The 68,487-nt window shown below is 36.6% G+C and overlaps 12 protein-coding genes, 1 long non-coding RNA gene and 1 pseudogene across 14 annotated transcripts; 10 read left to right on the top strand and 4 right to left on the bottom strand.

Moving 5' to 3' along the window:
• The first annotated feature begins 6,192 nt into the window (after positions 1-6,192).
• LOC18008111 (protein NRT1/ PTR FAMILY 5.14) lies at positions 6,193-8,310 on the top strand. The gene is made up of 4 exons (XM_024156593.1): positions 6,193-6,327; positions 6,431-6,648; positions 6,892-7,406; positions 7,515-8,310. The coding sequence occupies exons 1-4, from the start codon at positions 6,207-6,209 to the stop codon at positions 8,308-8,310; spliced, it is 1,650 nt and encodes a 549-aa protein (XP_024012361.1). The 5' UTR covers positions 6,193-6,206.
• A 612-nt stretch (positions 8,311-8,922) lies between these two features.
• LOC112086792 (protein NRT1/ PTR FAMILY 5.11) lies at positions 8,923-10,891 on the top strand. Of its 2 annotated transcripts, none has more exons than XM_024156595.1 (4): positions 8,923-9,047; positions 9,171-9,388; positions 9,466-9,980; positions 10,086-10,891. In XM_024156595.1, the coding sequence occupies exons 1-4, from the start codon at positions 8,957-8,959 to the stop codon at positions 10,852-10,854; spliced, it is 1,593 nt and encodes a 530-aa protein (XP_024012363.1). In that variant the 5' UTR covers positions 8,923-8,956; the 3' UTR covers positions 10,855-10,891. The 2 variants fall into 2 exon arrangements, with proteins under 2 accessions (XP_024012363.1, XP_024012364.1); XM_024156596.1 differs by having other exon boundaries at positions 9,032-9,047; positions 9,177-9,388.
• Positions 10,892-11,845: 954 nt separating this feature from the next.
• On the top strand, positions 11,846-17,632 carry LOC18008208 (protein NRT1/ PTR FAMILY 5.11). The gene is made up of 4 exons (XM_006390637.2): positions 11,846-11,915; positions 15,891-16,108; positions 16,188-16,702; positions 16,867-17,632. The coding sequence occupies exons 2-4, from the start codon at positions 15,899-15,901 to the stop codon at positions 17,630-17,632; spliced, it is 1,491 nt and encodes a 496-aa protein (XP_006390699.1). The 5' UTR covers positions 11,846-11,915; positions 15,891-15,898.
• A 2,290-nt stretch (positions 17,633-19,922) lies between these two features.
• LOC112083404 lies at positions 19,923-21,453 on the bottom strand. Its single transcript, XR_002897638.1, has 4 exons — positions 21,103-21,453; positions 20,527-20,729; positions 20,323-20,413; positions 19,923-20,184 (listed from the first exon to the last, which is right to left on the bottom strand). It is a non-coding gene; the product is annotated as an uncharacterized LOC112083404 (long non-coding RNA).
• A 1,398-nt stretch (positions 21,454-22,851) lies between these two features.
• Positions 22,852-25,106, top strand: LOC18008210 (annotated as a pseudogene).
• A 1,474-nt stretch (positions 25,107-26,580) lies between these two features.
• LOC18007942 (protein NRT1/ PTR FAMILY 5.12) lies at positions 26,581-33,592 on the top strand. The gene is given in 8 exon segments (XM_024152780.1): positions 26,581-26,658; positions 26,661-26,721; positions 26,805-27,022; positions 27,125-27,510; positions 32,232-32,396; positions 32,593-32,911; positions 32,913-33,030; positions 33,240-33,592. Coding segments are annotated over 8 exon segments (1,698 nt in total).
• Positions 33,593-34,106: 514 nt separating this feature from the next.
• Positions 34,107-36,400, top strand: LOC18007894 (protein NRT1/ PTR FAMILY 5.11). Its single transcript, XM_006390633.2, has 4 exons — positions 34,107-34,254; positions 34,331-34,548; positions 34,961-35,472; positions 35,575-36,400. Exons 1-4 carry the CDS (start codon positions 34,149-34,151, stop codon positions 36,338-36,340), a joined length of 1,602 nt encoding a protein of 533 aa, XP_006390695.1. The 5' UTR covers positions 34,107-34,148; the 3' UTR covers positions 36,341-36,400.
• A 4,743-nt stretch (positions 36,401-41,143) lies between these two features.
• LOC18007952 (patellin-1) lies at positions 41,144-43,513 on the top strand. Its single transcript, XM_006390632.2, has 4 exons — positions 41,144-42,405; positions 42,506-42,633; positions 42,735-42,870; positions 42,976-43,513. The coding sequence occupies exons 1-4, from the start codon at positions 41,242-41,244 to the stop codon at positions 43,231-43,233; spliced, it is 1,686 nt and encodes a 561-aa protein (XP_006390694.1). The 5' UTR covers positions 41,144-41,241; the 3' UTR covers positions 43,234-43,513.
• A 2,393-nt stretch (positions 43,514-45,906) lies between these two features.
• On the bottom strand, positions 45,907-48,132 carry LOC18007948 (patellin-3). The gene is made up of 4 exons (XM_006390631.2): positions 47,061-48,132; positions 46,752-46,876; positions 46,506-46,656; positions 45,907-46,384 (listed from the first exon to the last, which is right to left on the bottom strand). Exons 1-4 carry the CDS (start codon positions 48,051-48,053, stop codon positions 46,136-46,138), a joined length of 1,518 nt encoding a protein of 505 aa, XP_006390693.1. The 5' UTR covers positions 48,054-48,132; the 3' UTR covers positions 45,907-46,135.
• Positions 48,133-48,788: 656 nt separating this feature from the next.
• LOC18008024 (MICOS complex subunit Mic10) lies at positions 48,789-50,337 on the top strand. The gene is made up of 3 exons (XM_024153124.1): positions 48,789-49,007; positions 49,271-49,422; positions 50,111-50,337. The coding sequence occupies exons 1-3, from the start codon at positions 48,875-48,877 to the stop codon at positions 50,123-50,125; spliced, it is 300 nt and encodes a 99-aa protein (XP_024008892.1). The 5' UTR covers positions 48,789-48,874; the 3' UTR covers positions 50,126-50,337.
• A 192-nt stretch (positions 50,338-50,529) lies between these two features.
• Positions 50,530-52,605, top strand: LOC18009155 (E3 ubiquitin-protein ligase RNF170). Its single transcript, XM_006390629.2, has 5 exons — positions 50,530-50,728; positions 51,597-51,796; positions 51,977-52,078; positions 52,202-52,253; positions 52,335-52,605. The coding sequence occupies exons 1-5, from the start codon at positions 50,638-50,640 to the stop codon at positions 52,445-52,447; spliced, it is 558 nt and encodes a 185-aa protein (XP_006390691.1). The 5' UTR covers positions 50,530-50,637; the 3' UTR covers positions 52,448-52,605.
• A 3,091-nt stretch (positions 52,606-55,696) lies between these two features.
• Positions 55,697-60,315, top strand: LOC18008028 (receptor protein-tyrosine kinase CEPR2). The gene is made up of 4 exons (XM_006390626.2): positions 55,697-56,085; positions 57,012-59,443; positions 59,546-59,754; positions 59,881-60,315. Exons 2-4 carry the CDS (start codon positions 57,087-57,089, stop codon positions 60,240-60,242), a joined length of 2,928 nt encoding a protein of 975 aa, XP_006390688.1. The 5' UTR covers positions 55,697-56,085; positions 57,012-57,086; the 3' UTR covers positions 60,243-60,315.
• A 55-nt stretch (positions 60,316-60,370) lies between these two features.
• LOC18009464 (hydroxypyruvate reductase) lies at positions 60,371-62,719 on the bottom strand (the record flags this gene model as incomplete). Its single annotated transcript, XM_006390627.2, has 10 exons — positions 60,371-60,553; positions 60,647-60,859; positions 60,950-60,991; positions 61,127-61,224; positions 61,310-61,427; positions 61,515-61,586; positions 61,684-61,811; positions 61,924-62,068; positions 62,295-62,427; positions 62,592-62,719. Coding segments are annotated over 10 exons (1,146 nt in total), but the record flags the coding sequence as incomplete, so codon positions are not given.
• Positions 62,720-62,963: 244 nt separating this feature from the next.
• On the bottom strand, positions 62,964-64,496 carry LOC18009463 (RING-H2 finger protein ATL11). The gene has a single exon (XM_006390625.2). The coding sequence runs from the start codon at positions 64,362-64,364 to the stop codon at positions 63,186-63,188; it is 1,179 nt and encodes a 392-aa protein (XP_006390687.1). The 5' UTR covers positions 64,365-64,496; the 3' UTR covers positions 62,964-63,185.
• Positions 64,497-68,487: the final 3,991 nt, after the last annotated feature.

The following is a 68,487-nucleotide window of genomic DNA, read 5'->3' as shown; positions in this document are numbered from 1 at the left end:
GTTATATTCACATTTATATTCACATAGTAACCAGTAACCTACATTTAGGTTTCCCATGAACTGATATATATATCACACACCCAAAATTATCTTAATCCACCTCAATGCGATGACCGCAGAGCTGTTATAATGCCGTTTAAGAAGAATATATTTTTGTGAATGTATTTATCAAGAAAAAGGTTTGTGAATGGAGTTTGTGATATTTGTGTTCTACCGTAGAGAAACAATGTATTATATATAGTAAATTTTGTGTTCAATAAATAAATAAATATATAAGAAAAGTTTGTACACTGTAATACTGGATTAGCATCTTATGTTATAAAACTGTAGTTCTATGTGATTTGGAATGAGGAAAAACCATTCAAATGTTGCTTTGGACGCCATCTCTATATGTTTTGTGGGTTTGGATTTCATTCGGATTTAGCGTATAGCAATCCATGTTAACAGATCCTCCACAGCGAGAAGTTCTGCACCATGGCTAAATATTTTGGGTTAATGTTTCATATATTGTTTTCCCCTATAATCGGATGATTCCATACGAAATCTAAACTAATATTTGAAATTTATAGAACACATGGTACAGTATAATATCAAAAATTAATATTCCATAAACTAATAAGCACATTTATAAATTTTGGGGCTATCATTTAGCAAAAAAAAAATATTTGGGGCTATGAAAAAAAAATAATTAATGAAAGCTGGTATATGATTAATAGTGAAGCTACACCCACTAGTACTCGAGATGATGAAATGATAAATGGTGGGGTATAGGTAAATCAACATCTATCGAACATGTTTCTACAAAGATAACACATATATCATATGATATGAAATAACATATACTTAGCATCGTTTTAGTGTTATTTTTTTTCAAAAGACTATTTGTTTTATATTATTAATGCGATTTGTGAAACTAATTTTAGAACTTGTCATTTACCTAAAGCTAATAATCTTTGTATTTAATTCGTTTTGAATTAATTATGAGTGTTTTAAATATATGTATATTAATTTCGTTTAAAATATTTTTTAATAAGTGTGAAATATGTTAAAATGACACTTTTTAATGTTTATGAAACAAATAAATTAAAATAGGAATTTTGTATAGGTAGCTTTTTTTTTTTTATATGATCTCGACATCAAACATTTTCTTTAAAATAGGTATTGAAAACAACATTTTATTGAAAATCATTATACATAGATAAAACAAATTTCCTAGGAAACGGAATATTTGATAAGAGTTTTGCATGATAGGTTCTTTTCCATCTATACAACATACACATCATTAAAAAAATTTATTGAAAACAACATTGATCATAAGAAATGGAATAAGTAATAAGAGTTTTGCATGAGTAGGTTCTCCATTCAACATTTCGTGTTTAAACATCTGAATCAGCAGAGCTTATTTCTTCGGCTTTGGATTTCATCATGTGAAGAGCTTCGACTATGAGATCACAAATGTGATGAGGGTCTGGAATCACGTCGAGATCAACTCCAAGATTGATGATAGCTTTGTTTACATAGCTCGTTATGTGGACAATGAGTGCCTTGTCCCACAAACAACATATTGTTCGTTTCGTCGAGTTTATTCGTTTAAACATAATTAGACCATCTCCAATGAGGTTCTTACTAATTTTTTAATCATAAATTTTGTTTTAAGAACCTCATTTAGAGTTTTAATTTCGTCATCTTCCAATGGTTAAACACTCAAGTGGAGTTCTTAAAAAAAAGTTTAAATATAATTTTTGAAGTGTTTCTCATATAATTTATGTTTCTGGATTTTATCCCAAATACAATGTTTAACATTACTCTAATTCAAAGTCGTCTAGTTCTACAGAGACTTTGTTGTGAGGATCCTGGAGAAAAGCAAAAAACTTTGATTATTTATTGTTACAAAAAAGGAGATCATCAAGCGAGAAAGTTTCAAAATTCATAGTTTTTGAAACTTGAAGCATAAATGCAAATGATACACTTGAAGAAATATGATCTTAAAATATGCTGCACGTTACATTACATGTTTTCGTTTGGTGGCTGCATTTCTTGAAGTTGAATGAGCAGTCCCAAGAAAGCTGTTGATCCTATTCGGAGGTAGATTTCCTTCACCATAAGAGTTGCTTCTTGAAGTTGAAGCCACGTTCGCGGATAGGCCGGTCCTCTTTGGAGCAGAGATGCTAGACAAGACAGAATATTAGTGAACGGAGTTAGGGAACTCAGAGGATAAATAATGTGGATCCAGAGAGAAGAGTCATAGAGATTCCCGGAGTCAGAGTATGTTACCTGATACTCTTCTGAACCGTGTTCCTTTTAATCGCAGTAAGATTTTTCAATTCACCACTAGAGTTGCTTCTTAAAGTTGAAGGCACGTTCACAGATAAGCCGGTACTCTTTGGAGCAGAAATACTAGACAATATAGAATTTAAGTCAATGGAGTTAGAGAAACGATGAATGCTTTAGAGATGGTAGATACCCGAGAGTCAGATTTTGTTACCTGAAACTCTTCTCAATAACGTGAAATTACAAGAATCACGTAATTGTTGGCACTACTGGTTCGGATTACTAGCGAGAATACAGAAGTGACCTCTTCTTCAACTTCTTCCTTTTTTTTTGGAATTTAATGTTAAATTATATTCAAAGAAAAAAACAACGTTTTCTTACATCTTTGATCAAACTTTTTTGGTTTCTAATAAAAACAATCTACTAAAAACTAATCTCTGAGTGATTATCTTGTGGAAAACCACAGCTCCAAACCCTCTGTATATCGCAGATCACCATTACTGCGAATCGAATAGAGCTGGTTTCTTATGTTCTTGTCGATCATTTTGCTAAGCCGGTAGACTGTAGATGGCTTCTGCCCGTGTTTCCTGTTGTTTCTTTCACGCTATATTGAGTGAATCGCAATCTGGAAAGCGTATCGGACAAGAAGGTAGGTGACTGTTCGGTTTTGGAATGGCTGGACGAGCATCGCTGATAAATCCTCTCACTCCCATACGTACTGATCAATAAGAAGACCTTTTACCAGTTTCTCCCATATCTGCCTCGAGAAAGAGCAGCGAAAAAAGAGGTGATTCCTTGTCTTTAAATCCTCCAACTTCAACTTCTTCCTTGCTCAATGTACTCTTCTTCTTCTCTGTAACTGGTGGCTACTGGACAAAGTGGGCATAAGCCTTGTGTTCAGGCTTTTGGGGCAGACCAGTTTGATGAAAAAGACCCAGAAGAGAAACGTGATAGAGGCTCCTTCTTCAACTGGTGGTACCTTAGTATGTCTGCAGGGATCTGTTTGGCCATTGTTGTTGTTGTGTACATTCAGGAAGCTGTGAGCTGGGCACTCGGGTTTGGAATCCCATGTGTGTTTATGTTGCTCTCTCTTGTTTTTTTTGTCCTTGGGAGAAGGTGTTACAGGTACACCAAAAGTAGACCAGAAGAGGAAATCAACCCCTTTGTTAGGATAGGTAGAGTCTTCTTTCAAGCATTCAGGAACCAAAGATGGACTGAGCTGGAGGCAAATCCATCTCAAGGATCTCCAGAGAGGCTGAGGTATCAAACGGAGGTAGGGCCTACAAACCGAACCAGTGCATTTTCACGATCTGAATGGCTAACGCGCTAGGATCAATATTGGTTTGAGAGAGACATGAAAAAAGTAAATATTATTAGGCCTGGTCTAATGTTTTTTAATATTTGGATTGTGCCCCACCCACAAGGACATCTCCATCGCTGCTGATCTCCTTAGGGGATCATAGGATTATTTTATTAATTTTTGTTTAGTTTTGGAACAGTGATGAACTTCTCTTTATAATCGACCTCCAACCCTGAACTTATTATTATTATTATTATTATTAAATTGTTTCTACATTTCCTCAAAACCGAATCAAAATATGCCACATATCCGATGATACTCACTTGATACGGATTCATCAATATCACTGGGAAAATACCGTATCACTAGTTTTAAACTTTTTAATTATTTTAAATCCAACAAATTAAGCCGGGTTCACCTATGGAGATGTTCTAAGTCCCCGATTCGCCGATTATCATGTTTACCCCATGGACCGAGCTAAGTATCCTGATATTATATTATTATTATTTTTGCATTAAAACGAACAACAAAAGATAAATATATAACGATCGAGTGGTTTCATTTTTTGGCAGGGTGTGAGATGAAGATATATAAATATATTTTTTTCCTAAAATTTGTAAGTTGAGTATTATCATCATCTACCAAAAGATAATATCGAAATTAATTCTGCCTAAAGGACACTATTCAAACGACACTATTCACCAGGAAGGGACCATCTAACCCCTAATCCTTTCGTCCTTTATATCCATTCTCTCTCATCGCGTAGGGTCCACTAAATAAGAAAAGGTGTCAGTGGAAGATTATGTCGTTTGAGCACGCAACCGTTTGCAGCAAACAATAAAAAATAAAAAGGAAATAAGGACAATAAAAAAGTACGAAAGGAAGAACAGTGTCTGCAAAAACGACACTATCTTAGAGTATATCGCCTCTAACTAATTCATCGCTGCAAACCAGAAGCGATATATTTGTCTTCATCTTTCTCTTTTCTGCAAATCTACGAATTTATCTTTCTCTTCATCTTTCTCTTTTCAGAGTCTCTTGTAGTTATCGGCGAATTGGTATGTATTGTTATCATCTATTTTGTAAATAATACTTTTAATTGGGGATGAAAGCTTATTAATTTGGGTGTCTATATGCAGGTGTAATGGCGGATCTGGAACTTCCGCAAAGGATTCTTTCCGCTGACAAGGGATTTTGCTATTTTTGCTACCTCTAATGTGGTTGTACAAGGTTTTTTCCCGAAAATTCAGATGGAGTCATATTGTTTCGCTACCTCTAATAATGGAGTCATATTATTTAGAGTTATAAGCCGTTTAGAGGAAGTAAGAGTTTTATCTTTCCGGAATACAGTAGTGTAGTTCCATGTGTAGATAATAGCTACCTGTGTTATATCGTTACTTATTTTGTCGCTAACATTGTTTTGTAATCTGGATTAGGATAATTACACTAGTTGGAGCCAAGAATCGTTAATTATATTATCACTAAGTTAGGATAAAGTAAACATTATAACATTTGTCTAAATAAATACGTGATAACAATATTATCAACGTTAAAGTCCGAAGATATTCACTGCACATGATAACAAAGTTAACGATCGGAGACATTTCATTTTCAAATCACATAAGGGTGTAATTCTATGTTGTTAACAAAGTTAACGATAAAAAACATTGCTATATTAGCACTAAGTTAGGATAAGGTCAACATTATAACATTTGTCTAAATAAATACGTGATAACAACATCAACGTTAACGTCCGAAGACATTCAGTGCACATGATAACACAGTTAACGATCGAAGACATTGTATTTGCAAATCACATAAGGGTGTAATTCCATATTGTTAACAAATTTAACAATAAAAAATATTGTTATATCGGTAACTTTTATCGTGTTAACAATATTATATATATGATTAGCAATTGCCAACACTGTTAAAGATGTCCGCTTGGTTATTTACAGCCTGTTTACGCCATATGGTCTTGTTTTAACTCTTGTTACCAATATTACTGACTTGTTAACATCTTGTTTCTGCGTAGAAAACACTTAAGTCACACACATTTTGTTACTTGTTTACTGATGTTCTTATTTTTTATCTACCACACATTTTGTTGATTCTGCATATCTTTGTTGATTCTGCATATCTTTGTTGCAGGCGGTGCTCATAGCTCTACAGGCTATTCTGTCCCCAGCTGAGCAGCATTAAATGCACCTGTCAGTTTATTCTACTTTTTTGACAGAAAATTCTTTACATCAAATTAGATAGTTATAGGGGTACTGAAGTCAACTTTTGATAATGTGGCATAGGCCTTATAATTTCTATGCTTTGATATATTATCAATTTCTTGGTCAACTTTTACTATAGAGTGAAATGATCCTTTGTACTATATTATCGTGCTGAATACTCTTCTTTTTAATCAATCTTTTAAAATTATAAACCACATGCGACGTAAAAGAATATGATTGGTTAGCTATGGGAACGAAAGCGTGATCACTGAACCCAAAAAAAAAATTAATTAAAAAAACACAAAATTATTTAGCTTCTCCATAGTCCCTCCCTACAGCGAATTTCAGATGGCACGAGACAAAATCTGCCGTTGGTTATTTCCTCGCTTGTGTTTTCCTTATTCAATAGAAAAATGGCGAGTAGCGCCAATATTCCTCTTCTAGACGATTACGTGTACAACGCCGTTGACCACGGCGGACTTGCCGCCGGCAGATTCAATACCGGTAGATGGAGAGCCGCTTGGTTCATAATCGGTAAAAGCAAACAAATTTCCGACAAGAATGAGATCGCAAGCTGCTCTGTTTCTTTATTTTTCCTCCAAATTTTTTTTTTCTGAATTTCTTAGTGTATATGCAGGTGTGGAGGTTGCAGAGAGGTTCGCATATTATGGAATCGCATCAAACCTAATTAGTTACTTGACTGGACCACTTGGTCAATCTACGGCGGTCGCCGCCGCTAACGTCAACGCGTGGTCGGGAATCTCCTGTCTTCTTCCTATTATTGGAGCTTTCTTCGCCGACGCTTTTCTCGGTCGTTACCGAACAATCATCATCGCTTCTCTTATCTACATATTGGTTGGTCTCCTATCATCAAAACTTTAGGTGAAGAAATTGTAGAAATCTCTTCATTTCGATCATAGTATGAGTTTCCAAGTTTCTTACAGATAATGCTTGTTAAAATACTGCCAATTGATAGCATTTTAGCTTGCTTGTACTTCAAGAAAGAGTGTACAAACCTGACAGTTTTACGTTAAAAACTCAGTGATCAAAAGTTGGGTAGTATATAATTGGTTTGAAGTAGTGTGCATTTGATGTCAGGGAATGGCTCTTTTGACTTTTTCTGCACTTCTGGTTCCTCTTACCAGTGAGAATACAGAAGTGGCCTCTTCACATTCTTCCTTGCTCAATGTACTCTTCTTCTTTTCTCTGTACCTGGTGGCCATTGGACAAAGTGGGCATAAGCCTTGTGTTCAGGCTTTTGGGGCAGACCAGTTTGATGAAAAAGACCCAAAAGAGAAACGTGACAGAAGCTCCTTCTTCAACTGGTGGTACCTTAGTATGTCTGCAGGGATCTGTTTGGCCATTGTAGTCGTTGTGTACATTCAGGAAGCCGTGAGTTGGGCACTCGGGTTTGGAATCCCATGTGTGTTCATGTTGATCTCTCTTGTTATTTTTGTGCTTGGGCGATGGAGTTACAGGTACACCAAAAGAATACCGGAAGAGGAAATCAACCCCTTTGTTAGGATAGGTAGGGTCTTCTTTCAAGCATTCAGGAACCAAAGATCATTTGAGCTGGAGGCAAATCCATCTCAAGGATCTCCAGAGAGGCTGAGGTATGCTTGCCTTCAATACATAAATAGATTTAAAGAAGATGCACCTTAAGTAATGGCTTGTGGAATGAAATTGATATTGTTATGGTTCTAAGCCACTTTCCATGATAGGTTCCTCAACATAGCCTTGCTTGCCCCAAATCCATGCAATGTTAGTGATGTTAATGATGCCACAGCTCTTGTCAGGCTTATACCTGTGTGGCTTACAACTCTCCCTTTCACTGTACCTTACGCGCAATACATGACTTTCTTCACAAAGCAAGGCGTCACAATGGAAAGAACAATAGTTCCCGGTGTAAAGATCCCTCCAGCTTTTCTTCAGGTCCTTATTGGCATATCAATTGTTTTTTTTGTCCTCATCTACGACCGTGTTTTCGTCCCAATGGCCAAGTCCATAACCAAAGATCCTGGTGGCATTACAATGCTCAAAAGAATTGGAACCGGAATGGTAATAGCAACTCTCACTATGGTGATTGCAGCTCTGGTTGAGACCAAGCGGCTGCAAACTGCAAAAGAACATGGGCTTATAGACCAACCACAAACAACCGTTCCAATGTCGATATGGTGGTTGATTCCTCAGTATCTGTTGCTTGGATTGGCCGACGTATTCGCAGTAGTTGGAATGCAAGAGTTCTTCTACAGCCAAGTCCCCACCGAGCTGAGAAGCATTGGTCTGGCACTCTACTTGAGTGTGTTTGGTGTAGGAAGCTTATTGAGCAGCTTGCTTATCTCTCTGATCGACTTGGCCACTGGAGGAGACGCTGGAAGCAGCTGGTTCAACAGTAATGTGAACAGAGCCCATCTTGATTACTTTTATTGGTTACTTGCAGCTATTAGCGCCCTGGGGTTATTGGTGTTCTTGTTCATATCTAAGTCGTATATGTATCGCCCAGTGGACGGAGTGTAGTAGTCTTAGAGCTTTTATTGGACTGTGTGATTCGTATAATCGTATCGCAGTGATATATGTGGTTTACGATCAGTCTTAGAGCATTATTTTTAGTTTTCCATAACATATTTGGTAAAATACAAACGTTAATGAAAATGCAAACACGATCGAATTTTGATTAAATAAATAGTTGTAAGCAAAAAGTTTCAAGATCTCCAACTTTGGTTCGTCATAACAAAGTAATTGCAATCTATCTTTGAAATTTCCTTTCAAAATTCTTTTCAAACTTAAAACAAGGAAACACAAGTCGTAAAAATGAAGTTTTTTTTTTGGGATAAATATTACACATTGAAAAATTGTTAAAAAAAAACATTCTAACGTATTTTTAAATAATTTTTTTAACTAAATTGGACATGTCCCCAACCACTCCCTCAATCAATCCCAAAAGAAGGAAAGGAAAAAAAAAAATATTCTTGACTATAATAATACAACACGACTTGTTGACAAAAAAAAATAATACAACACGACTACACGAGTTAACCTACCAAATTTGTTGTTCATCAACATGACTTGCCAGCGAAGCAAATATATTTGATTATAATATACCTTCATCATTTTATACTTTTGTCTGTATTTTTAAAATTCCAAAAAAAATCAACAACACACAATGGCTATCACCGACACCTCAGCGGATGAGCTCGGAAAGCCAGCCGTCAGATTCTCCTCCGGTGGATGGAAATCGGCGAGGGTCATCATCTGTAAGTCAATGCCATCGGCTAGGCTCATCATTCATTATTTTTCTCCTGCAAATTTGCTAATTAATTCCGCTTTGTTCTTTCTTGTTTTTGTTTTTGTTTTTACATTCGATTATGTTTTTGTAGGTGTAGAAATGGCGGAGCGGTTCGCGTATTTTGGGATAACGTCGAACCTCATAACTTACTTGACCGGACCATTGGGTGAGTCAACCGCTTCAGCTGCGGAAAACGTAAACGCTTGGATTGGAACGATGGCGTTTTTGCCGCTTCTATGGGCGTTCGTAGCGGACTCGTTTCTCGGTCGTTACCGTACTATCATCATCTCATCTTCTCTCTATATACTGGTACTTTCCTCTTAAAACGTTTCTATTATTAGTAAGTTTCTTGAATCTTGTGAAATCTTAAAATTGAAACAAAACAGGGACTTGGGTTGCTGTCGTTTTCAGCAATGATTCCTTCTCACTCCAAAGATTCAAATCAGCTCCAAGTGACTCTCTTCGTCTCTTCTCTGTGTCTTGTAGCGATAGGACAAAGCGGTTACAAACCGTGTGTTAAGGTCTTTGGAGCTGATCAATTCGACGGAAATGACCTCGTTGAGGCAAAAGCCAAGAGTTCTTACTTTAACTGGTTGATGTTTGGAAGCTGTATTAGCATATCAACCACTCGTTTGGTCTCTAGTTACATTCAAGAGAACCTAAGCTGGTCCTTGGGATTTGGTATTCCAACCGTTTCCATGATTCTTGCTCTGTTTCTCTTCCTCTCTGGAACTAAATCTTACCGGTTTAGTAATGAAAGAGGAGGAAAGAAAAACCCTTTTGCTAGAATCGGTCGTGTTTTCATGGAGGCAATAAAGAACAAAAGAAAACAAGATTTAGATATAGCAAATCCGAACGAGAGCCTCCTTCTCTTCCCTCACCAGAGTTCTAAACAATTTAGGTAACATAATTAACAGAGACTCTGTTTTTTCCTTTAGAATATCTTTGAGGCAAGAAAGATGGAAGTCTATGTATTATTTACAGTTTCTTTTGGACGCTATGGCAGGTTCCTTGACAGAGCAGCGATTTCGTGTGGTAAGGCTGAAATTGAAGAAGCAAAAGCAGTGCTTAGGCTTGTTCCCATTTGGACGACTTGCTTAGTCTACGCCATTGTGTATGCACAATCTCCTACTTTTTTCACAAAGCAAGGAGCCACAATGAACAGGTCAATCTCACCAGGACTCTTAGTCCCTGCAGCTACGCTCCAATGCTTCATCAACTTAACAGCTCTCGTCTTCATCCCAGCCTACGACTGTCTATTCGTCCCAATCGCAAGATCCTTCACTCAAATCCCATCAGGAATCACAATGCTTCAAAGGATTGGCACAGGCATCTCTCTGTGCATTCTTGCTATGGTAATAGCCGCCTTGGTCGAGACCAAAAGGCTACAAACCGCTCGGGATGACCCCACCATACCAATGAGCGTGTGGTGGTTGGTTCCGCAGTATGTTGTCTATGGAGTCGCGGACGTGTTCACAATGGTGGGTTTACAAGAGTTTTTCTATGACCAAGTCCCTAGTGAGCTTAGGAGCGTTGGTATGGCTCTGAACCTAAGCATATACGGGGCCGGAAACTTCCTAAGCAGCTTCATGATATCACTCATTGATAAAGTAACGAGCCAGTCTGGTCAAACAAGCTGGTTTGATAACGACCTGAACAAAGCTCATCTAGACTACTTCTACTGGCTACTCGCTTGTCTCACCTTCATTGGCTTAGGCGCCTACTTGTGGTTTGCCAAATCTTATGTCTACAACAAACCAAACACCTTCTATTAATGCATTTTCTTCTCTGTTCTTCCAAATTATTAAAAATAACCAGGAAAGAATTTTTGTGATAGTGTTTTAGAAATCTTTAAAAATAATGATGTTTTACAATCTAACTTTGCTTTTTGATATTCTTCTCTAAACATTTTATTTTATTTTATACACAGCTAAATTAGTAGTTTAAACAAAATATAAATTCTTTACTGGTTATTTTTAATAATTTGGCTTGGATACGAATACCAGTCTAAACATTTGATCAGAATTACTAATTTTCGCAAAGACACAACCCTCTTTTTTGTGTACATAGCTACATAGTGACACAACCCTTTATACAGTTTATTATTAAACTAAAATATTTTTGTTTAAAAACAAATGTGTGAATTACTAACCTATCTATATATTCACTCAGAGTATTTTGAGCCTACTCGATTATGAGATTAATCTAAATCTTACTTTTAAATCAAATATATCTATTTAGATCAATTAAAAACTCTAGAACCACGTGAGTGCACATGAACAACCAAATGAAATCGAATAAGATCAGAGCAAAGCACATATGCAATGATAGCATACATGCAATAATACATTTTTGCAAAAAACAAAATTATACATTTTGGCATCTTGCCACATACAAAAACATAGAACCCATTTGTTTATCAATATGGCCCAAAACGTCGGTTGTTCATCTTCGCATCTGACAACCTAACGAGGGCTTCTTACTGTTTTTCTTAATGATATTTTTGACTAAATTGGTCGTGTTCCAACTACCTCCTGAGACTTCCTCAATCTTCCTCAATCCGAAATAATTAAAATAATAAATAAATACCACATGCACAGCACGAGTTAACTACTTTATTTGTTCATGGACATGAATTGCCAGCGAAGCCAAATTAGGTCAACTTCAACATTTATTACTGCAACAAAAATCCAAAGAGCATTTTTTCTGTTTTTAATATTCTAAAAAGTCAAAACCATTCATCCATACACAATGGGTAGCATTGCCGCCGATGAGCTCGGAAAGCCGGCCGTCAGATTCTCCTCCGGTGGATGGAAATCAGCGAGGCTCATCATCTGTAAGTCAATGCATATTGAGTTCCACGTTCATTAGAGCATCACCAATGCTGATACCCAGTTTGGGTCTCTTATCATTTTTTAATTTCGTTTAACATTTATTTTTTAGTTGGGAATGACTCCATGTTTTGTACCCTTCCAACCATGATCCCAATTTAAGGGTTGTTTTGATTAAAATATTAATATTTCGTTTATTTTTTAAACATTTTTATAAATACAAAAATAAAATTACATAAAAATACATGACATAAAATGTGATTAATATAGGAATACATGATTTATTGAAATACAACTTTTTAAAATTTTAAAAAACATGCAAACTTAATTTCAAAGAGTGGTTCCTCCAAATTTATGCCAAATATGTTCTACTAAATCTTCCTTTAATTGATCGTGAATTTCGGTATCTCGAACTTGAATCCGATTACCGATCAAATTGCCCAGATTCGATGCCGTTTCTGTTGAGTAACTCATATCGACATATGAAGTTCTGCTTCCTTCACCTTGTACGAATTCAGATATATTAAGTTGAGTGTTGGTAGGTCGTTCGTCTTCGACTATCATATTGTGTAATATGATACATGTTCTCATAATCTTCCCTATCTTCTCTTTATCCCACATTAAGGCGGGATTTTTGACAATAGCAAACCGGGCTTGCAAGACTCCAAAAGCTCTTTCGACATCTTTCCGTGCATTGAGCAAATAATGTATCTTTTTCACTTTGGGGAAGAGGAATAGACTTGACAAATGTTGCCCATTTTGGATATATACCGTCCGTCAGGTAATATGGTAGACGATAGTTGTGACCGTTGACAGAGTACCTTACTTTCGGAGCTTTACCATGTAAGATGTCATCAAAAACAGGTGAGCGATCTAAGACATTGATATCGTTTAAAGTACCTGGAGGTCCAAAAAAAGCATGCCAAAACCAAAGATCGTATGATGCCACAGCCTCTAAGACAATTGTCGGTTTTCCTGCACCCCGTGTGTATTGCCCTTTCCAAGCTGTAGGGCAATTTTTCCACTCCCAATGCATGCAATCGATGCTGCCAATCATACCGGGAAATCCACGAGACTCTCCATTTTCAAGCAGCCGTTGAAGATCTTCTCGTGTTGGTCTTCGTAAGTATTCATCCCCGAACAAAGAGATTATTGCTTCGGTGAAATTTTCCAAGCAAGAAATGGCTGTACTTTCACCTAACCGGAGGTACTCGTCACATGCATCTGCTGCACTACCATAAGCCAGCATACGAATTGCGGCTGTACATTTTTGTAGCCCAGATAGGCCAAGTCTTCCGACAGCATCTCTCCTTTGTTGAAAAAAGGCACTTCTTGTGAGAGTCGATCAACAATACGAATGAACAATGTTTTGTTCATTCTAAAACGGCGGCGGAATAAATTGTGAGGGTATGTAGCATCTTCGCTTAAATAATCATTCCATAAACCAATGTGGCCTTCCTCACGTTGTCTTTCAATATATGCTCTTTTCTTCTTCTTCGGTTTCGGGTTTAGACGACGTTCTATGAAAGAATTCAAAGCCTTGTCAAAGTGTTGATCAAAGATTTCATAAAAAATTTCATCCAAAGTTTCATCAAGATCATTATTGTAAAAATCGTTTGATGAAGAGGCCATTTGTGTGATTAGAAGAAAAGAGGAAGGATATGAAGATGGAGATGTGTTTGCGATATGAAAACAGAAACGATATGAAGAAGGAATTGTGTTCTCGATATGAAAAATTGGAAAGGATGTGGAGATGTGGTTGCTGAAAAGTGCAAATAAAAGACAGAGGACAAGCACAATACAGAAAACGATATGTGGAAATAAACTTGGTATTGATTGTATTATATAGGCAGATGGTTTACAAAGAGATTACAAATGAGTGGTTTACAAAGAAACTTCAAAGTCTATGGTTTAAAAAGCGTTCAACGAGATGGCAAATCATCTCTGCTAAAGCGATATACAACATGTGGTATAGCAGGCAAAATTACAAAACGTAGAGGTCCCAATACTACTCTCCATAAAGTTACAAAATAGCATTTCACAGGAAAGCAAAGACATGGCCCCTCATTCCTTGTCAGCCATTTCTCCATTACGTCTAAAATCTGCAATAAGAAAAAGTTCATTACCAAGATAGCCAATACACGGAAATAAAATACAATGCCCATCAGAATGCAATATAGGCAAGTACTAAACAAGTTCACCAAACATACTTCTTTAAATAAACTTCATTAAATAAACTTCAAACCATGTTCAACAAACACTTAAAAACAACTGCAAAAAGCAAGTTCGTTCACTTAGACACCAAACACTTAAAAAAAACTTATGATAAAAGGGCAGCAATTAAGTTGTCTTTGAGCACAATTTCGTTCTCAGAAAGTGGCCCTGGTCGAGCTAGTAGTTTTTCGAGCAAGTTTTGTTTTGAGATCTTGTCTTTCCTATCCAGGTCCACTTGTTTTATATCCCACATACTCCTCATGTCCGCATAGGCTTTCGCTTCTTCTTGATCGGATGCTGAAGGTGCTTTTTTCTTGCCCTTAGCTACTTTTGCAGCTTTTACTCCTGGAGGCCGAGCTGATGTGTCCTCTCCACCAGTCTCTGTCTGCGGTGAATGAACCGCACCTTCATCACACTTCCTACGCTTAACCCTTTTAGCATCTCTTATCGTGGTCGCCGAAGTCCACTTTTGACTGCCTTGTCCCAGAACTTGAAGATATGCTCCCTAGTTCCATACTTAAGACATTGAAAATTGATGGTTAAAATCACGTTCAACAATTTTGAAAAATAAAATATAATGACTTTTCACTCTTACCTCTTCTAACCACGCAGGACAGCTGTAGTATTGCCGACCTGGAGTCCTAACCGCCTCAGCAGACATGCCTTGTAGCTCGATAAGTCGACCACAGATGCACTTCTCCGGGATGCCGAACTTGGCATCTTCTAACATCCAACTGTAGTCCTCAATGTATTCCTCATCAGAAGATGGCTCACTGTAGCTAATGGGCATCCTGAAAACAGATTCATAGTGATCAACATATGCAAACCGTTTGAAGGAAACATAGTGATCAACATATTGATCAACAAAGCCGAAACAAACAGAACCATTTGATGTAATCAGTTTTACAAGTTGAAAACACAAAGACAAACAGAAGCATTTGAGCAATATGTTTTACTAAACCTAATTGATACGAACCCATGTTTGAAAACGAAAAGATAAAATAGATCGCATAAACGATGCTCGAATCACAAACGGAGAATGAAAACTAAAAAGAAAATCGATTTCCGAAATCAAACAAAAAAGAATAACGGAACCCTAAAATTATTCAGAAATCGACGAAACCCAATAGGCAAAGCTAATCGATTTCAAATAACCGAGAAAGAAGATCAAATTATCGCCGATTCAACCACCCATACACTACTACTGAACCGATTAAACCCAAATTTCAACTAATTCGACGAACCCTAGAATTTCCCCCAAATTGTTCAAACCCTAATTTCGATTTTAAAAACGATAAAACCCACGAAATGATTGTTAACAAGGTCGGAAATCTTTACCTTGCTCGGTGCGACGTTCCGATAAAATAGCTTCGTCGTCTCAGCAGTAAAAATTGCCGGTAAACCGATTCGTCGGTGACAGAAAAATACTCAGGGAAAAACACACGACTTCTCTCTCGAAAACAAAATGGGACGGGCAAAAAAAAATGAAAAAACACACCACTTTCCTTTCCATTCCAGCCACTCACCTTCCGCCACGTCATCAACGATACTGGCTTGAGACGGGCTCGTCGGTCTCATCTGGAAAAGACGGTACGTCCAAATAATTCGGTTCAAAATTTTTTTTAATTGCATTCTAGCTCTTCGGGCTCATTGACGTACCGCGGATGATACCGCGTTGGCGATGGACTTATTTTCCCGCTAATTTTGCAAGTTACGCTTTGTTCTTTCTGGCTTATTTTGTTTTTTTACATACGATTTTTTTGAAGGTGTAGAAATGGCGGAGCGGTTCGCGTATTTCGGGATATCGTCGAACCTCATAACGTACTTAACCAGACCATTAGGTGAGTCAACCGCTTCAGCTGCAGCCAATGTGAACGCTTGGATTGGAACGGTGTCGTTTCTGCCGCTTCTCTGGTCGTTTATAGCTGACGCGTTTCTCGGTCGTTACCGCACTATCATCTTCTCATCTTCTCTCTATATACTGGTACTTTCACGGTTCTCTCTCAAAACGTTTCTTTATATTGTTGTGACATCTTAGATAATTGATTTGATGAAACAAGCAGGGACTTGCGTTACTGTCGTTTTCAGCAATGATTCCTTCTCACTCCAACGATTCAAATCAGCTCCAAGTGGCTCTCTTCTTCTGCTCTCTTTATCTTATAGCCATAGGACATGGCGGATACAAACCGTGTATCAAGGTCTTTGGAGCTGATCAATTCGATGGAAGTGACCTCGTTGAGGCAAAAGCTAAGAGTTCTTTCTTCAACTGGTTGGTGTTTGGAATCTGTGTTAGCATAACAACCACGCGTTTAGTCTCTAGTTACATTCAAGAGAACCTAAGCTGGTCTTTAGGTTTTGGTATTCCATGTCTTTCCATGATTCTTGCTCTGTTTCTCTTCCTCTTTGGAACTACCACTTACCGGTTTAGTACAGAAAGAGGAGGACAGAAAAACCCTTTTGCTAGAATCGGTCGTGTTTTCGTGGAAGCAGTAAAGAACAGAAGACAACATGATTCAGATATAGCAAATCCGAACGAGAGCCTCCTTCTCCTTCCTCACCAGAGTTCCAAGCAATTTAGGTAACATAATTAAAAGAGATTCTGTATTTTCCTTAGAATCTTTGAGGCCACCATCTTCCTTCTTGTTGGAAATTCAACATCGATAAGTATAAGAGGGACAATACTAGACTGCTAGAAGTCTCTAGCTATGACTTTTTTACAGTTTCTCTTGGATGTTATGGCAGGTTCCTTGATAAAGCAGCGATTTCGTGTGGTAAGGCTGAAATTGAAGACGCAAAAGCAGTACTTAGGCTTGTTCCAATATGGATTACGTGCTTAGTCTACGCCATTGTGTATGCACAATCTCCTACTTTTTTCACAAAGCAAGGAGCCACAATGGACAGGTCAATCTCGCCAGGACTCTTAGTCCCTGCAGCTACGCTCCAATGTTTCATAAGCATAACAGTTCTCGTATTTATCCCAGTCTACGACTGTCTATTTGTCCCAATAGCAAGATCCTTCACTCAAATCCCATCAGGAATCACTATGCTTCAAAGGATCGGCACGGGCATCTCTCTGTCCATTCTTGCTATGGTAATAGTCGCCTTGGTCGAGACCAAAAGGCTACAAACCGTTCGGGATGACCCCACCATACATATGAGTGTGTGGTGGTTGGTTCCGCAGTATGTTGTCTATGGAGTCGCGGACATATTCACAATGGCGGGTTTACAAGAGTTTTTCTACGACCAAGTCCCTAGTGAGCTTAGGAGCGTTGGTATGGCCTTAAACCTAAGCATATATGGGGCCGGAAACTTCCTAAGCAGCTTCATGATATCAGTCATCGATAAAGTCACAAGTCATTCTGGTCAAACAAGCTGGTTTGATAACGACTTGAACCAAGCTCATCTAGATTACTTCTATTGGCTACTGGCTTGTCTCAGCTTCATTGGTTTAGCCTTCTACTTGTGGTTTGCCAAATCGTATGTGTACAACAGACGAAACACCTTCTAAAGCATTATCTTCTCTGTTATTTTGAAAACAAACAAATGAAAATAAATAAATAAAAACAAATGAAAATAAATTAAACAAGAATTATAGAGTTAAAATCGTGATATGTAGTAAAAAAAGTCCCTTTTTAAAAAATAAATATAGTGTATTTAGCTCTTATTAATTATTATGATCTGCTCATAATATTTAGATATTATGGTAACATGATTAAAAAAACGTGGGTATAGGGGCAAATTAAGCAAAACCATTTCTTGCAAAGGAAATTTGTTAATCTGACTTTTGATAATGATATGTTTTCAAGGAAGATATTGGGTAACATACATGTGGAATACCAGGTATACTTGCGGCAACAGAAGATGTGTGATGCTCGAAAAGGCTTATTTCTTCGGATAGACCGGCAACATTTTGACTTTAGAACCAACCAAATCGAGATTTGGTCTTGATTGTTTGCAGTTTTTGGAACAGATTTTAGTTTTTGTTTTTCAAAAAATCATTTTTTTAACCATTAAAGTTTTTGAATAAACAGATTTTCTAAATTTAAGGAAACTAGTTTTTTTAAGTTTTTACATTTTCTAAATAGAAACCAAAAACCACTATTTATGAGTTCCTCAAAACGAAGTCACGTAAATTCTTTTTAATATAAATACTAGTTTTTCTCAGTTATTTATTTTGAATTTTTGTTCAGATCGAAAATCTTATTTCTACAATAATGTGAAGTAATGAAATTAATATATCTGCATTTTAGGTTTATAATTTTTTATCTTAGAAAATATATAGTTTAAATTTTTTATTATTACTTCTAAAATTTTATGAGTTTTATTTTTTTATAAAAATAAGATTTTGAAATTTTTTTGTATATTAATTTTTAGTAATTTTAAACATATTAAAAATGAAAAAGCATACAAACGCTTTTAAAAAAAATTATGGTTAACAAAACCAGAAACTAAACAAATTACACCATTCAAGTTTTTAAGAAACCAAAATTTACTGCAAAATCAAAAACCAAAATTTTAAAACCAAAATCTAAAAATAAAAACTATAACCCAAAAACCAAAAACCAAAAACTAAAAACCATGCAAACATTCATGGCTTACATTCTAGCATTTTTCCATTTCTAAAAAGGACTTCAGAACTATGAGTTCAGGAACTATCAATATACGTGTACTTGTTTTCTCGTGATTTTGTTGTTATCAACTTATCATATAGTACATTCAAATTTAATGTAACAATTTTGGAGACTGTAAACTGTAAAGTTACCAGCAAAATAGGGAATTTATTATTGCCAGTATAAATGTGCACATCCGTGTACAAGTTTTATAGTGTTGTCAGTCTATTATGAATCCTGCATCAAAAATATGTGACTTCATGAATATTCACAGGCTCAATCAAATTCATACGATGCGACTGTCGGCAGTTAAGTGATAAAAGAAACGCTCAGTATTTTATTTCAGCTAAGTTTTCAAAATGTTTATCAAACTTATCTAGGAAAAAACGATTTTATTGTTTTTTTCTCAATTCCCACACAATAGAGTTCTCATAATGATTTAGTTAGAAAAAAAGGTTCCAAAGTTTAAATTTTTATTCTTAATAATATTGACGTACAAAAAAAAGATGCCCTAGCCCCTACGTCCATTTTTGACATGGTTCTTTATCTATGAGAAAATATCTTGTAGAAGATTTTACCCCATTATTTAAGGATATGTGATTTTCAATTTAATTTGTTATTACTATACGAGGACATCTAATTCACCAAACAAAATCTATCATTTTATTCCTTGTATTGTCTAGTTAATTATATATTTCTATATTTGAATCTTCCAATTGAAACTAAAAAAGCTTTGGGTTGAAACTTGCCACAAAACGAGAGAAGAAATTACAGTAGCAATCTAACGCGGCTTCTTATTTTTAATGTGACTAACTTAAACATTTTCCAACGATTTCGAACAAAGATATACTTCACGAGTTAACTACTTAATTGTTAGAGCATGTCCATTAGTTAACTCCTCTTAGGGGTTCATCAAAATTTTATAATAATTTTTTTTGGTTTTGAGTTTAATGAAGAGACTATACTATTTTTTGGGTTCCATTAGTGAACTCCAAAATGGGGTTCATCAGAAAAAAAAAAATTCCTTTTTGAAAAATCAGTTTTGAAAAATCTTTGTTGTTGTTCATGGCTTTGTTGAGTTGCTATGAGGGCTCTTTAATATCTTTTCCTATGTATTATGCTATTAGAGAATTGTACTCTTCATTGGTTACATCCAATAGTTGAGAAAGATAAACATATTGATTGTAATCCAAAATGCTAATTTACGTAATCTGTTTAAGGAAAAAGAATGTTAAGTCTTGTACAGTATCCTCTTCTTCCTCCAACATTCTTTAATGTGAAAATAGGCCTCAATAGTTACAGTTCTTAATACAATGGCTTAAAAACTAACAAGCATCAACCAACTCGGAGACAACACTTAGCCAGAAATTACCTCTTCGTGAAAGATGCTTTCTACAAGCATCAACCATGGAGCTATGGAGGGCAGAACGAGCAGCTACTCTCTATTAAACTGAACAAACCCAAACCCAGAAACATGAAACAAAGGAACTATCAGGAAGTGGTTCATCAATTGCAAAACAAGAATACAATTCTGAAAAAAACAAAATCGAAAAATTTTGGAGAAAAGCGAAAAAGCAGAGTACACAACCTTGGAAACTTTGAAGATACCAGGACGGATTTCATCAGAAGCCGTGTGACCGAGAGCAACCTGCATCACTTTGTTTGAACCGAGGAAGAACCTGGTCGAATAGTAATCAAATGATATTACCAAATTGAAAGCAAAGCAATGTCTCAATCAATTACATTCAGGTAACACCAATCTAGTAACGATTATAAAAACAGAGAAACTGACCTTCCATTGTGCCTAAACTGCTGTCTAAACTCTTTGAACTTGATATTTCTCATGTTTTCAAAAGAGAAAACATAGACAGTAATGCCTTCTCTACGAAAGGGAATTCTGCTTCGAGCTGTTGTACACAAGCCATAAGACCGTGGCTTCTAGAAGCAGTCGCCATTACTTCTTCGTGCAAGTCATGGAACATCTCAGCAGCAAACCTTCATCACAAATAAGTCAAACTCTGATCATAAATTTCACAACATCAAGGGAGAAATGAGACTCTGACCAGCACTCCGAAATCTAGACATTTAGTTATCTATTACATCTATCAAACGAGCTCATCACTTCTATAAGGTGAAGGAATCAGAAAGCCTCAACATCATAAGTAGGGGAACACAACTACACAATCCAAAATTCCACGTCTATAATCCACAATTAGGGCCTTAAACAAAGTAAAATATTCACAAATGATTCACATATCCGATAAAGAGCTATCTAACAAAACAAAAAAATCAGAGAAATCAGAAAGCATCAACAATAAAACAGTGGTAAATCAGAAAGCATCTCACAAAGATGTATAAAAATACAAACCCAGATGAACAAAACAACGTCGAGAATCGAAGTTGCCACTGTCATCGTTGGAAATTGAACCTTCTTCTCATCATCAAAGGGAATCGAAGTTGGAAATGCCGATCTCCAAAAATGAAAATCTTGATGATAACATCGCCGCTTCAATGGCTGTGCTCCTTGACAGATACAACTATTCAGCCGGAGGCACGAAGCAAAGCATAGAAGCTGAATTAACTAAATACCTGAGAACAGTTTGATTAAGGCATAAACCCTATCAAATTGACGGACGAAGAGGTTCAAAGAAGAGTTTCAGAAATCGCCTGGGAAGAAGATGAGAGAAGGAGTCGTGTGAGGGAGAAAATAAAATGTCTTGCCAAAAAAAATTTTGTCCCAAAAATTTTCGACCATTTAAAAGTTGCCACGTGTGAATGATAATCGGACAATACTGTATCTTTAAACTTTTCAGGAAGAGTCGGTTCATCAATATTGGGCTATTTTTCTTTTTTTTTAAATGGTTTTTGCCTATGACTTTGGGCCATGAACCTTTCTTGAACTTCCACTGGAGGTGCTCTTATCTTCCTCATCAAACTTATTGAATCCTCAAGAATATGTACAGGTAATCAGAGCCGGCCCTGTACTTTGTTTTGTTTTAAGATCATCTTTCTAACTACAATAAAGAAACAAACAAAACTAAACATGATTAATGGATTATGGACCAATGGTTACTTTATGAACGGCGTCACTCTTCTTGATCATAAACAACCTTTTTTGGGTCTTTTTATCAAATATCTTAACCAAAGTCAAAGAATGACTTTCTCCAAAAAGAATTTTCGGATTCTCCAAATATATTATTCTAATAATCTCCCAAATCATTCTCATATATTAAATAAAGAGATATTTAAAGAAATACAACCTTCAAAGCGCCATAAATAAGAGAATGGCTTATAAAATCAATAAAAAATCAGCATGACATAAGATTCGATTCCATAATCTAATAACAAGTCTCACACAATCCAGGTAAAATACAAAACCTACAAATTTGAATAAAAAGGTTTTGAGAAGCAAAATAACAAACAATAGAAGAATAAAGGTCGAAAGTCGACGTACTAAGAGAAGAAAGAAAAAGAGAGCCAATGATAAAAAAAAAAAAAAAAAACCGTGAGGCCGAAGCCTTTTTGACATGGTTATTTTATCTATATAAGAGTTTTGACCATTGTGGAAGATTTTACCCCATTAACTTAAAGACATGCAAGTTAAACGTTATCGTATGTGAACATCTAATATTTTATCAAACAGAGTTAGTACGTATTTTTTTTTGTTTGTTCGGTTGTGGTCACATCAACTTTTTGTTTTCTAGTCAGTTTTATTAAATTTCCTTATATTTTTATTAATATTTTTTTTGGGTCAAAAAATTAAAATAAGGTCTTACATCTAGGAAACAAATAAGAGAGCTTTAGGTTAAACTTGCCCCCAAAAAAAGAGAGAGAAGAATTACTTTAACAGGACGGCTAGCTGTTCATACAAGAACGAAAAGGAAATGTGACGGCTTCTTTTTTTTGAAATTATTTGTCACGAACTGAACATCTTCCGAGAACTTGTGGAACAAAGAAGTAAAAGAAAGCTCATATGCTGCACGAGTTAACTACTTAATTGTTGTCTTGTTATTCAATAAAACCAACTTTTCACATGCACCATAAAAAAAAACCAGTACAAAGAAGCATTTGCATGTACTTTAATCTCTAAATAAATCAAAACCAAAACCAGAACACAATGGCTAACATAGGCATCGCCGAGGGTGAGCTCCTAAATCCAGCCGTCAGATTCCCCTCCGGTGGATGGAAATCGGCCAGGCTCATAATCGGTAAGTGCAAATCCAAATAACATATATACCTCGTTGATTCCCCCGCACGCAATTCTGATTCGTTTTCCTAATGATTTTTTCTAGGTGTAGAAATGGCGGAGCGGTTCGCTTACTACGGTATATCGTCGAACCTCATAACGTACTTGACTGGACCGTTGGGAGAGTCAACCGACTGCAGCTGCGGCGAATGTAAACGCTTGGACTGGAACGTTGTTGCTTCTGCCGCTTCTCTGGTCTATCTTAGCGGACACGTTTCTTGGTCGGTTTCGTACTATCATCATCTCATCTTCTCTCTATGTATTGGTATATCTCACAATTTCCTCTCGAAACGTTTCTATTTACCATTAAGTTTCTTTATTGTTGTGACATCTTAGATCATTGGTTCGATGAAACAAACAGGGACTTGCGTTACTTTCGTTTTCAGCAATGATTCCTCATCGTTCTGAAGATTCGAATCAGCTCCAAGTGACTCTCTTCTTCTGCTCTCTGTATCTTATAGCCATAGGAAATGGCGGATACAAACCGTGTATTAAGGTTTTTGGAGCCGATCAATTCGGCGGAAATGATGAAAAAGAGAGAGAATCCAAGAGTTCTTTCTTCAACTGGTTAATGTTTGGAAACTGTATTAGCATCTTGACGAGTCAGTTGGTCTCTAGTTGCATTCAAGAGAACCTAGGCTGGCCTTTAGGTTTTGGTATTACATGTCTTTCCATGATTCTTGCTCTGTTTCCCTTCCTCTTTGGAACTACCACTTACCGGTTTAGCACAGAAAGAGGAGGAAAGAAAAACCCTTTTCATAGAATTGGTCGTGATTTCGTGGAAGCAGTAAAGAACAGAAGACAACAAAATTCAGATATAGCGATTCAGAAGACCCTCCTTCTCCTGCCTCACCAGAGTTCCAAGAAATTCAGGTAACCTAATTAACAGAGTTTTTTTCTTTCTTTCTTTCTTTTGAATTTTTGAGCACACGTTTGTGCTTATACCATCTTCGTTCCTGTGCAAGAATCTCACATCGGTAAATAGAAGAGGGCTAATGATCAGGTACCAATTGGTTTTGAGATAAGAGTCTATGAAAATTTGATAGTTTCTCTTGGATACTATGCAGCTTCCTCGACAGAGCGGCGATTTCATGTGATTTGGACGAAGTTGAAGAAGCAAAACCGGTGCTTAGGATTGTTCCCATATGGATGACTTGCTTAGTATTTGTCATTGTGCTTGCACAATCTTCTACTTTCTTCACAAAGCAAGGAGCCACAATGAACAAGTCAATCTCGCCAGGACTCGTAGTCCCTGCAGCTACACTCCAATGTTTCTTAGAACTATCAATTATCGTCTTCATCCCAATCTACGACCGTCTACACGTCCACATCGCAAGTCTCTTCACTCAAAAATGACAATGCTTCAGAGGATTGGCACAGGGATTTTCATCTCCATTCTTGCTATGGTAGTAGCCGCCTTGGTCGAGACCAAAAGGCTCCAAGCAGCACGAGATGATGTCACCATACCGATTAGCGTGTGGTGGTTGGTTCCACAATACGTAATGTATGGAGTCTCTGAGGTATTCACAAAAGTGGGTTTGCAAGAGTTCTTCTACAACCAAGTCCCTAGTGAGCTTAGGAGCAGAACCGTGCCTGAGATTTCTCTAACTACAAGCGAGAAAAAAATTTGGCCCCTTAAAATTTTTCTTAATACAACTTAACCATAAATAATTTGCAAAAAACCTACAGAAGAAAAAATGACAGATATGCGCACTTGGGAAGAATCGAACCCGGAAAAACCTCTAACCAAACACACTTTCACATATTCACAAACCACCTGGACTAACACAAACTCTAGATAATTGACCTAAAAAAATATTTAACTCCTCCGGCCTTGAAGCACATGTTTCATTAGCCTGTGCTTAGGCACGGCTCTGCTTAGGAGCGTTGGTATGGCTTTGAACCTAAGCATATACGGGGCCGGAAACTTTCTAAGCAGCTTCATAATATCAGTCATCGACAAATTCACCAGCCAGTCTTGTCAAGAGAGCTGGTTCGATAACGACTTGAACAAGGCTCATCTAGATTACTTCTACTGGCTACTCGCTTGTCTAAATTCCATTGGTTTAGCCTCCTGTTTGTGGTTCGCCAAGGTGTATGTCTACAATAGACCAAACACCTTCTAAATACACTGAGAGAATGTGTAGTCAGTCGTCTTTCAGCTGTATTGGGTTTTCACTTTTCACCATTTCAGATATTAGTTTGTGTAAGTAATTATAGTTTTTTTTTTTGTTGAGAAAAGTGTACTTAGTTTAGTTACTAGAAGAAGTTAAATATCTGTGTAGTTTTACTTTAATTAAAAAAGCGTTTATTTTACTTTATAACAACTATTTTTAAAACTAAAATTTAGAATAAAATACAAAAAAGTTTTCAAATTTAAATCTACAGTAAAACCTCTATAAATTAATAATGTCGGAACCATAATATTTTATTAATTTATCATGATATTAATTTATTTATAAATTAATAATTTATAGAGAAAATATGTTTTTCTCCATCTTCTTCTAAAATTTTCTTTCAAATAATAGTATATTTAAGAATTTATATTTATATGCTGATAAAATGACATGCATAAACTTAAAATTATGATAACTAGTCATAGCAATCCCAATAAAATAGTTATTTATATTTGTTAAATGTGGACTGAACTATCTATGTAAGAATATAAATGTTCATTAGTACAAAATTTATACAAAAATATAGCTATTATCCATAATGTTGGTGCTGAAATTGAAAACAATACCATAATATATTTCAAAAAGTTATTTGTAGGAAGAAAATCAATTATCATATCTAACATTTTTCACAAATTTTGAATGGAGATAACAAAAAAATAACATTAAAAGTTATTGATGTAAATAAGTAAATAGATGATTTTCAATAAAACTTTGAACTTAAATAAAAAAAAATATCTTACCTATATATATACATAAATTTTAAAATTATTAATTTATGTTTATATTGGGATCATATATTTAGATAGAGGTTTCAAAAAAATTATTATCTTATTATCTTATCGAATTTGATGGATTTTTATACTGACCCGACTCGAAACCAGAGAAATTTATTAATTTATCGAATATTAATTTATAGATATTCTACTGTATATAATTAGTTTTTTTTCCACTACTCATCTAGTACAATCACATTTGGCTCATCGTATTAGTGATCCGTGGACCACCATCGGTGAGCACGTTATGATCGATTTGGGAAAAGATAGAATCTCTTGCTCGAGCTCCTTTCGCAAGACTATTCGCACGGACATTTAGATCCCTCGAAATATGAGAAAAGTGCACTCTGAGAAGCTCTCTTGAAAGAATACTGTATATAATTAGTTAATAAAGAAGGTAACCAATTATTTATTTTTTTGTCAACAGGTAACCAATTATTTTTTAAAAAAAAGATTATTAATTTTTTGAAGTAGGAATAGGGTGAGGACAAAAACTAGAAATAAAAAATAATTGAAACCAACAAAGTTGAGTTAATAATTTAAAATTTCTAATCACTCGAGCCAACAACTTTTAATCAACCATGTGTTATACGAACCTAGAGTAGAACTCAGTCACTATGTGACTCTAAAAACAATATTAAAATAGACAAATGTCAATCTCCGGCGCCGGTGATGAGACTGTAACTACACTTTCAAACATTGTTGTCGAGTGCTCTGTCGATTTCCAAGGCAAGGCAAGCCATCCATCAGATCCACTTCCGGTGGATGGAGATCCTCTGGCTTCATCATCGGTAAGTACTAACCTTTTTACCCTTCACGTCCCAAAGTTTCCTCGCCATATTCTGGCTTAAAAAAAAAGGGAATATTCCGGCAGGTGCGGAAGTTGCGGAGAAATTCGCTTACTTGGAGATAGCATTGAATCTGATAACTTACTTCACGGGACCATTAGAGGAGTCAACGGCAGATGCGGCGTCAAACGTCAACCTCTGGCTCGGAACGGCAGCGTTTTTGCCTCTGATATGGGGTTCTATCGCCGACTCGTTTCTCAGCCGTTTCCGCACCATCTTCTTCACCTCCTCTCTCTATATCTTGGTACATAGCTACTAAAAGCATCCTACTTTTTGTTCCCTTACGCTAGCTTCACGATCTCTCTGTTACAATATCGGAAATTGATTGGTTTTGAGTTGATTTCAGGGACCTGGGTTGCTTACTTATTCGGCGACGATTCCTTCTCTATGTAAAGATCGAGAAACACTCGTCTCGTGCGTTTCTCAGGTCAAAGTAACGATCTTTTTCTGTGATCTCTATCTAATAGCGATAGGCGAAGGAGGCTTCAAGGTATGTATTAGAGCTTTTGGAGCAGATCAGTTTGATGAAGAAGATTCTGAAGAGTCCAAAGCCAAGAGCGTTTACTTTAACTGGTCGTATTTTGCGAGATCAACTGGGATATTGGCCACTCGATTGATCTCTAACTATGTCCAAGAGAATCTGAGTTGGGCTTTGGGATTTGGGATTCCATGTCTTTCCATGATGCTTGCTCTGTTCTTGTTCTTACTTGGAACTATTATGATATGGGAATCGTGTATTTGATATTGATGCAGAGAGCTCTGCTATATACACAGGGAGAGCTATACACATAAGGAAATACAATATACAGTCCTAATGAAGGCATAATTGAAGGGATTCTAACATATGTACTAACGTCTACTTTCTGAGAATAATATACTTTCTATACACCCCCTCAAGACGGACGTGGTGTAGCAAGTCCGATCTTGACCGATAATGTCTCAAACCGAGCTCTTGGTAAGGCTTTTGTGAGAGCATCAACTAGCTGATCCATTGATGAAACATGAGAGACCCGAAGTTGACCTGATTGAATATAGTTGCGCACAAAATGGTAATCCAAGGCCAGATGCTTCATCCGGGAGTGGAACACAGGATTTGCCGCCAAGTACGTTGCACCAATGTTATCACAATAAATCACCGGAGACGTAGGTGTGTTGACACCAAGCTCGGATAATAACGATTTTACCCAGATTACTTCCGCTGTAGTAGATGCAAGGGACCTGTATTCAGCTTCCGTGGAAGATCGAGCGATGCCTGTTTGCTTCTTTGATGACCATGCGATGGGGTGACGACCCAGATAAACAATGTATGCACCGGTGGATGTGTAGTCGTCTCTGTTTCCAGCCCAATCGGCATCTATGAAAGCATGTAGAGCTGGAATGTTTTTAGCGTGTAAGAAAATGCCCTTCGTCGTTGTGCCCGCAAGATATCGAAGGATTCGTTTAACAGCATTCCAGTGCTCTGTTGTTGGTTTATGCATAAACTGAGAAAGCTTGTTGACGGGGAACGAGATATCAGGCCGTGTGAGCGATAGATATTGTAAACTCCCAACCACCATACGATATTCCGTTGGATCCGCCAACGGTGTACCCGAAGTCAGAGTGAGAGATGAGTTTGGACACATGGGAGTATTCACCGGTTTGCAGCTTTCCATCTTCGTCCGATGTAGAAGATCTGCAATATAACGAGTTTGTGTCAGATGCATACCAGTCTCATTGCGAATAACCTCAATGCCAAGAAAGAAAGACAAATCTTCAAGATCCTTTAGTGAGAACCGGTTAGACAAAGATGCAATGAAACGATTAGTATATTCATTGTTGTTTCCTGTGATAATTAAATCATCAACATATACAAGCATATAAATGAAAACTCTCTGTTTGTTGTAGATGAATAAAGATGCATCTGCCAAGGAATTTGAGAAGCCAGATTGTAAGAGAAAGCTACGGAGCTCGTTGTACCAAGCTCTTGGGGCTTGTTTTAGTCCATAAATAGCCTTCCGTAAGCGGCACACAGCTAGTGGATTATCTTTATCGACAAAACCTGGTGGTTGCATCATGTAGACTTTATCAGCAAGTGTTCCTTGAAGAAACGCATTGTTTACATCAAGTTGACGAATAGGCCAATTTCGTGTGACAGCAACACTGAGAACTGTCCGTATCGTGGCCGGTTTCACAACCGGACTAAATGTGTCATGATAGTCTATCCCTGGCCTTTGTGTGAATCCTCTTGCGACAAGCCGAGATTTATAACGAGCAATTGAACCATCTGGATTCCGTTTAATGGTGAAGATCCATTTGCAACCTACAACATTAAAACGAGAATCAGTAGGTAAATTTTCAAGATCCCAAGTTCTATGTCCGATTTGTGTATTATACTCTTCACTCATAGCTTTGCGCCAATGAGGACTCTTTAGAGCTTGTGCCACTGTGGTTGGAGGTTTCTCCATTGTTTGAGTGACTGAAGTGTGAAGGTTTAACTTCTGCACTGGTTTCCGTTGTCTCTTGCTTTGCCGCACCGGAGGTGGTGGTGAATGTATAGGAGCGGTGACTGTGGTGACAGGTGGATCTGCTTGGGATGGAGTTGGGATAGATGGTGGTGATTCCTCGGATGATGTTGGTGGAGTCGGTCCTGTTGAAGCTTCGGTGGTCTTCTCAGACGAAATCTGTTGAGACTCCTCTGTTGGAGCTGCGCTGTGGGGCGAGGAAGAAGAAGTGTGCGGAATTACTGGTGAAGTAGTCCCTGGTGTGTCTTCTGCATTGTCCTGAATTGGTGCCTGTACTAAATCTGAAGGAGAGAAAATTGGAACAATCGAAACTGATGGTTGTATAACAGCAGTAGATTCATTAGGTTCTTGTGATTCTAAGTTAGATGAAAGTGCAAATGGAAAAACTGATTCATGAAATACTACATGTCTAGATGTGTAAATCCTTGATGTACTACGATCTAAACAAAAATATGCACTCTGCGTGTTAGAATACCCAATAAACACACATGGAGTTGATCTAGTGTCTAATTTATTTGATGCATAAGGCCTTAGCCATGGAAAACACAAGCAACCAAATATTTTTAATTTTTGAAAGTTTGGACTATGTCCATGAAGACGCTGAAAATGATTTTCATAATTAAGTACTTGTGATGGCATTCTGTTAATTAAGTAAACTGCCGTCGCAAACGCATACGTCCAAAATGACTGAGGCATAGATGCATGAGAAAGCAGAGCAAGCCCTGTTTCTACAATATGTCGGTGACGACGTTCAGCAATGCCATTGTGTTCAGGCGTATGCGGTGGACTTGTCATGTGAGAAATACCATGACGAGAAAGAAAATCTCTTAAACCAATGTATTCACCCCCATTATCCGTATATAAAGTTCTTAGCTTGGTTTGAAATCGATTTTCAACCAATGCTTTGAACCGGGTAAATATCTCAAATATTTGAGATTTTAATTTCAATGGATACAACCAAGTGTATCTAGTGTAATGATCTACAAATATAACATAATATTTGAAACCATCAACTGAAAGCATTGGAGATGTCCAAACATCAGAAAATACTATGTCAAGAGGTTGAATAGATTTTAAAGACGAATTTTGAAAAGGTAACTTATGCATTTTATTAATCGAGCAAGCAGTGCAAGGCTGAGCCATTAAAGCATTGGAAACAACTGGTAACTGAAATTGAGAAACTACTTTTTGAAGAATTTGAAATGCAGGGTGTCCTAAACGAGAGTGCCAAGCAGATAAACTAGTTTGCACTTTTGAAGCAAATGCTAACGAGGGTGACTTTGCCGTCTTTGTTTTCGGCCACTCATACGTCCCGTCTTTAGGTTTCCCTTCGAGACGAAGAGCTCCCGTCTGCAAATCCCTCACCTGAAAATATGTTGGAGTAAACGTAACAGCTACGCCATTAGTAGAACATAATTGAAACACAGATATTAAATTCTTGTCAAGTGCAGGAACACATAAAACATTATTTAAGAAGAATGGACGTGTATAAGAGGGAAGAGATAAGGAACCAGAGTGAGAGATGTGCAAACCAGATCCATCACCCAGAAGAACACCATCGCCTCCTTCATATGGATTATGCATGGAGAGATTGGCTAAATCTGAAGTCATGTGGTGCGAAGCTCCAGAATCCACCAGCCACGTCGAAGAATCGGAGAGCATAGCTGGATTAGCACTTGGTTGCCATGACTGAAACTGCGGAGCCGCATTCCAAGCATTGTTTGTTTGATTGTGTTGTTGTTGTTGCCTTTGTGGTGGGTGAGATGGTCCTTTGACAATGCAGAAGTCAGGGCAGTACTTAGCGATGTGGCCTTGTATCCCACATGCTTGACAGCGTCCTAAATATGGTTTAGAGAATCGTTGCTGGTTGGTGAATTGTTGTGGACGAGCTTGATGATGATTCTGGTTGTTGTTGTTGTTGCGCCATTGCTGACGTGAACGAGTTTCTGTAGCATTGGCGACTACCGGAGTAACCGCCGTAGAGCTGGTGCACATGATCATTGCTTCATGGCTAATGAGTCGTTCATACAACTCAGCGAAAGAGATGGTGGAATCACGTCCATGAATGGCATCTATCTCTGGTTTGTAATCTTCACTAAGACCCGCCAGAACCTTCTCGATGAAGTCATCAGCATCCATGGGTTTCCCAAGGAGAGCAAGATCATCCAGTTTGGATTTCATGTGACGAAGATATTCACTTATCGTCTTTGTACCTTTAACACCTGTGTCGATCTGGTGCTTCAGCTGACGAACATGACCGCGAGACCCAGATCCAAAGGTAGTAGCCAACATGGACCACACCTCTTTGGTCGTGTCGGCACTAGAGACGACAGGTTGCACCGCCAAGGAGATCGCACCAATTAAGGAGCTAAAGAGAAGACGATCTTGACGTTTCCAAGCCACATACGCAGGATTTGGAGAAGAAACTCCATTCTGTGTCACCGTCAGTGATGGAGCAGCACCAGTGTCTTCAATGAAATGTTGTAATTCATGTCCTTCAAGTAAGGCACGTACTTGTCTACTCCACATAAGATAGTTGAGATTGGTGAGTTTTGTGATACTTGACATATTGACGGAGAGAAGCGTGCTCTGTGGATCTTGAGTATTGAAAACAGAGGTACGATCTGCTGAAGAATCAGAAGCCATGAGGATGAGAAAGAAGAAATACGAGATAGAGAGAATAAGTTTGAAGGAGATAAGAAGAAGAAGAAGAAGATAAGAGAAGAAGAGGCGGCTGAAAGAAAAAAAAAACCTAAAAGTGCTCTGATACCATATTATGATATGGGAATCGTGTATTTGATATTGATGCAGAGAGCTCTGCTATATACACAGGGAGAGCTATACACATAAGGAAATACAATATACAGTCCTAATGAAGGCATAATTGAAGGGATTCTAACATATGTACTAACGTCTACTTTCGGAGAATAATATACTTTCTATAGGAACCAGCACTTACCGCTTCAGCACCGGAGGAGAAGGAAGACAAGAAGGAAGAAACCATAATAACCCATGTGTTAGAATTGGCCGTGTTTTCCTCGCTGCAGCTAAAAACCGTCGACAAACTTCTTCAGACACCTTCCCTCTTCTGCCTACCGAAAGTTCAAAGAAATTCAGGTAACAAGTGTGTTTACATGTGTTGTAAGTTTGTGTCTTTTGTTGTTTTTTCAAATAATTACATTTTCTATTTTTTTTGGTCAAGATTATTATCCAAACTTAGGTAATTACATACACAAAATATACAAGTGGAACATACTTGTTTGAAGAAGAAATATAAAATGCCTTAATATATACAAATCTTTGGCAATTGCAGATTCCTAGACAGAGCGAAGAATTCGTGTGATTCAGCTGAAGTTGAGGAAGCAAAAGCTGTGTTGAGTCTAGTGCCAATTTGGATGTGTTGTCTAGTGTTTGGCCTTGTGTATGCTCAGTCTCCTACTTTCTTCACATAGCAAGGATCAACAATGGACAGATCAATCTCATCAACACTCTTAGTCCCTGCAGCAACACTCCAATGCTTCATAAATCTATCGATCCTCGTCTTCATTCCAATCTATGACCGTTTATTTGTCCCAATAGCAAGATCAATCACTCAAAGACCAGCGGGAATCACTACGCTTCAGAGAATTTCCAACCGGCATTTTCCTATCAATTCCTTCGTTGGTAATAGATGCTTTGGTCAAGATGAAAAGACTCAAAACAGCTCGAGATCACGGGCTAGTTCATTCGCCTAAAGCCATGGTTCCAATCAGTGGCGGACCTGGCGGTGGATTTAAGGGGTGTCAAAATAATAAGAAAAGTAGTGTGTAGAATTCGAACCCAGGTTATAGGGGGTCAATAAACCAAATTTACCATCTGTGCTATTGAAATTTTAATTACTTTTATTCATAAAAAAAACAATTATCAAGATTTATGGTGTGTCATGTGACACCCCTTTCTTCTTAGTAGGTCTGCCTCTAGTTCCAATGAACGTTTGTTGGTTGATTCCACAGTACGTTCTCTATGGAGTCTCTGATGTTTTCACAATGGTTGGTTTACAAGAGTTTTTCTATGGACAAGTCCCTGTCGAGCTTAGGAGCTTGGGACTATCTATGTACCTAAGCGTAGTCGGCATTGGCAACTTCTTGAGTAGCTTCATGGTATCCATCATCGACAAAGCGACGAGTCAGTCTGGTCAAGTGAGTTGGTTCGCTAATAACCTGAACCAGGCACATCTTGATTACTTTTATTGGCTACTTGCTTGTCTCAGCTCCATCTCCTTCGTTTCCTTTGTCTGTTTCGCCAAGTCGTATGCCTACAACAACCCAAAGTAAACTTTTTATCAATCTTGAAGAATAGTGTTGAGTGAAATGACAAATAAATTGAATGAAAAATAGTGAGAGTGATGGGTTAAAATAATGAATTGAGAGTTAGGCCCAACATCTTTTTCATGGCAGTTCACATGGTTGAATGACTAAGAGTTGATGTGATAATTTTGCATCTAAGAAGATTCGATCTCTGGTCAAGATCCATAGAGTCGAATCTTTCAGAATCACTCAACTACAACCATATAATGAAAGGAATCACTCAACTACAACCATTTGATTAGACTTAAGAATCTTATATCAGGTAGAATTGGTTGTTATAATATTGTTTTATTAAATATTAATTGTTATAGTGAGTAATATTTTATTTAAAAGTATATATATATATATATGTCATTGTACATAGTTTGGTGTTTCATTATTAAATAACTCCATAAACGTCCAAGTAAATCGATTAACAATGACCAGGGTAACCACTTTAGTAATAATTAAAATACAACTTGGCACCTTTCCATATACAAAACAATGAATACTTCAAGAAGAAATTATTATTTACTAGAAACCAATGGCGATCGCCTGCGATGAGCTCGAAAGTAGTCTTTGTCCAGGCACCACCGAGGGTTCCATGAGAACTTCATTTGGAGGATGGAAATCAGCGAGTCTTATCATCGGTTAGTAAGCCTCGCTGATCACTCTCACCAAAAAAGCTTTTGTTAAAGATTTGGCTTCGTTTTTGTTTGTTTGTAGGTGTAGAAATGGCGGAGCAGTTCGCCTTTTACGGGATATCGTCGAACCTGATAACTTACATGACGGGACCATTGGGAGAGTCAACGGCTGCTGCTGCGGCGAATATCAACGCCTGGAGCGGAACGGTTTCGTTTCTGCCACTTCTATGGGGCTTTATTGCTGACTCATTTCTTGGCCGTTTCCGTACCATCCTAATCGCATCTTCTTTATATATCTTGGTATGTAACAACCATCTCTTCTTTCGTTATGTTTCTTATAAGATCGTATCTTCTCTTCTCTATGTAGCTTGGTATATAACAATTTTCCTTTCAAACAATAATTTGTGTTGCTTGGTGTAAAACAATTTTCCTTTCCAAGTATCTCTACTATCAGGCTGTCTCGAGACAATTTGTAGATATTGTTCAATTTCTTTTTAGTGTATATTGATTGTAGTGTAATATATTTGTAAAATTCCGATTTACATGCATATTTGAAAAAAAAAAAAAAAAAAAAAAATTGGAGTCATGTTCTGACTGCCTCTCTTGCAAGTGCTAAAAACTGTCATATCTACTACATAAATCTAATTTGTCACTAGAATTTTTTTATTATTGTTCCTAATTAGAGGAAGATCTTATTTGATGAAACAAACAGGGACTTGGACAGCTGTCATTTTCAGCCGTGATTCCTTCTCAACGGGAAGATCCAAATAAATTCAAAGTGACTCTCTTCTTCTGTTCTCTGTATCTTATAGCCATAGGAAATGGCGGTTACAAACCGTGTATTAAGGTATTTGGAGCTGAGCAACTTGATGGAGATGACTTAAAAGAGACAAAAGCCAAGAGCTCTTACTTTAATTGGTTGATGTTTGGGAGCTGTATTAGCATATTGTCCACTCGTTTGATCTCTATCTTTATTCAAGAGAACCTAAGTTGGTCCTTGGGATTTGGTATTCCAAGTGTTTCCATGCTACTATCTTTCCTTCTCTTCCTACTTGGAACTAAGACTTATCGTTATAGCACTGCAAGAAGAGAAAAGAAAAACCCTTTTGCTAGAATCAGCCATGTTTTTATGGAGGCCATAAAGAACAGAAGACAACCAGATTTAGATATGTATAACCCCAATGAGACCCTCCTTCTCCCTGGCCAGAATTCAAAGCAATTCAGGTAACATTATATAGAGAAATGTTACTCTTTGTTTTTAGAATATTTTTCAGGGCACAATTGTGACTATACCACTTTGGATCCTCTATAAATGTAATATGGCAGATTCCTTGACAAAGCAGCGATTTCATGTGGTATGGCTGAAATTGAAGAAGCAAAAGCAGTGCTTAAGCTTGTTCCCATATGGATGACTTGCTTAGTCTACGCCATTGTATGTGCACAGTCCCATACTTTCTTTACAAAGCAAGGAGCCACAATGGACAGGTCAATCTCACCAGGACTCTCAGTCCCTGCAGCTACATTCCAATGTTTCACAAGTCTAACAATGGTCATTTTTATCCCAATCTACGATCGTCTACTTGTTCCTATCGCAAGTTCCTTCCCTCAAAAGCCATTAGGAATCACAACACTTCAGAGGATTGGCACAGGCATGTTTCTCTCCATTCTTGCTATGGTAGTAGCCGCCTTGGTTGAGACTAAAAGGCTCCAAACCGCTCGGGATGAAGCCACAATACTGATGAGTGTGTGGTGGTTGCTTCCGCAGTACGTTCTCTACGGAGTCGCGGATGTCTTTGCAATGGTGGGTTTGCAAGAGTTCTTCTATGATCAAGTCCCTTGTGAGCTTAGGAGTGCTGGTATGGCTTTCAACCTAAGCATATACGGGGTCGGAAACTTTCTTAGCAGCTTCATGATATCAGTCATTGATAAGGTCACAAGCCAGTCAGGTCAAACGAGCTGGTTCGATAACGATCTGAACCAGGCTCATTTAGATTACTTCTACTGGCTACTCGCTTTTCTAAGCTCCATTAGTTTAGCCTCCTACTTGTGGTTCGCCAAGTCGTATGTCTACAATAGACCAAACACCTTCTAAAAAATATTGTGTGGTCAGTCTTCTTAACTGAATTGTGCATTTTCGTTTCTGATATGTGTTTTTAAGTCACCAATCAAGTCGGTATTTAGTAATATCTAAAAACCATGATTCTCACATCTTTAGAAAAATAAAATGAGAATCAGGAAATACATAATAACATTTACAACTTTCTTAAATACATCAATTAGCATATAAAATTGATAAATTGATGAGCTTGGGCTTATAACAGCTGGGCCTAATACACAATAACCTGTTACCATCTATTATATTAAAACAGAAACACTTTTAGTGATTGTTATCAAACATTCCCAAAATTTTTTTAAAATATTTTATTTTCTATATAAATTTAATTTTGAAAATTTAATATTAATTTAGATAACTACGATTCCTTAAATATAGCTTATATTTAATTTAAATTTAAATTATTTATTTTTATAATTAATTAAATTCTTTAAAATAGATATTAATTTAAATTACTTTAAATATATTTAAATATAAGTTAGATTTAATTTAACATTTAAATTTTAAATAATATTTTTAGAATAACACATCTAATTAACAAATATCTTATTATATTTTCTAATCATATTCAATCAAATTAAAATTTTACTTGAAAACTAATAAATATTAATATTATATGGTAATTTGATGGAACAGTTTAAATTTTTTTTTTAATTATAATTTTATGCGGGTTAAGTTATCAAAACATGCAATATATTATAAAAAAAATTATTTCAAAATTATTAAATATTTATATTATATGGTAATATATATGAACAAGCGGGTTAGAATTATTATTTCATAACCATAATTATTTTCAGATTAATAGAATGAGAGAGTTAGAAATATGTTTTTATAATAACGATTATTTTTTTTATTAATAGAGTGATTTTGATAAAATTATGTTTTTATGATCATGGTCATAATAATACTAAAAAAAATTTAAAAAATATATATCTAAACAAAAAAAATCTTTATCACTTATTAAAAAAATTATATTATAAAAAATATAAATTACATTACAAATTTAGATTTATAAAAAAAAAATCTAGTGCGGATGCACGGAATAAAATCTAGTATCAGACTTAAAATAACACAATAAGTTTGGCAGTGGGAAAAGAAGACAATTATACTCTGATTAAGATATGTCTTAAAAAAACACGTAGTCAAAGAAGCCTTCGTCTTCTCCGGATTCTTTTCGTCCGAAAATAATATACAAAAACTAGTTACTTAACGTATAATTGCGGATACTATTTTCCCAATAGTCTCTATTTGCCGTTTTTTGCCCCTAGTTATTCAACTAATTTTTAAAATTATCAATTAGCTTCTCCATGGTTGCTTACACACAATATCATACTGCTGCCAACATAAAAATAGAAATTAAAATTTTTTTAAAAAAGTCTACGCATTATATGTAGATCAAATAAGAAAAGTCAGGTACGCTGATCAATTAGCATCTACGTATATAAAAAAACTAAGTGTGAAAATAATTTTATTATTAGCCCCCACCTAGACAATCATAATAGATTTCTTATTAGTATACGGAAAACTGCGATCAATCATTTGTTAAGAATATATATAAAATAAGTAAGTGCGTTAATTATAAAAGGAAAGGGAAAAACAGCTAAATACAATGCAAGAATGTATAATAATAAGATGGCAACAGCGATGAATAAAATCAACCAAACAGCTTCTTTCCTCTTTTTCTTTTGACAAAAGCAACCGATGAAGGATTTTTAACGGATCACTCCCGGGTCCCGCGCAATTGTACCTACTTTACTTTTTCAACTCTTTTATAAATCATATACGATTCTAATTATTTTTCTCCCTTAGTTTCTTATAAGCAGATATAATTTTGAATTGAAAATTAGTATAGTAGTTGTAAATATTTTTGTAATGTAAGTGTACATGATGGCCAAGACTAATGAAACGGAGATTGTAACTCACATAGTTCATTTCTTATGTGACACATGAAATAAGAAAAAGAAAAAAAAATAACTAGAATCGCTGGTAAAATCTCTGTTACCCGAAGGCAAAGGCGAGGCGACCTGGAGGATGGCCTGACTCGTTGGTTTGACACCCGATAGAATTTTTTTAAAGTTTCCAAAATAGATTGTGATTCTTTTAAAGGTTCAAAAACAATAAGCAACTGATGTAAAAAGGTTTTTTTGGATGAATAAATTTTACATTCTTTCAAAAAAAAAAATAAGAAAAAGAAAATAATTAGTTGGATTTTTGGGAAACATAATACATATCACGCAAATATACATATATTTAACAGCACTAGAAGAGTATATCAATCATGTTAAAAAAAAATATATATATATATATATATACATCGATACGAAGGTGTGGATACATATTTAATTACACAATAATATTTAGAATATACAGAATACTCAATGAATTCATATTAGGTGGCAAAAAAAGTCTGACGACTAATATGAAATATACAAAACATGACATGAATCTAATACTGTTTAATAACTGTATTTGGTTAAAGCCAAACGTACGTAGGGTTGACAGCTCAAGTACCTATTGGAATTTTCCCCTTATGATCTGATTTCGCAATCAATTCGGAATCAATAATCCATAAGTTATAGATTACAACGACGCATCAACAACGGTTTCAATATATATTGTAATGTGTGCAAATACAATCATTGAAGGATTTCTTTACGTGGGAAGTGGTCTGTAGATGTTTTTTTAGCTCTGGTGGGTGTGCTACAGACCGGAGTTGAATCGCAAAAATTTCAGTGTTTAAAAAAAAAAAAACCCCCCATTGCAAATTATCATGCTATTAGTTACTCCATTATTCTTCCTTAGATACCAATCATTTATTAACGGAACCATTAAACGGATCAATTGTTTCACAGATGTGCTGATATGACATCGTAAAAATAAATAATTTGATGAGTAAAAAGGTCAACACTGCCAAGAAAATACGTTTTCACAAATGAAACCTATATATATAAACGTCAACACTGCCAAGAAAATACATTATTAACGCCGCTACCGATTTTTACATGACGGTTTACAGTTAATAGCATGTCGATGGAGTAGATTACAATTGCCGTGTAAAAATGAAATGTAAACGGTTATGTTATCACTAATTAGGTTAAATATACCAATAAAACAATTAATTTGTTTTCCCCCGTAGACGCGTTAAAATATCGTAAAAGAGACAGTCTTTTTTATTTATTGATTTGATAAGATACATGCAAATGGGATTCTTTGGGAATCATAAAAAAAACACCTTAGGACTTCGTTTTCACAAATGAAACGTAGGTATATTAACTTAACATTTCATACCAAAAAAAAAAAAAACGTAGGTATATTAAAATATAGGTTAGACAAACTTAATTCCAACGTTCTACATACATACGCCAGCAACTTAAAAAAAAAATGGAATGAATGTTTTTTTTTTTTTGGATAGGCATCCCTGGGACACACAGCGAAAGAAAACATGTTATTAACGCAGTAACGCTGGTACGTATCGCTCATCAATTATATATTATGTTGATATTTGTATATCCCGATAGATTACTGACGTATACAATTATGCGATTTGACTCTCGATCTTTGCATAATTGTGATTAAAACTTCGAAAACTTCTAACATAATCTGCAATACCAAATTTCTAACATAATTACCAATACCATTACCCATATTAGATTTTTCGTATAATTAATTCTACAAATTCTTTTGCCATAGCTTTAATAGTAGCTTTTCATAATTTGCTTTAGAAAAAAAAAATAAGGTTGTAAGAACTTAATAAGTTTGATATGGAAATGGAATCCAACCAATAATAAAATGCTGTAAAAAATTGTTACAACCCAACCAATCATTGCCTAAATATCAATGGATTTCAAACGAATGTACAACGGTTACAATTGCTTGTTTGGTAAACAATTAGCGAATACTCATCTATCAGTTATTAACAATAATAATCATATATCTTAATCAATTATAGACTATATTTACCGTCTGATTAGTGTGTTAGACGAATAACAAAATAACTAAACAACAGCAAAATTATTAGCAGAACACATTGAATGGAATAATTTTCACTAAATTTATAAAACACTAAAAAGCTAGTTTTTTATTAGATGAAAAAACAATATTTGGATTCGAACTTGGGTTCTATACTTTCTGTGTGATTACGGTAAGAAAGAGTAAGTCAAAATTATATACTCCATATTTAAGACTGTTGTAATGAAATAACATGGTGCCATGATTTGAAACACACTTTACTTTAAAAGAAAAGTTATTAGAAAAACATGACTAGCATGCTACCCCTTCTCAAATGATTCCACTGTTTTTTCCTCAACTCAAGCATAGTTCTTTTTTTTTAATCTTATTTTGAAATTCTATTTTTTAATTGTAAACATTAGATATTTAAGCAGAGATTCTTGAAGACTAGGGAGAGAAAAAGGCAAAAAGCGGTAGAATATATTCAAAATCAAGGAGATCATCAAAATATGTTCAAAATCTTTTTTAACCAAAAATATGTTATAATCAGGTTTTATGAATAGATATGATATATGGAATATATATAGAAATAGTAAATAATATAAGTGTTAGCTTATTATGGAAAGGATATGAAATGAGGAAATGTTGTAATATTAAAAAAAGAAACAGTTGTATGGTAAATTAGTAATGGTTAAAAATAGGAAAGTGAACTAATTCGTGAAGCAAAAAGACGGCCGTTGGAGGAAAACAAATGGGACCCACTGAGAAAGCGTAACGAAATGAGCTGTCAAAACAGCTCCGACCAGTCTGTGTTTTCCTTTTGCCTTCCGTTTTATAAACCTCTCTCTTCCTCTCTTCTCTCTCCTCACAATTCTCTCACTTTCCAATATTCTCTCTCTCTCTTTTCTTGAATTTCGAAAAACTCAGAGATGGCTCAAGAAGAGGCACAGAAATCGGCTGATGTCGTCGTCCCCACGGAGAAACCAATGACCGAGAAGGAGGTTACTGTTCCTGCTCCGGTACCGGAGAAAGAGGAGGTGGCTGCTCCGGTTGCCTCGGATGAGAAGGTGGTGCCGGAGAAGGAATCAGAGGAGGCGGAGAAATCTGCTCCGGTGAAGGAGGAAGAGACGGTTGCAGTTGAGAAGGTGGTTGTTCCAACGCCTGAGGAACTCGAGAAGAAGGCACTAGAGGAGTTCAAGGAGCTCGTGAGGGAGGCTTTGAACAAACGGGAATTCACTGCTCCGGCGCCGGTTAAGGAAGATAAACCGGAGGAGAAGAAACCAGCAGAGGAGGAATCCAAAGGAGAAGAGAAAACAGAGGAAGAAAAGAAGGAAGAAGAGAAACCGGCGGTTCCAGAAGAAGCCGTTAAGCCGGAGGAGAAATCTGAGACGGCGGAGACCAAATCGGAGACACCAGAAGAGAAACCAGCCACCGTAACCACAGAGAAAGCCTCCGGTGCTGAGGAAGACGGGACCAAGACTGTGGAAGCAATCGAAGAGTCGATCGTGTCCATTAGTCCACCGGAATCCGCCGCGGCGGTGGTGGTGGAGACCGTCGTCGCCGAGACGGAGCCTGTTGAGCCGGAAGAAGTATCGATCTACGGAGTTCCACTCCTCCAGGACGAGAGATCCGACGTGATCCTTCTCAAATTCCTCCGTGCGAGAGACTTCAAGGTTAAAGAAGCCTTGACGATGCTGAAAAACACTGTCCAGTGGCGCAAAGAGATGAAAATCGACGAGCTCATCGAAGCCGAAGCCGCCGGAGAAGAAGCGAGCGAGTTCGAGAAGATGGTGTTCGCTCACGGAGTGGACAAGGAAGGACACGTGGTGATATACAGCTCATACGGGGAGTTTCAGAACAAGGAGCTTTTCTCCGACAAGGAGAAGCTGAACAAGTTCTTGAGCTGGAGGATTCAGCTTCAAGAAAAGTGTGTGAGAGGTCTTGATTTCACAAGCCCTGATGCTAAATCTTCGTTTATGTTCGTCAGCGACTTCAGGAACGCTCCTGGACTCGGAAAGAGAGCTCTTTGGCAATTCATCAGGCGTGCCGTCAAGCAATTCGAGGACAATTATCCCGAATTCGCCACTAGAGAGGTACGAAAAAAGAATTATTCTTGAAAAACATGATTAGAATTACAATTAAAGTTATGTTAAAAGTTTTATAAATATTGTGTTTTTTTTTTTTTTTTTGCAGCTGTTCATCAATGTCCCATGGTGGTACATTCCTTACTACAAAACATTCGGATCTATTGTCACGTCGCCAAAGACTAGGAGCAAGATGGTTCTTGCTGGTCCATCCAAATCTGCCGATACAATTTTCAAGTAATTAGCCACTTAATTAATTTACCATTTGATGATTTAAATTTTCTTGCTTTTTTTTTCCTTACTAATAAGCTCTGCTTTCTGTTTGTTGGTGGAAACAGATACATTGCTCCTGAACAAGTTCCGGTTAAATACGGTGGACTTAGCAAAGATGTTCCTTTAACCACTGAAGACACCGTAACCGAAGCCATCGTTAAACCAGCTGCCCAATACACCATCGATTTGCCTGCTTCTGAGGTGAATATATTCAGAATTTCGATTTAAAGAGGTTCATATTGTAAAAAAAATAAATGTTGTTGATTCATAAGAGTGTTAATTTTGGATTGTGTTGATTTGTGGCAGGCTTGCACGCTTTCATGGGAGCTTAGGGTTTTGGGTGCTGATGTGAGCTACGGAGCTCAGTTTGAGCCGACCACTGAGGGAAGCTATGCTGTAATCGTCTCTAAGAACCGGAAGATCGGGTTAACCGACGAACCAGTGATAACCGATTCTTTTAAGGTGGGTGAACCGGGCAAGATTGTGATCACAATCGATAACCAGACTTCCAAGAAGAAGAAAGTGCTCTACAGGTTCAAAACTCAACCGAGGTCTGATATTTGAAGTAAAACTTGAGACCATATGTTACTTTACCATAACCCAAATCCAAGGAAGAAAAAGAAGAAGAATGGTTATTTTGTTATTTGGGGAACCACATTTTTAATTAATTAATTTAGTTTGTTATTTATTATGTAATTTTGAAATCTCAAAAGGTGGTTGTGTTTTGCTGGGACGTTTGCTTTGTTTTGAATATTGGGGGTTGTTTTGTGTGGAGAATATTTTGATTTAAAATTCAAAAGTAAAAAAAGAACACTTTGTTTCATTAATTTACCTTTTACCTTTTTCTTTTTATTGTACAATTTGTGTAAATCTTAAATGTATTCATTATTTATATGTTTGTCTTTCTCTGTCTTTTATCTTTACTTGTTCTTTGTTTTTTTGTCAAACTCTTTACTTGTTCATCAAATTCATTCCGAAGCAAATGCTTTTCATGGTTAAGTACTGGAAACTTGTCCATACCAAATCTTCGAATAGTTGAAAGTTACATGTGTTTAATTCTAATGTATTATCATCAAGAGATAGATATTTTGAACATAATGTTCAGTGGATATATATAGTTTAAGAGATAAGGAGAAGAGACGTGTCAAGACTGGATTTGGACTTCTTGTTATATCAATATTGATAGAGAGAAATGAATATATAATTATGAAAAAGGTCCCTCTGTCTATATAATCTATGGAAATGGATAACACTGAATGAGACATTAAGGACGAGAAATAATGATAATGGACCCGATTGTTGAAATATGGACTAATATAATTCGTGGATAAGAGAAGAAATCAAAGCACACATCATATTTGACATGACTAAAATCAAAGATATTTAACCGTAAGTTCTATCTTACTCCTATTATTTTATATCGAATCTAATTCTTTTGGCATTGAGAGTGCGAAGGCCAAAGACAATAATATCTTGTGGATTAATCTTGTATAGCTCAGATAAGAATGAATGATACTTGCCTCTTTGGAAAATTGACCTTTAGATTATCTCAAGACTCTCAACATGTTAAACGGATTAGCTCTACAGAACAAAAACATTGACAAGCAAACCGAAATTAACAAGTCTTGAACGTGGAATATTACCAAGACATACGAAACTTCATAAAACAAAACAAAACAAAAGAATAGCTGGGATAGGTGTGAAAAACAAATGCAAATCAGAATCGTTTAATTGGCTATGGCCTACTCAAAATTGATAATCCACTAATTCTAAAGTTGACATTAAGTCTAATCCGCATGTTTATCAAAGTAACAAGGGATATTTAAATAAATATAAACTACGGCCCTTACCATGATGATTAGAACAAATAGCTTCATCTCTTAATATAAATAAATGTTAAATGTATACATTAATACATGTCATTGTCCTTTAGTTTTTTCTTCATCACCCAAAATAAGAAAACATTGTCGCAAATCCAGCCAATAATTATCGATATTTAGAATCAAGAATTTTTTAAACATGATCAACCAAGAATATTGAAAATTAAACGAACACAGAGTGTCAACTTGAAAGCAGCTAAAGTTGAGTGTTTTCATTACAAAGCATCAATTTGTAATGGTTGTTACATAAATGAATAATTCGTATAAGAATTGGACGTGATCATAGTGTCGGGTCCGAAGACAGTTCGGAGTGTATAAGAAAAATGCATAAATAATCAAAACAATAGAAAAGGGAGGGACATGCGTGGACCGACACAACACAAACAGCCATGAATGAAATTTGAACACATTCACTACTAGCCATAGTCGTCATGTGCTTCTTCATCAATTCTTCAAAAAAAAAACCTTCTTTTTGCTTTTCCTTATTTAATTCACAAAGGAAATTTTTAAAAAGTCTCACTTTCACACAATTGAATTACACAATAGTTATGGTTGGTGATCAATTCACTTCCATAAATAGAGATGCATGCGTTGACATTAGATATTGTATGTGTGAATGTGTTTGTAAATTATACATACATTACGTTTATTGGTTTGTTCGTTTCACCGTTTTAGTATTGGCGACAGGCGGCCATAAATGATCAAACGCCGAACAGAACAGCGTTTAAAAGTTTTCGTCGATACTCGTTAAAATTATTTTCCTCGCTGTCATTTATTATATACTCTTTTAAACTTAGCTAAGAAAGTATTATACACATTTGATTTCTATGACATAAGTTTAGTTAGTGCTCTCTGCTTGAATTTTGAAAACAGAAAAAATATATAACGCAAAATATTTTAAAAGAAAAAATATATAACGCAAAAGAAATAGTGGCATAGTCGGAAAATCCATCTGTATATAATTATTTTTTCAGTTTTATATTTATATTGATAAAATTAGTAGGTGGATGGTTTTGTTTAGAATAAAAGACATTTCTCTTTAATGTTGAAAATCACATTCATTTTGAAGGGGAACAAAATATTCCCAATTCATAATTGACATTTGAATGATGCAACAGCCAACAAATTCTGGGTAAATAAGACACAAATTGAACCTCTTCCACCCACTCCCAGTCTCCAGACAACAACATATGTCAGTGTCGAGAGGTTGTTACAACGTGTAATCAACAGCCTTACGAATCTCTTTCAATTGAATTACATAATAATAAAGTTGTGATACTATCGTTGATGTTGCACAACACCTCATCAGCGGTATACAGTTGATTTTATAAACAAACACAATCAATAAACGGTTGAGATTTAAAAAATCTTTATTACAGAAAGTCATGTAAAATATATATTCTTCCCCAGATGATTACAATAGCAAAAGATGCAGAAGCTCCATCGTATAAACCACACAAAATGATAATTATAAGATAAAGCAAACACTCTCAAATATACAAAACACACATAAGAAAAATATCTCTCACTTCTGTTTTCAAGAAAAGCAAAAAGGCCAGAAACCACATTTTCAGCTGATTTTAAAATCAGAGAGGCTTGACATTGAACCTGTAAACGAGCTTCTTCTTCTTAGAGGTTGGATTGTCTACTGTAAGTAAAACCTTGCCAAGCTCATTCACTTTGAAGTTCTGTGTTAACACCGGTTCATCAGCTGGTTTCATCTTCCTCGGTTTCTGTACAACCACCGTGTAAGCATCTTTCTCTTCCGGCACAAACTCTGCCTTGTAGCTCACTTCCCATCCAATTACCCTTATCTCCCACACGATCTCACATTTCTGCATAGAAATTTAATAGCATCATGACTCAAAGACCTTGGTGCCATCTCACACAACTATGTAATGTTTTGAGAAATTGATACTACACTAATGAGTAGTTAAAAGGTGGTAATGCACTAACCTCATAGATTATGATCTCAACAGTTTGCTTAGTTCCGGGCTTAACAGTGACCTCGGAGGCTGGATCATCCAAGGAGAAGTCTGGATTGCAGTCGCAAGGATCTACACTCAATCCTCCGTACTGTACCGGGACTTGTTCTGGTGAGATGTATCTATAGTCCACATTTATTCATACATGAGTCAGAAAAGTCATAAAGAGACTAAACAAACAAGCGGAATCACTAGAAATCTTTCAAAAGAGTTTTACTTGAAAAGAGTTTCCGCTGATTTTGATGGACCAGCAAACACCAGCTTGCTCTTTGATCGTGGTGTCATGAACGGACCAATCACAGTGTAAAACACAAGGTACCACCAAGGAACATTGATGAAGGCCTGAAAAAATTGATCAACAGAACATTGAACCAAAAATGTCTCAGACTATGAAGAGTGCAATAAGATACTATGCTCATTTACCAAGGACATACTGTTAAAGATGATAAAAAAGTCTTCTGATTCAGTTCAGTAAACCATCATATTCATTACCATACTCAAACGAACCTAAACTAAACTAGTGTACCTGTTTAAAGACAAACTCAGGATAATTGTCCTGAAGCAACTCCACGGCTTGTTTGGTCGCCGATCTAAGCTCTTTCTTCCCCAATCCAGGAGAATTCTTCATATCATTAATCTGAAAAATGGTGGAAACTCCACCGGAGTTGAAATCTAGCTTCCTTATACTCCTCTCCAAGAACTGAATCCTCGTCCTCAAGAAATGTTTCCTCTTTTCCTCATCTGAGAACGTCTTGTTGTAAAGCTCCTTGTTCTGGAACTCACCGTAGACATTGTAGCACACAGGGTGTCCTTCTCGGTCGTGTCCGTGCATGAAGACGACCTTGTCCAGATCATCCACGAGGTCTTCCTCGAGAAGTTCGTCGATCTTGAACTCCCTTCTCCACTTGATTGTGTTCTTGAGCATGGCCAAGGAATCTTTCACCTTGAAATCCCTAGCTCGCAGGAATTTCAACAAAACGACGTCGCTTCTATCGTCTTTAAGCAAGGGGACACCCCAAATCGTGACTTCTTCCGGTGTGTTGGCGTCTTCCGGTTTAGGGATTGAACCGAATTGGTGATTTTCGAGAGCGTCTCGCACAAGATGCTTCAGCTCATCCAGAGATCTCTTCTCGGAATCGGATAGATCGGAAAGCTTGCTGCTTTCTTCTTTGAACGAACCAAGATTCTGCGGAATTCTCTTCTTCTCTTCTTCACCAGCTTCTTCCTTCTGCGGCGTCTCGTCTCCGAGCTCTTTTTTCTCCGTCGACGCCGTTTCCGTTTCCGTCACCGTCGGAGACTGATGCTCTGCCGGCGTTACCTCCGGCTTAACCGCCGCAGTTTCTTCTTCCAACTTGGAGGTGGTTTCTGCCGTTTCCGGCGGATCTTTCGCCGGAGTTTCCGTCTCTTTTGGCGCCACAACTTCCTGAGTAGACTTCGACTCTTCCGGGTCCGTCGTCAGTCCCGGAGATGGTTGATTTTCCGGCGTAGATAGAATGGTAGTAATCGCTTCCTCCGCCATTTTTTTTCCTTTCTAACTTTTGCAGTCTTGTTCTGCGATTTTTCTAAATCAGGCAATTGATTTTGGGTTTATACATACGAAGTGGAGGAGACAAAAGTGCGTTCAAGTGTCGTATGTAAGAAAAGGGTATATTGGTCACGTCGATCGAACCGGTTTCTTTGTTGTCGTCAGCTTGCGACGACATTTACGATATGCTCCAAAAGCTTCTAAAACGATGATTAGGCTTTTTTAATTATGTTATTAATAATTAATTTACGTATATTCGCATCAATTACATACAGTAATTAGATTTTGGAACATTGGTGTGATCCAAAAAAAAATAATCTGGAAACTGGAATCCAATGATAATTGACGAGTACCATCCACGTGAAACACAGATTATTTTTTTGGTACTATATTCGTTTGTTTTTTCTTTTGTTTCTTCTGACATCGTGACTCCTTCACTGCTCCACGTAAATTTTGTCTCGGTTGACTCGGTTTAAAATTCTAATGTAATTCGCTTAGACACTGTTACAGTATCATCAGTAGAAACAAGAAATGACTGTTATAGTATTTCCAAATGGTAGACAAAAAATGGCATATTTACATGTTATAGATTTTTATTTTAAAATTTTGCAAATGTTTTCATAAACCGAAATAATAAGATCTAAAAACCAAAGAGAAGAGGCCTGAAACTGTCCAATCAAATTGGGCCCAATTTGGAGCCCATTTTTCTTGTGTGCACAAATTCTGTAGATCGAAGGGGGAATCACGAACAACGGAAGAAGAAAAACTCAGAAGGGATCAATCAATCAATCGGAAAAGGAAATCGATTCCGAGAAATGGCGGAGAAAAAGGATAGTGTGCCACCGGAATACGATGTGAATGCTAAGTGGGACGCATGTCTCGATCTCACGACCCGTCGTTTCGTCTACTCCTCTCTCGGCGGCGCTTTCGCCGGTCTTCTGTTCTTCAGTTCGGTGTTTCAATCTCTCAACTCGAATCTCGTAATCTGACTGATAAATATTTACTTGTTTGAGGATGGATACGGAGTGTGATTACGAATTTAGGTTCTTCGAATGAATTGAAGATACACGATGGAGAGATAGGGTTTTAATCCAATATGAATCATATATTGTTCCAGTCTGTTGTTTAAAATTGTTATTCCCTTCATAGTTACTTGCCTTGAAATTTGATTTCCCTTTTGTTTTCATAAGATAGTTTCTGATTCTGTATAGGGAGTCCTGCTACAAGATGGGCATCGATTGCTTTTGGTGCTGGAATCGGTATTGGCTCTGCATACACAGATTGCTCTCGTTCCTTTGACGCACCTTCTTCATCTTCAGCTAATCTAGCAGCTCCAAAGAGTACAGAGACTTCTGTATCTCAGGTTAGTTGGAATTTCTTTTGTTAAATGCGTATTTGTTTGGGGACTCGATACTATAGTGTGGTAAAAGAGGAGAAAATGTTAGAGAAGTTGTCGAGAGTGTAAAGGTTTTGACTGTAGCTGAAGGATTATAAGGAGCAACATTTTTGCCTATGACTGTGAATTGAGCGAATTGAGCAACGGGTCGTTAAAGTTTGTAATTTGGTATCACATCTCTATACATGCATCCTTGCTTTGGTAACACTAATTCAACATTCTGAGCATTGTCTTTAGTGTTGTGGTTTTTCCTATTCGAAAAACAAATGCATGCTTGTTTGTGTCGAAGTGATTGCTACTTCAAGTTCAAATTTTGAACTACGTATGAATTGGTAAATATCATCACATAGAGTTTAGATATGTGTCATTCTATATAGTCATAAACTTTGGTACTTACCAGGCTGAAACCACTTATCTCTTTCAAGTTCCATCATCAACGCCCACATGTTTATAATTTGCGATTAAGTAGAGTAACACAAAAAGCAGAACATAAAGCAGGATGCTAATTTAGACATCCTGATATTCCACTCCTGAGTGATCATCTTCCATGGATATCAATTTTGGGTTATACCTCTGAACAATTAATCTTCTAAAATTCATTACAAAGTAAAAGAACATGAGCCTGAGTCTCTTTTTTTTTCCCGGGTTGTTGCAGGCTACGGAGGAGTAGAAAACAATGGTAAAGCGGAAAGCAAGTAAGCCATGCGAAGATCAGGGCATTCAGAAACAGAGGCTATCACACAATGTTTGTTGAATTGTTTCCTAAACCTGCAAGGACAAGTCTTTTGAGATAATACCAAAATGTAAAACTCTTTTTCTTATGTTAATGGTTTTGAACAAACTGATTTCAATGTTATAATATCAACCACACCTTGTTGTTCCCTTTTTTGTTTCTTTTTTAACAGAATTAACAAGTCCTCAACCTCAAAGAGGTCTTAATTCTAGATGATGTCAAAAAGAAAGAAAACAAAAATAAACGGTGTCGTTTCCTTGTTCACATGCCAACGATGCCGTCTCGTGTTGAAAATTTGCAAACCGCGAATAACCCAAACCGCTAATTGAAATGAAGAATAAACCGATCTGAGTTCCGATGGACCGCCACAATCACCGACTCGAAATCTTTCAAAGTGGTACGAAAATTTCAGAAAGGACAGCGAAAGGCGAAGGAGAAGAGAATCGGAGATGAATAGGCCGCCGGAGAACGATCTTTGTTCGATATGCCATGCCCACTTCACCGCTCCTTGCCAAGCTAATTGCTCCCATTGGTTCTGCGGTGACCTCTCTCTCTCTCTCTCTCTCTCTCTCTACCCTCGTTTTTTCTTTGTTTGTTTCCTCGAATTTCGAATCAATCTTTGTTTCTAGTCTTAGCTTTTTTCGCATCTTGATTCGGTTTCTCTTGTATCTTCGCTAATTCGGTTCCATGACATCGGACGATTTTGTTGTTTTCGATTTTTGTTTCCCTTTCTGGCTCTTTATTTTAGATAATGGAACTTTATTGCCGACGAGGTCTCTCCGATCGTTGCTAATAATGGCTTTGAGTATGAGATTTGTGTTGCATTTAGAATCTCAAGTGTAGAGTTTGGATTTTGGAATGAATGATTTCGTAGCTTCCCGCTTTATGTTTGACTTTTTTTGACATTTACTCTTGTTTCTCCTTGATTGTCTTGTTATTTGACATGTGAGCTTTCCTGAATCTGAAATTTCCAAACTTGAACATCCTTTTCTCTAAAGAGATCACGACGGATTACAGATTCTTGTATTGATTGGTCAGTAGTTTCAGAGTTGCTTTACTAATAACTTAGAGTCAATGAACTTTTCTTCATGCTAATATCTCTAAGAACTGTGTATTCCATTGAAGTTTGCAAGCATGGGCTATAGTTTGTGTCTTGTTTTCAATGAGATTCGACCTCTATATGCCTAGAATTGGTATAACCAAGAGAAAGCTCCCAGTGTCATTCATTTCTACGTTATGTTAGGTCTACTCTTATCTTTTTGTTTCCCCCTAGTTTGGTTTGTGAGCCAAATGTTTTTGGGTTTAAGTGTGTTCTGCATGTTCACAGGTCTAGTATGAGGTTTGCTTGATTTTCATTGCAGCACGTTGTGACCTCCGTCTCTTTTAACTCTTCTTCAATCATTTGTAGGAAACTGCATTATGCTAGTGTGGAGGCATGGATCCACATTACAGCCATGCAAATGCCCATTGTGTCGTCGTCCAATAAGTTTGCTCGTTCCTTCGGAGGAAACAATCAGTGACCGTAATGACCGTACAGTCGCCGAGGTTCTTGGCAATCTTGAAACGTATAACCGACTCTTTGGCGGACGATCAAGTAGTTTAGTTCAGGTACGTCAACTATGTCTGTATTCCTAGTTGCTTGTTCATCATTCTGTGTAAAAAAGAAAATTGTTTCTATCATTTGAGAATGGATAAGAATTTCAAGTATCGCCGTAAGGTCGTAACTGGTAAAATCTGGAGTTGTAAAGTCAAATTTCTCATATGGAACTTCTTTTTTTCTCTTGGCAGAGGATGCAAGACCTACCCTTCTTACTCCGCAGGTTGATGCGGGAAATGATGGATCCACAAAGAACGCTTCCACTTGTCATTAGGGCTCGAGTTTATATCGCAGTTAAGTTTCGACAAAATTCATAATCTTTATCTCTCTGTTTACAAAGATTATTCGTGCTTTGGGTTGTCACAGTTCCAATTTGGATTCAAAAGACTAAATCAGTTTCTTTCCATTGGATGCAGATGATTCTCAGTGCTGTTTACATTATCAGTCCAATAGATATCATTCCAGAAGGTGATTCGTCTGTTTTTTTTTTTGTTGATTTTATGAATCATATCTGTCTTCTCACAAATCATTTTTAACTATGTTTGTTAGGAGTTCTGGGGATAGTCGGTTTGCTTGATGATCTGCTCATAGCCTTGATTTGTTTCCTCCATGTTGCTGCTCTGTACCGCTCGGTTCTCTATTTCCGTCATGCCGGTTCGTGAATCAATGATTTTTAACATTATACGTCACAGTGGACGAACTGAGAGATGTGTTTACCTTTTATTTTTGTCTTTTGGTCATTTCCCTCTGTAAAATACCCAATGGTTCTTTTTGACTACTGAAACTGAAATGGGTGATGATAGGATCATAGAACAAAAAAGCCTTTGAACCATATATTTATCATCTTCCTCATTCTGAAACCTACAAATAAGTCTTTTTGACCATTCCACTCATGACTTAGTGTCGATTCCGGTTTGACTGTAGAAACTGTGAGGTTGATGGGATCATAGAATAAGAACAAGAACTTGACTCCAGTCTCAATTATCTTTCACAAGCATCAGTATTCATAGCTAAAGTGAAACCATTGAGATTGAGTGGTCCTCTTCTAGAAACCTTGGTGGGTTTTTACCTCAGTGGCTGCTGAAAAGTCATAACAAGCGCTTCTAGCCCAACATTTCACTTGATAAAACCCGGTTATTTCAGATGTACATTTTTCGTCATTTTGCCTAAAATTAAAAGTGAATTTCGTATTAGTCTCCAAGTGTTGAACAGTCAGTCATAGAGAGAGACAACACAACGTGACATGGTAGATGAGTGGACCACAAGATAGAGCCACAATTTTTTTGTCTCAACATGATCACACGTGCATAGACATAGGTCGGGGATTCTGTTCACATGTAACACTCAAAAACACATAGGCGTGATAGAGTCATCTTTTTCATGTGCATGTCCCGAAAGTGACGTTGCTCCACTGACTGAACTCGATCACCGCCTCAAAACCCATCTTCTTCTCTTTTTTTTTCCTCAAAATCCATCTTCAAAACGTGTCTCCTATCTTATGGCCTCGATATAAATTAAATGCATTCGTCACCAAATCACCTATGGGTTTCTTTCTTCATGATTCAGTTTTATTGTAACTTACGGCAAGCACATAAAATTATATGACAAATTGTAAATATTCATCTAGGCCTCCCTAAAATGTTTACGTTTTACAAATTGCTCAATCTATCAAATTGGTTTCATGCCAAAAAAAAGAATAAAAATTTTAAAAGCAAAGACGACTTCAAATTCAGTGCATCGATGGTACCGTTAGCTATGAGATTCATGTGATAACGTTCTTATGAGCCTAAAAATGAAAGAAAAAAAAAATGAAAACATTTTGGTGGTTCCTATAACGGGTATTACATAAAGAAAGATATATAAGGTACTATGAAGAATCGCCCATGAAGTTGCATAATCTTGTGTCTTGTAAACAAATGTTTAGTAATGACGTGACGTTGTGTTATTAGAGGTATGGAGACAGATATGCTCTTCTTATCAGATCTGATCAATATTATTATCATTGCTGTACGGTCCTACGATACGAATTATGGAAACCCACCACATTTACATTATTGTATAAATTTATATTGCTAGCTAACCTCGGCCCTACTATCACTATTTAGCTAGTTTATTTTTTCTCTCACTGAAAACCTCACCTATTCAGTGTTCTCTTTGATAGACTATCAACAAATTTAGTGAAATTTTGCCTTCCAGTAGTGTCTTTACTTGATGGAAATGTCAATTCTAGATTACACTATGTTATGTGTAAATCTTTTATACAAAACCTCAAACCAAAAAAACATTTCAAAGTCTATAAGGATCACTGAACTATGTTTTTCTTTTTTAAATTTTTCTTTATAAAGTATCGATTTTAGTAAACTCTAACGAATAGCATACATAATATCATATTTAGTCCAAAATGAATGATTGTAACAGCATCCATAAAGTTTGATGTTAGTTATGGAGATTTTATATCTCCGGTTTGGATTTTCAAAACATAAATGAATTTTATATGTCGACCAAAAAAAATTGATTGTAATAACATAGGGATTATCTCCTACGTTATTAACTTTAACTTCTATAGTGTCCTTAATCTTTACCAATGTCTTCTCTTGGGGAGGTAGTAAAACGAAATATCAGAAGAAAACTTTTCTTGATTGTATGTATACTATATGTATAGGGAAAGAATAAGGACAGCGACGGGAAAAGAAATGAACCAAATTCGAAAGGGAAGTGGATACAGCTGGGGAAGTCAGCATCCAAGATCTTTCTTTGATACTCATAAATCACATAATTTAAGCCCTCTTTCTTTCCAATTAACCGACATTAATTAGATATCGAAAGAACGATTAGTAGTTGTTGCAAAAACCATTATAGAATCAACGAATAAAGAATATAAGAAAAGATGTAAAAAACAAAAATGTTGTTATTATATTGTCAATTGTTGTATAGTTTACAAGAGAGGATGAATACAAAGCTAGTGACTCAACTATATTTACTACACAATAAGATTACTTCCAGGATGCATAATTTGTTATTAGATGTTACTTGATAGTTAATAACCCCACAAATTCTTTACTTTAAAAAAAAAAATGGCTGAACAAAGCCATAGGCCATTGCTCGTTGATAAGCATGATCAGAAAGAGAATTACCAATTATTGGTATTTCATAATAAATGTGTAATATAAAATGGGAGATAAACCAGAACTGGATTCGGATCAGAGAGGGGATAACATTAGAGAGACGGATGTAGAAGGAAAAAGACATTGAGGAGGTTAGACGATTCTTATCAAACTTCACTTAAAAGGGTAATCGACGCAACAACATTTTAATTTTCTTTTTCTTATGTTCTTCTAATTGATTTCCCGGACTATAAGCGAATATTAACAGTACAGAAGAAACCAAAATGTTCTTTTTATCTGCCTAACTACTTGGGATCAATTCGATTCGTTGTTCATCATAACTCTAATAATTATTATTTTTATTCACTGATATAATACACCAACTCCAACTCCAAATAATTATTTCTTGTGCGAAAAAAAAAACCACAGTTTCTCACACTCTTAAAACGAAAACTAGTGAATAATTTCATTTCTTGATACTTATATATATATAAAAAAAATTATCTAGAAACATTAACCAAAAGATGAATGAATGTTTACAGCGATGAACTATATTGTAAACGTCAATGTCTGTTGTTTAATATTGTTTATACTATTAAAAATCAACTATATGAGCACCGTTGGATTTTATATCCTTTTATATTTACCTGAAAACGATGCTAACTGTAGAAACGAAAGGCCATTATTCAGTATACTCAAATAATTTTTATTACTTTACTTTTAAAAGAAATTATAACTTTCACGAAAATTGAAATATATGGTGAGAGAGTCGATTTCAAGATAAATGACGAACCTTTTGGCTCCATGTCTCACGACAACCTTCTCTTGTCACTTCTCTTTTATCTATCCTCTCTCCATCTTCAAAATCTATATCTCTCGTATTTCTTGGAGACATCCTTCTCTGTATCTGTTCTTCACATAATTAATTCTATCTTTTGAGATAAACCATATAACTTCTCATTCCAGTTTATCTGCGAATCAGCTGATCTGGTGTATTCGAAGAACCCCCTCGAAATCAGAACTTCTTTTTGCTTTTTGTCGTTTCCAATAGATTTCCCTGGAAAGTAGTCCAAAGGAAGTCACCCAAAAAGGTCTTTTTTTTTCCAGGATACCACAAATCTTTAAAATTTACCTTCAACAGATTTAAGAAGATAGTTCACCACCCTGAGATTCTGGATCGTTTTCATCTATTTCAGGTTCAATTCTTCATTATCTTTTGTTTTATAAGTTGCTCTTCGTTTGAATCTTTAAGCCTCCCCCACAATTGTTTTACTCAATCTATGGTTAGTTTATTATCAAAAGATTTAAAGGAAAAAAATTATGGAAAAGTTGGAGATCTCCTTGCTAGTGTACTAACAAATTGTTACTTTATCCACTATAATATGATCTGTGATCGGTTTTAAACTCTTTTTTAACAAAGGCTTCATCGGTTTTAAACTTGATTGTTTATGTAGTTACCTTTTTAATCATTAGTCCGTAACCTATACTCTATCCTCAATAATATTGGTTCTTCCTTGTTCACTAAAAGTTCAATGGTTTTATAAGATTATTCATAGATTAAGAAGCAGAGAGTGAAAAGTTGATCATTTGCTTTACGTTCAAAGCAAATTGTTAAACTAATCATAAGCACAAGGAAAATAAACTTTCTGCACTGTAATGAGTACCTTTAAAGCTCACTTATGGAGTTTCTGTATGTTTTATACATAAGCAAGCTTTATATGTCCATTTACAAAAGTTCATTAACTTCACATTTTTTATATGAGTTGTATAGCCAATTAGTTATTCGTATATAAAACTAGGTGAGAATCCCATGAACCCATTCCTTTTTACAAAATCTTTATCATGATTGATTGATTTTTTTTTTAATATTTCATATATGTATGTATGGAATAATAATATAATACTACTAAACGCAATCGGCAAATCACAAATATCATGACCATCCAGATAGACATTAGTATATCTTCTTAGTAAATTGTTTTTTCCTCATTTTTCTAATATTGTTCATCTATTTGGAAAGTGATTCACATAGTGGATGATTAATTGTAATTAATTATGATAAGTGAAAAAATATTTTTAGTGGTTGGTTTGTTGATTTCAGTTATATTTTTTTATGAACTAGGTGAATTCCAGTGCATCGACCACAATGAAGTCCTAAGCTCGGAACTGACCGTTTTGCCCTTAAATATCACCGTAAATGACGAGAAGACCAGGCCTCCGAGGCGGCATGCTCGCCACCGTGGCCGCCACGATTCTCCTCTCAATTTTCCCGCCAAATGTCGAATCGACCGTTGAGAAGCAAGCTCTGCTTCGCTTCAAAAACCGCCTCGAAGACCCTCACGGCGTTCTCCGATCTTGGAAACCCTCGGACTCTCCCTGCGGATTTCGCGGCGTCACGTGCGACCTGTTCTCCGGCGAAGTCACCGGTATCTCTCTGGGGAACGCTAATCTCTCGGGTTCCATTTCTCCGGCGATCTCGGCTCTCACAAAGCTCTCTACGCTTTCGCTTCCCTATAATATCATCACCGGCAAAATCCCGCCGGAGATAGTCAACTGCACAAACCTTAGAGTCCTCAATCTCACCTCCAATCGACTCTCCGGGACGGTCCCCGACTTTTCCTCACTGAAAAACCTAGAAATCCTCGACATCTCCGTGAATTTCCTCAACGGAGAGATTCCGAGTTGGGTTGGGAATCTGACTCGGTTGGTTTCACTCGGTCTCGGCAACAATGCCTACGAAGAAGGTGAGATTCCAAAGAGTATTGGGGGTTTGAAGAAACTGACTTGGCTTTACTTAGCTCGCTCCAACTTAAGCGGTCAGATCCCAGAATCGATCTTCGATCTACATTCTCTCGACACTTTCGACGTCGCGACAAACGCAATCTCAGGCGATTTCCCGATATCGATCACTAGATTGGTGAATCTCACCAAGATTGAGTTGTACGACAACAGATTCACCGGTAAAATCCCACCGGAGATCAGAAACCTTGTTCGATTACGAGAGCTGGATGTTTCCATGAATCAATTGAGTGGTGTATTACCTCGAGAAATCGGGAATCTCAAGGATCTCAGGGTTTTTCACTGCAACCAAAACAATTTCTCCGGCCAATTTCCCTCTGGTTTCGGAGAATTGCGTTTCCTCGCTTCGTTGTCGATCTACAGAAACAACTTCTCCGGTGAATTTCCGGCGAATATTGGCCGGTTCTCGCCGCTGGACACGGTTGATATATCTGAGAACGGGTTTACAGGTCCATTTCCTGGTTTCTTATGCCGAAACAATAAACTACGATTCTTGCTCGCCCTGCAGAATGACTTTTCCGGCGAGATTCCGGGGTCCTACGCCGACTGCAAATCACTCTTGAGGCTCAGGATTAACCAGAATCGTTTAACTGGCCATGTTGCTGAAGGTTTCTGGGCTCTGCCACTTGCTAAGATGATCGATCTCAGCGATAACAGTCTCACCGGAGAGATTTCTTCTCATATCGGACTTTCAACGGAGCTAAACCAGCTAATTTTGCAGAACAACAGATTTTCCGGTAAGATTCCTCTTGAAATCGGAAAACTGACAAATATAGAGAGGATTTATCTGAGCAACAACAGTCTTTCCGGCGAAATCCCGACGGAACTTGGATATTTGAAACAGTTATCTTCTCTGCATCTTGAAAACAACTCATTAACAGGCTATTTCCCCGTCGGATTGACAAACTGTGTCAGACTTGTCGATCTGAATCTTGCCAAGAACTCTTTGACCGGAGAAATCCCCAATAGTTTATCTCAGATCACTTCTTTAAACTCGCTAGACCTTTCAGGCAACGGGCTAACAGGGCAAATCCCGACCAATCTTGTAAAGCTGAAGCTGAGTTTCATAGATTTGTCTGAGAATCAACTTTCAGGAAGAATACCACCTGATCTCTTAGCGGTGGGAGGATCCACCGCGTTCTCACACAACGAGAAGCTCTGCGTCGACGATCATAACGCCAAAACAAGCGAGAAACCCGCTCTGAGCTTATGCAGTGGCGACCAACGCGTGAGGAAGAGCCGATCACTCGACGGAACTCTCTTGTTCTTGGCTCTTGCAATAGCTCTTGTAGTGCTCGTGACTGGTCTGTTCGCTCTGCGTTACAGAGTTGCCAAGATACGCGAGCTTGACTCGGAAAACGGAGATGTCAACAAGGAGGATGCGAAATGGAAAATAGCGTCTTTCCATCAAATGGAGTTGGACGCTGAGGAGATTTGCAGGTTGGATGAAGGGCACGTGATCGGAGCTGGTGGTGCGGGAAAAGTGTACCGGGTTGATCTGAAAAAGGGCGGTGGGACAGTGGCGGTTAAGTGGTTGAGGAGAGGAGAAGAAGAGGTCAACGGAACAGAGGTCTCTTTTGCAGAAATGGAGATTCTTGGGAAGATTAGACATAGAAACGTGTTGAAGCTCTACGCTTGCTTAGTCGGAAGAGGTTCTAGCTATTTGGTGTTTGAGTTCATGGAGAATGGGAACTTGTATCAGGCTCTTCGACGGAATATTAAAGGCGGATTACCGGAATTGGATTGGCAAAAGAGGTATTGTTTGTTCTCTACTCTTTAGTCTGGATAAGTGGTTTAAGTATAGATCCAAGATTACACTAAATAAATTGATCATTTTGATCCCTTTTGTCACAACAGGTATAAAATCGCGGTGGGAGCTGCTAAAGGAATCGCATATTTGCATCATGATTGTAGTCCTCCGATCATTCATAGAGATATAAAGTCAAGCAACATTTTGCTTGACGGAGATTTTGAGTCGAAAATAGCAGATTTTGGAGTTGCGAAAGTTGCAGACAAGGGATATGAATGGAGTTGTGTTGCTGGTACTCATGGATATATGGCTCCTGGTGAGTTTTTCACCAGTTTTGCATTTTCAACATAACGGTCAAATTTGGTTTTAAGCCGGGAAGATTCATCTTTGGTTCACATGATGAAAGCTGTTGTTTTCTTTGGTTGTGATGTGATGACTGTAGAGCTTGCTTACTCCTTCAAGGCGACGGAGAAGAGTGACGTGTACAGCTTCGGAGTGGTTCTTCTGGAGCTAGTGACCGGTCTTCGGCCGATGGAAGACCGGTTTGGAGAGGGCAAAGACATTGTTGACTATGTCTTCTCTCAGATTCAACAAGATCGAAGGAACCTTAGGAACGTCTTAGACAAGCAAGTTTTGTCGTCTTACGTAGAAGAAAGCATGATCAAGGTTCTGAAAATGGGTCTTCTCTGCGTTACGAAGCTCCCGAATCTCAGACCAAGCATGAGAGAGGTCGTGAGAAAGCTTGACGACGCTGATCCATGCGTATCCAATTCTGTAGACAGAACTGGAAAGATTACAGTATAGGTTAGTGAGTCTATAACCGGGTATGTAGATTACCTGTTTTGGTCAAGACTAGTCATAAAAATGTTTGAATGTTCAAAACTCCGAGTAAAATATGAGAGACCTATCTATAAATTTTGCAATGAACGAAGTTATCAAAGAGAGACTTGTATTAATTTCTCAGTTAGCATAATAGATACTGAATAAATTCACAGTATAACGTAATAATGGTTCTTGTCACGAGATTACACTAAAATGCAATCACATCAATTGACGAATTCGATTCCGGTGAGAGGAAGTCCTTCATGCAACTGTAGTGCGACGTCTCCAACGACCTGCGTTTTATATCAGTTGAGTATAGTATCATTTCAGACCAAAATGCAGAAAATATATGAAGAGAGTGAATATTTTTTCCTCGGATAGTTTACCTTGGCCATGGACCTATATGAATATTCGGTAACTCCTGCGACGTGAGGAGTTATTATAACGTTCTTGAACTTCAAAATTGGATCGTTTGGATCAAACGGTTCAGACCATGCCACGTCGATCCCGATGCCTCCTAAATGACCGGACTCCAGATTCTGGTAAGCTGATTCATAGTTAATTAGACCGCCTCTGGCAATATTCACAAGAAGAGCACCCTGAAACAACAAGAGATATCACCAGTCATCACTCATCTTAATCCGATTCCATCTCGGTTTTGTCATACGTAAATCTCCTCAAGCATCCACCTTATTCATTGAACTTATGAACTTCTTGTCCACAACTTCTGCCTGAAAGTTATAAAAAACATAATTGTACAAACTATCAGTTGCACACATCAAGTTACATAGCCAAACTATCAGCCTGATAGTCACATCTCTTCATGTGCATGACCAGTCTAAAATGAAAGAGAAGTTTATCATTACCGTTTCTTTGTTGAGCCTCAAACAAACGACGACAATGTCGGCTTTGCCCGCAAATGTGTAAATGTCTTCATGGCTACCTTTCTCATCAACTAGACTGGCTGAAGATAGAAGTTAACAAAAATTACTAGACCTCGGGATGAGTTTGTCAAGGCAAACAGAGGATTTTAAACAGAGATCACATACAGTCTGAGTCGATGTTGGAATCAGGCCACCTTCTTTTTGTGGCTATTACTCTCGAACCAAATGGCCTTAACCGTTTGGCCAGCTCTATTCCAATGTTACCATATCCCAAGATAAATACCTGTACAGTAGAAAGGAAATAGAACCCGTCGTAAGGGACACAAACCAAAGATATAGAATGAAGATATAAGATCACACCAAGACTCACAGTTTTACCAAGAAGCGTGTCACCGGTTGGTTGTCCCAGTAGTCTGCTTTGCACGGAAATCTGCATTTCGTTCTGCAACAAGATTACATGTCCAAGTTCTAAACTTTACTTGGGAGATTAAGACGTATATACAGTAATGGAACTATATAGAATCAAAGAGATAAGCCACCTGTTTCTTAAGAAGGCCCAGCATTAGATATATAGCCATTTCGGAGCAAGATGCTGCGTTTCCAGTACCCTCACTGGGAATTCTAGCGACTTTAATCCCATTTTTAGTAGCAGCGTCAATGTCAACACCTTCACAGGTAAATCACAAGGAAAAAAAAGCTAAAGAGCATACCACTTTCATTAAAGATATACACTTTATGCTGTCTCAGGTATTGAGTGCAAGAAATAATGAGACAGATACCTTCGAGACCAACACCGTACTGCATAATAATCTTCATTTTGGTGGCACGAGATATAACATTTGAATCCAATTGCATCGACTTAACCACACATATATGGTAGTTCTTTATAACCTCAGGAACATCACCGAGAGGGACAACATCAACCTATAATTGGAAGATTTTCTTTCTACTCAGTTTGTGAAGATTCTTATTACAGGAATCTGCAAAGCTTTAGTTCTCAGAAAACTTAGAATAAGGGTCTTCTTGGTACACATTTTACTCTACTTCAAAGTTTAAACCAATTCTCAAACACAAGCACCTAACACAACAATAACTAGTTTACGAGAGAAAAGTTGAGAGCTTTAGAAAAGACATATTTGAAGAATTTGACCTGAATGAAAGGGTAAGGTTGCACGTAATCTCTGGTGAAATTGTTGGAATCAGGGAAGTGAGGACCGCAAAATAGGACACGAGTTACATCTTTCCCAACCATTCTCTCATGAGGCTTTACCAGCTTTCTTTGTCTATCATAAGGATTAACAAGAGAAGCATCAATCATGGGACCTGTACATTATCTAAACCAAACGCCAGAGCCAGAGGATGATTCTAACTTCTAGCTACTACAGGAAATTCGACTCTATTACTGGAAATTTGAGTCATATATCTGCAAAAAAAAAACAAAAAACACCTGGAGATTGAGCGAGCCTGGAGAGAGTACAGCAGCGAAGCGTCGTTTGATTTTCTGTTTCGAAACGCAGCCTTGGCGATTTTGTACATTATCGTCCTTGACGATCGGATCACGTTTGCAACCGCGTTTTACTTTTGTTTTTTCAATTTAAGCTTTACATATAATTTCATACGTTTCCCGTATAAATAGTTTATTATAATTTAGCCCCAAAAAAATTCATATCTATCATGTTAAACCCAGCTCAGCTTTCCAAATTCAACAACCGTGTTTGTGTTCTTTTATTGTTTCCTTTTCCTGTAAGGCTGCAAACGAAGTAAATCGAGGCAACTCTTCAAGAAATGTAAGAAAATTAACTTCTTCTTTTTTGTCATTTTAGATCCTTACAAACTTATCAAGATAGACCACAGGTTCTGTCTTGTGTTTTGTATTCTCTTGACGAATTGAGTTTTTCTTTTACAAGTTAAAACAATAGACCACGGAAAAACAAAGACCGGACCTCGTATGTTCCGTAACAATAAAATTGAAAATGAAGAATGCAAGAAAGTAAATTATTTACAGAGAGACTTGCTCGATAAACCAATAACACAACTTGGTCTACACAGGGCTACTAGCATCACCGGAGCGAAGGTGGTCCGACGAACGTTCACCGACGTTGTTTTTTGCAACAAACAACCGATCAAACGGTGATCTCATCGCTAATAATAAACCCTTGGGTGTACCAGCACGCACCTGATCATGACCTGGAGACGTATTGATCGAACCTGTCCGGTACGGAGGAGTTATGGAGAATGGTCTACGGTCTAACCGGCCAACTTGGTCAAACCGTTCATAGTAGAAATAGTTTCGATCAGTCTCTAGGCTTCCGATTCTGTACCCTCTCGCCGAACTCATCACCTGAGGTAACGCCACCTGGCCTTTTGAAATGTTGCGGTTCACAAGCTTATTGTGGATATCTTGCGGTAACCTAAGCGTGAACCGGTCAAGATTCTCCGCATGATGACCGGTCCAATCAGAATTAGTGAAAATTCCGGCTAAATTCCATCCGGTAGACATAGACCTACGTGGCATACTCTGGTTACAAGTCAACGCCACCGAGTCGATCAACCTTGCATCCGGAGATCCCAAAACCGTAACCCGATCACCGGTTAAATCAGAGCGCGGAGCCACGTCGACTAAACCGGGTATCTGGATGGAAGCAACGGATTCGCCCGGTACGGGGACGAGATTGGCTCGGCAGAGAGGACACGTGGCGTGAGACCGGAGCCAAGCGTCTATGCAACTAGGATGAAACACGTGGCAGCATTTAGGAATCAAACGCAGCGTTTCGTTGTCCTCGAACTCGTTCAAGCAGACAGGACACTCGAGCGCTTCTTTGCCGATCCTGAGCGTCTTCACGGTTGAGTAACGGAACGTCGGAAAAGTCTCGATGACCGATGCGTCAAGGCCACGCGCTTGCTGACGTGTCAGGGAAAGCCAGTTTCCTCCGACGTCGGCAGGGTGTTCATGGTTCATCCCCATGACTCGCTCGAGACACCTACGGATATAGACGGAGAAAAACCCGAGAGCGAAGAAAACGCTGACCAGGACGATCATTAGTATCGCCATGGTTGGGTCGAACCGTGAGCTTTCTCCGTACATATCTGAACCGCCGTGAGTGGCTTGAGCTGAAGCTTGGCCGGAGAAGAGTAGAAAAAAGAGGAGGAGTAGCCGTTGGACCAAACCATGATGACCGATGACTGAACGGTTGAGATTATTTCTACTTTTCGGGTTCATGAGGACCAAGCTTTAGCCGAGTTTTCTCTCCGGTCCATGCAACAGTGTACTATAAATTTCCTGAAAAACAATAACCCTGTTGATTAGCTATATTTTTTTGTAAGAAAAAAAAAAGGATTAGTTGGTGTTAAGATCAAGGGAGATTATATGATAAGAACGATAGGAACAAGCGAACATTGCGATTTGAGGTTGCTTAATGGTTACAAAGGGATTGTGGTTGGTAGGTTGACTTCGAAGTTTGAACAATGGCACTATTTTAAGAGATGTTTCCATCATAACTAATTAATATGTTGGAAATAACATATTAGTATAACATACTATATGATATGATTATGATGTTTCCATCAAGAAGTTGAGATGTGTTTATCAATGAAGCCACCGATTAGTCCAAATATCGCCACTATTTGTTAATGTTCTGGTTCTATGATTGTTCAGTTTCTTATTACGTAATTGTGCAAGTCCTTTCTATTTCTCAACGTATTTCAAGCCTATATATATCCACTTTAAAGCTAATATTTGTTACTCACTTAAACTTTTAAAATGAACAATTAATACGAGTGAAAAAACTTATTTTAAGCATGTCTGTCACTATGTCAGCAGTCCAACAACCTCGATATGCCGAATTTAAAATGTAAAATATTTTTCACTAAGAGTGTGATGTATCAAAGAATCATAATGGTAACCTCTAGAAAAACCAGTGGGGTGTGTTAGATGGTGGTTATCTGGTCAATAAGATTTAAAAAGGATTTGCGTATTGCACTCTATGGGTTTATATACGCAATTACGCACGAAAGTTTCACGAAAACAGGCAAAATTAAATAAATAAGCGATCACTAATTTGGCTTTGCATCGTGCTTCATCCCATGTCGTCATCACGTCGTTTTCCAATTATAGGTTATGATCTTATTGGATAAGTCTATACGTTGTTTACACCCTTTCTCCAAAAAAAAGTCTATAGGTTGTTCCATGCCCTTGTCTTGTTGATTATCTTTTAAAAATTGCATTTTTTAGATCATTTCCGTGTGGATTAATCATTGAATGAGAGATGATGTGGTGATTTTGACGACGGGATGACATAATATTATATGCTTATAACACCTTTCAATAATAAAATGAATATATAGTGTTTTCAAAGAAAAAAAAAAGTGAATATAGTTTTACAATGTCCTAATCGGGTCGCTTAATTAACTATATAATACGTCCAATGTTATTATTTCTATTTTTCAAACTAAATTGTATAATTAACTAGGAATTAACCCGCACATTGTGCGGGATAATATTTTTTAAATTATTTTTAAAATAATTTTATTTTTTTGGGTTAAATTAAAATTGGTGGTAAAAATCTTTAACAAAAACAAAAATAAATAAAATTGGTGACAATTAGATAACAATACATATATAAATATCAAACAACTAATATTTACTTGTATATATATATTCGAATAGGACTTTGAGCTAGTTTTGTTATGCAAATTAATTATTAGTATTTTTTAAATATAAAGTAATATGATGTTGATATATATATATATATACTTATATACATACCAACATGAATTAGAATCTAAATATATATATATATCTATAAAATATAATTAATTTTTGAATATTGTATTAGAGATCAAACTATCATTATTAGTTAATGAATTATATAATATGTGTTAATAATGATTATATATAGGATTTTCAAAGTGGACAAATCCGTTTACTTAATCTATTTTGTATTTTATTAAAATATATTTTCGACCAACCCTTAAAAATTTATATTTTAAATTTTGAAAACATATTTCAGTTTTTTTATATAAAAATAATTAAAAAGATATTCGAAAATGATACTAATTAATTATGAAAATACAAATATAAAATATTGCAAAATTTTAAATAGATTTTTTCATATACATATTGATTATTATTTAAAATAATATAATAAATTCTAATATTTTAATAAGTAAAGAAACTAAATACACATTTGATTTATATCTATATATATTTCGAATAAATTTGTGAGCTCTATATTTAACTATCTAGAAGAATATTTAGTTGACCTTTCTATATTTGTAACGTTTGGTTATGTAATATTTTCTAAGTAAAAGTTTATTTATGTAATATTTTATAAATAAATATTTATTTATGTAAAATATTTTGTAATATCTTATAAATAAAGGTTCATTTATGTAAATGTCTACTCAAATAATAATATAGAGATATTTATAAAAATATCATATTTGTGTCAACTAAATATTTCTGTATAAATTATGTGATTTCATGCAATAGTTTCCTTGTTTACGTTTTTGTTTTTGCTAAAATATCCTTGTTTAAATTGTAATTTATAAGCCTTACTAATCTTCTATTGACGTCGTGTATATGCGAGTGCGACTGTGTGACATGAAATTAGTGTAGGCCCATTACTTAACCGTAATCCTCAGTTAGCGTCTACGCAAGTCTAATTGATGCTATTGTTATCAATCCACTGTCAAACGGTGTGCTGAACCTCTCCCCTTCTCATAAAGTTCTAAACTTCTAATCAAAAAGGAAAAAGTTTCACTACAAGTAAAATAGAGAGAGTTTGTACAGCATATATTTAAAAGTTCCCATCATTTGATTTGCTCTGTTCTTTTGGGAGACAAAACCCGAAAAGGGAGATTTAATAGCAAAAGAGATATGCCAGTTTTTGTCGTTTGGTTGTACTTAATTACAGAGTAGAGATACAAATTTCCTTTATTTTTCAGAATGGAGCTAAAGATTATGTGAGGTTAACTTGAAAGTGCGGGTGTTTTCAAGGTCTTCAATCATGCAAAAGTTGATGCGTCGTAAGATAAGTGTACAGAATACACAGTGTCTGGCTCTCATTGTGTTGTACTTTGTCATTGTAAAGAACCACAAAACTTCAACACTTACCCTGAGTTCTCTTCTTGTGCTGGTCATTCTGGAGATGATTACAGGAGCATTTGTTTTTTTTTTTTAATTTTATGGGATCACACTGTATTCAGAGTTTTTTTTTTATGTTTGGTGCAAAAAATATTGTATGAAGAGTTTAATTTTTGTTATAATAAGGTTTAAGTAAAGAACTAACAAATATGATGTTTTTCTTTTGATCTCCTAAATATGAGGTTTTTTATTATTAAATGACAATTAATGTAGTTTTCAATAATGTTTAATTTACGACATATATCATCCATTAATTTTAATGAATAAAAAATTATATATGAAGCAATATTTATCATTTCTTCAATTTAAAAATAACATAAACAAATAAGAACGTGTAATAGAACAATGGCCTACTGCTATTCACTTAAGAAAACCCAGACCTTGCACATCTGTTTGTATTACAAATGTAATGTTTCTAAGGGAAATAATATAATATACAGAATGACTTTACAGCTAGCTAAACTCCCATGCTGTATGATATGTACTATCCATGTATATCATATAACTTTTAAAATCCCTATAATTTTTAGTCCACCATCGTATCATTAGACTCTATGAATTTATAATAGCATGCATGTGATGACTAATGAGGTTAGACTGTTAGTCATTCATCTGAACCCAAAAATTGGTACTGTTGTGTTCTATATAAATTGCCATATATAACATCCAGTCATCCACCCAATGTTTTAGATTACTGAGACAGCTAAGTTAATTAAGCTATATCTACATATAAAAATATGCACAAGTACTGTCAAGCCTTAGAATTTCACAAATACAAGTTTACTATATGTTGATAACATTCTTGTTTCCCTTTTGTTATTAGCTTAAGACGAACAAGTTTTGGAATTTAAACATAACACTTCTGTATCTCGTTTAAAAATATAAAATAAAACACTAAATTTAGAAAAATAGAGTGTGAATAGCCTATAAGAATAGGAAAACCATCAGGTCCGCATGATAAGGACGCTCGGATATTTCGGTGCCGATAGACGGGTCATGGAAGGCCACAAACCCTTCCTCCTATGGTTTAAGGCTTGGTTTAATTACTTGCAAAGTTTGACCCAAAAAAAAAAAGATGATAAGAAAATGCTTGTAGGAGATAAATGTATAAAAAAGTAGTTTATTGTCCTTACATACGGAAAATGAAAGTTTTATTATGTGCTAAAATATCCTCATCCGTATGATTAATAGCATATCT

Source organism: Eutrema salsugineum, unplaced genomic scaffold (genome assembly GCF_000478725.1).
Source record: "Eutrema salsugineum unplaced genomic scaffold, Eutsalg1_0 scaffold_9, whole genome shotgun sequence".
Lineage (NCBI taxonomy): Eukaryota > Viridiplantae > Streptophyta > Magnoliopsida > Brassicales > Brassicaceae > Eutrema > Eutrema salsugineum.
Note: the sequence above shows the minus strand (reverse complement) of the source record. Positions and strands in the feature narration are given on the sequence as shown.

Coding starts and splice junctions, on each gene's coding strand:
- LOC18008111 (XM_024156593.1), top strand. CDS start 6,207: ATGGCGAGTAGCGCCAATATTCCTCTTCTAGACGATTACGTGTACAAC. Junction 6,328..6,430: donor AGCCGCTTGGTTCATAATCG/GTAAAAGCAAAC, acceptor GTGTATATGCAG/GTGTGGAGGTTGCAGAGAGG. Junction 7,407..7,514: donor GGATCTCCAGAGAGGCTGAG/GTATGCTTGCCT, acceptor TTTCCATGATAG/GTTCCTCAACATAGCCTTGC.
- LOC112086792 (XM_024156595.1), top strand. CDS start 8,957: ATGGCTATCACCGACACCTCAGCGGATGAGCTCGGAAAGCCAGCCGTC. Junction 9,048..9,170: donor ATCGGCGAGGGTCATCATCT/GTAAGTCAATGC, acceptor ATGTTTTTGTAG/GTGTAGAAATGGCGGAGCGG. Junction 9,389..9,465: donor CATCTTCTCTCTATATACTG/GTACTTTCCTCT, acceptor GAAACAAAACAG/GGACTTGGGTTGCTGTCGTT.
- LOC18008208 (XM_006390637.2), top strand. CDS start 15,899: ATGGCGGAGCGGTTCGCGTATTTCGGGATATCGTCGAACCTCATAACG. Junction 16,109..16,187: donor CATCTTCTCTCTATATACTG/GTACTTTCACGG, acceptor TGAAACAAGCAG/GGACTTGCGTTACTGTCGTT. Junction 16,703..16,866: donor CAGAGTTCCAAGCAATTTAG/GTAACATAATTA, acceptor ATGTTATGGCAG/GTTCCTTGATAAAGCAGCGA.
- LOC18007894 (XM_006390633.2), top strand. CDS start 34,149: ATGGCGATCGCCTGCGATGAGCTCGAAAGTAGTCTTTGTCCAGGCACC. Junction 34,255..34,330: donor ATCAGCGAGTCTTATCATCG/GTTAGTAAGCCT, acceptor GTTTGTTTGTAG/GTGTAGAAATGGCGGAGCAG. Junction 34,549..34,960: donor CATCTTCTTTATATATCTTG/GTATGTAACAAC, acceptor TGAAACAAACAG/GGACTTGGACAGCTGTCATT.
- LOC18007952 (XM_006390632.2), top strand. CDS start 41,242: ATGGCTCAAGAAGAGGCACAGAAATCGGCTGATGTCGTCGTCCCCACG. Junction 42,406..42,505: donor CCGAATTCGCCACTAGAGAG/GTACGAAAAAAG, acceptor TTTTTTTTGCAG/CTGTTCATCAATGTCCCATG. Junction 42,634..42,734: donor TCTGCCGATACAATTTTCAA/GTAATTAGCCAC, acceptor TGGTGGAAACAG/ATACATTGCTCCTGAACAAG.
- LOC18007948 (XM_006390631.2), bottom strand. CDS start 48,053: ATGGCGGAGGAAGCGATTACTACCATTCTATCTACGCCGGAAAATCAA. Junction 46,657..46,751: donor TCAGCGGAAACTCTTTTCAA/GTAAAACTCTTT, acceptor TGTGGACTATAG/ATACATCTCACCAGAACAAG. Junction 46,385..46,505: donor TTGAGATCATAATCTATGAG/GTTAGTGCATTA, acceptor ATTTCTATGCAG/AAATGTGAGATCGTGTGGGA.
- LOC18008024 (XM_024153124.1), top strand. CDS start 48,875: ATGGCGGAGAAAAAGGATAGTGTGCCACCGGAATACGATGTGAATGCT. Junction 49,008..49,270: donor CGCCGGTCTTCTGTTCTTCA/GTTCGGTGTTTC, acceptor GATTCTGTATAG/GGAGTCCTGCTACAAGATGG.
- LOC18009155 (XM_006390629.2), top strand. CDS start 50,638: ATGAATAGGCCGCCGGAGAACGATCTTTGTTCGATATGCCATGCCCAC. Junction 51,797..51,976: donor GATCAAGTAGTTTAGTTCAG/GTACGTCAACTA, acceptor TTCTCTTGGCAG/AGGATGCAAGACCTACCCTT. Junction 52,079..52,201: donor GGGCTCGAGTTTATATCGCA/GTTAAGTTTCGA, acceptor CATTGGATGCAG/ATGATTCTCAGTGCTGTTTA.
- LOC18008028 (XM_006390626.2), top strand. CDS start 57,087: ATGACGAGAAGACCAGGCCTCCGAGGCGGCATGCTCGCCACCGTGGCC. Junction 59,444..59,545: donor GAATTGGATTGGCAAAAGAG/GTATTGTTTGTT, acceptor TTGTCACAACAG/GTATAAAATCGCGGTGGGAG. Junction 59,755..59,880: donor TCATGGATATATGGCTCCTG/GTGAGTTTTTCA, acceptor TGATGACTGTAG/AGCTTGCTTACTCCTTCAAG.
- LOC18009463 (XM_006390625.2), bottom strand. CDS start 64,364: ATGAACCCGAAAAGTAGAAATAATCTCAACCGTTCAGTCATCGGTCAT.